General features: G+C 34.5%; 2 protein-coding genes across 4 annotated transcripts in view; one reads left to right on the forward strand and one right to left on the reverse strand.

Annotated features, from left to right (window-relative positions):
• The window catches only part of LOC142337714 (uncharacterized), a 159921-nt gene extending 156589 nt beyond the window's left edge, over positions 1–3332 (forward strand). The window contains exons 21-22 of one of the 2 annotated variants that reach the window (XM_075387172.1): positions 2003–2024; positions 2462–3332. In XM_075387172.1, coding sequence (XP_075243287.1) covers positions 2003–2024; positions 2462–2489 — 50 coding nt within the window. In that variant the 3' untranslated portion in view covers positions 2490–3332. The remainder of the gene's footprint in view (positions 1–2002; positions 2025–2461) is intronic. The other variant, XM_075387171.1, reaches the window with a different exon arrangement.
• Positions 3333–6926: 3594 nt separating this feature from the next.
• Positions 6927–50417, reverse strand: LOC142338467 (uncharacterized). 2 transcript variants are annotated; one of them, XM_075388235.1, is made up of 9 exons: positions 50336–50417; positions 47327–47613; positions 26833–27006; positions 19372–19516; positions 17276–17423; positions 16508–16722; positions 15746–15935; positions 8272–8429; positions 6927–7489 (listed from the first exon to the last, which is right to left on the reverse strand). In XM_075388235.1, exons 2-9 carry the CDS (start codon positions 47482–47484, stop codon positions 7061–7063), a joined length of 1617 nt encoding a protein of 538 aa, XP_075244350.1. In that variant the 5' UTR covers positions 47485–47613; positions 50336–50417; the 3' UTR covers positions 6927–7060. The 2 variants fall into 2 exon arrangements, with proteins under 2 accessions (XP_075244350.1, XP_075244351.1); XM_075388236.1 differs by lacking the exons at positions 47327–47613; positions 50336–50417 and adding an exon at positions 37443–37754.
• Between the last annotated feature and the right edge of the window lie 6309 nt (positions 50418–56726).

Below are 56726 nucleotides of genomic sequence, written 5' to 3' on the forward strand. Positions count from 1 at the left end.
AGGTGACTTTGAGAGGGTGAGATTAGGTGTGAAAAAAGTTTGTGCTAAGTGGATGACAATTTATGATCACGTGCCGCATTTTAAAGCGGTTTTTTAGTTTTAACTCTGACTTTTTCAGCCAATGTAGTTTTTGTAATTTATAAGATAGTAAATAGTGTATAAGCTATTAATTGTACGTTTGGGATAATTTTTGAAATTTTTGAGTGAATAGTGGACTTGTCGATACAATTTTGAGCTGTTTTGTCGTTTTGTTATGTTGGACCCCTTTTAACAGTTTATGTAATATCCCCTAGGTTTTTGTACTTCAAGTTTTCAGTTATAATGACTTTTTTCTGTTGATCTTTATTCTTATGTTTTCATTTGATTGCTATTAGTTTTGAGATGTCTTTGTAAAACAAAATGGAGTAAATTTTAAAAAGTTGCAAATTATAGCCCATTTTCAAGTACTCTTTATTCTGATACCCAAATATATTCTGATTTTAATCTTCTATCGCCGTCTCTGCTGTTTACTATTTAATTTGTAGATATTAATCTGTCCAGAAGTGACACTTTCATGATATACGGGGCATTTGTCAATGAAATAAAAGATCTGTTTTGCATTTTTTTAAGATTTTCTTTGCGTTTTCTTTTTTAGTTTTCATTTCGCATATCTCATCGGTGAAACAAAAAATTGGTGTGCGCCAGACTGATCCGAAGAATTTTGATATATTTTTTCATAACAATTGTTTTCAAAGTCTTGAAAGCCATCAGCTATCTCCTCAAATCAGAATATCGGCTCATCTATTATTCCAAAAACAGCCAATGGAACCTGTCATTATACAGGAAATTTCATAAGACCAAGAAGACAATGTAAAAACGACAGTTAAAGACAAAATTAGAATATTTAATTCTAGTAGTATCAAAGTCGTAAAGCCATAACTTAAGGCGTAAAACCGCAATGAAAGTTGAATTTCAATTCAGTATAAAGAAGAAGAGGAAGTATTCTTTCCCTGCTGACACTAATCTACAATTGGACCAAAATAACAATAGAGGCAACAAAATAGAGGCTAAGTTCAATAAGCCAAAACTTATTTAAAAACTAAATAATTTTAAAAATCAAAACGACTTTTAGCCTTCAAGTGAAAAATTAGATATCATACTTTGGAACTGTTTAGGTAGCCAATAGGATCTACGACCATTGACCTTTGACTTGAAATGTTTTGTTTTTTAATAAAAGACCCACTGATTACAATCCGATTGTTTTGGACTGTAGCAGTCCAAGTTTGGTCCAAAACTAGCCCTGCTAATGTTGTTCGTCAATAAGAAACGTTTAACTTTTTATATGTAATAGATAAGATAAATGGCTATTTTAAAAAAATAAAAAGTAATGCTGCGTTTTTGATAATAAACGAGTATAGTTAACCAAAAGCGGCAAAATTTTATTTACAGAGCACTCTGAATGGAAGTTGAAGTAGGAATAGCCGCTTTTGAGTCTACAAAGATTGTATTAGTGGTTTTGGGGTGTGTATATCCGGCAAATGTTATCAAAGTGGACCAACGAAGCTTATTTTGTGCCGTTTTTGATGAAAAGGCTAAATTTTGAATTATTTATTAAGAATTTTTACCAAAAAAGGTTAAACCGGTATTGTCAACAATACTTTTTTGTTCTTAAAAACAAAATCAACGACACTATTCTTAAAAATTTAAAAATTACAAAAAATTAGGCAAAATTCCGGGAAATATGAATAAAATTAACGCAAATTGGTCTATTATTCACAAAATTTAAACCATTGATAACTCGCTCTAGAAAACCAAATTCAACAAAATCTTTTAAATTTCTCATTCTACACTGGGCGGGCTTTTAATGATACCACTCACAACTCTCTACGATGAATATATCGATTGATCAAAATTGACTGAACAAAAAACCCATTTGAGTTTATAGTCCCCCCCCCTCCCAAGAGGGGTCGGAACAACTATAGTCTAGGTTGTGTAGTTCATGTATTTCTTGTGTTGACAATAGGGGTGAAAGCATTTCATCTACCGTGAGTTTAACGCAAATATTTCTACACATTGAATAAAAAAACAAGACCAGCAGGCTTTTTAAGTGCTCATGTACATAAACGACACTATTGGAAACTGCTCTCTATCGCAAAAAATGTTCTTGTCAATGAATGAAACCTAATTTTTTCTCTTTATCATTTGAACGCTTTCACTTAACATGATGAACAAATGTCAGCAGTAGAACATAATTGGTCTTGCCTCATTCTTTCACCACTGCTGCGAACAAAAAGGCATCACGCAAGCAGATATTCTGAAAAAAAACTGAAAAATAAGAAATTCTTTTAATTTGTGTTTAAAGGAATTGTTTAAAATTGCGGCGTGATGTTATTTTACACTGTTGATTCTTAAATTGATTCTTAACTGCGACAAAACCTCTTTTTGGTAAATTATGAACTGGAAAGTGTTATTTTGATTTCAGAAAACTCCGAACTGGTGTTGGGATCTAACGAAACATTGGTGATGTCAGGAGCCGAAGCATAACACCCCTAGAACTAACATACGCAATTGCACTGTCTCTTTCTAACTCTGAGAACATCCAGTGAAGTGAAACTTGAAATATCTTGATAAGATTCCCATTGCCAGCAAATTCAGAAACCATAAATTTGTCAATTTCAAAAAAAATCGATAAAATGTTTTCCAGCTTTTATATTAATACGTGGGCTGCTAATTACCATTGGCCACCTAACTCCAAACAGATATCCGCTGCAAAATTTATAGTACGCGTTCTAGCTGGCAATATAACTCTTGATATGTAAGAAAACTTCGAAAAAATTGCACTAACTTGCGAGATCATCTTTGCACATGTTTGGAGAAATTAAGTGCTATACCATAAACTTATCGATATCTTATTGTGAAAAATTAACCTGACAAGACCTTGCTAATGTACCCCGAGTTTTGTGGAGAAATTACAGATCTTGCCTGTCTTTGCACGATGTATCAAGTTTCTCTTAATCGGGTATGCCCAGTCACAGGAAAAATTTAACTCCGAATTTGACTAGGACAATTGATTCATAATATGATATGATGACTATCTTCTCTTGCCCTTAGTTGTTGTCACTTTAGATGTGCGTTTACTTTGCTCAATTCTGTCAAATTTGAACAAAATTGTGAGACCTTAAATTTGATTCAGTTTTTAACTGAACAAACCTTATTAGTACACGGAAGACAGACATGTAGCCCTACAGACTCAAATGCATGTGATAACTAACTATTTGTTTTAAACTTGTAAAACAATTTACTTTAATCGATTACTCTGATTTATAATTTACAAGATATAAGCAAGAAGCTAACTTGAATTTTTATTTTCTGAGAAGATTGATGTAGAAAGGAATGTACAGATAAAATAAAAAAAGTTAAAAAATGCTGTACCCATCTCTTGCTGGTTCAAACTTCCAGTTGCTTTAACTGAACAAGTTAGGTAAATTGTCATCATAACCGCAGCGGTCAAACCTCTACGGTCTTTATAACCGCAGAGATTCTTGAAAGCGAAGCGTATCTTGACAATCTGTCATTTACGGAAGCTTATGTTGCAAGGATCTAACAAGATGTTACAACAAGACTGCCATTGGTAACAAATTAGGAAATTTTGGTAACAGCAGATAGAAAACCCTGAATCAACATCTAAAATTTACTCTATATAAAACTAACGTCTTTGTACTTAGACTCATTATAAAGCATCAAAAGTATCAATTTGAAATACCAAAAGGAGAAAAAAATGGTCCTACGAAAATTATCTTCTACGAACTGCAGTTGTATTTTGACAAGAAAAATGGATCCTTCGCTCAAGTAGTCATCGAGAAATGGGAATCAATTCTTTTTTTTCTATAAATCTCAACCAGCAATTTTAGCTATCCAATGCTTGTAGCTGTAATTAGAGCCCAGTCATCAATCATTTCAAACCGTACATACGGTTGCAACAACCTTAGCAAGTTGAAATTACAATAGCTCTTAGAATAGATGTCTAACAACTTCGCTTAAGTGCAATTGTTAGCAAATTTTATCATTTTATATTTTATCTGAGTGCAAATTCTATTGTTAGAAGTTTTTTTCATTAATTGCTCTTATATTGCCGTTCTTCACATCATCATAATTTCATGTCGTGAAGAACGGTTGTGAGATTTTGACACCCAATTTCGTTGTTTTTCCGCGTAATGGAAACATTTGCGAAGATTAGTGATAATGTGAATATCACCGAACAAAATTTCGTTACTTCGGCGCTAACTCCGTCAGCAAGTTCTAGCGACAATAGCAATGCGAAAATTGGCAACTAATCACCCCAAATTGCACGGATATTTACAATTCCATTGCATTACGCTTGCGTGATCAAACATATTCGTGAACAGAAACCGATATATATATATATATATATATATATATATATATATATATATATATATATATATAAATTTCATAAAAATTACTTGGCGATTTTTAAATACTTGAAAATCCGATGACAGGTAAAATTAAAATTAGATTCCCGATTTTAGACACGGCGAAATAGTATTAAGTGGAAAAGAAAAAGTAGTTTTAAAATCCGGTAGTTTTTTAAGCCAAATTAAAAATTAGAGGTGAGAAATAGTTCTTTGAACAATTTCTCGGTTTTTCAGAGGGAAATTGTTCTCAGCTGCGTCAATTGGACTTTTGTTTTCAGTGATTCTTCTTTAGAGTGCCATTAATACAAAAAAGATTGATTGTTCTAAGTGCGCCTATCAGCAATTGCTTGGATTTGTCCAAGTACATCCAATGGTTTTCAAATGTAACTACTTTTTGTCATTGATTAATTGCGAATATTGGACATTAAACTCCCTTTTTCTTTTTTAAATTGGTCTTATTTTTAATATCAATATCAACACATCTCATTGGTTGTCAGTAAAGCGCAAATGACCCTACTTAAAACTTCAAGGTCTATGCTAGGTGTTTTAAAAAAAAATTGAACGCTATATTTCTTCAAAAATTAATTTTGAATTTTTGAGTTTTAAGGTTTTTTATTGTCTCTTCTCAATTAATCTCATTATGTACAGGCCTCATTGGTTGCTAATGCGGTTTCAAAGTTATTTGATTCAATTGTTTCATTTCAAGGCTAATGATTTCACTTTTATATGATTTGATATGATATGGTTGACATGATTTGCCGTTTTTGCTATCACGTTGACACTAAATGTTTTAAAGAAATTATATGAAATATTCAAGTTTTGCGAATTTTAGTTTCCAATTTAATTTTTTAACGCTTCATCTCATCAATGAAAGGACCTATGGTTTGCTAAAGAAGCTTAATTTATCTAAATAAATCAAATCAAATGTTTCAGTTCGTATACCGTGCTCACTGTGAGAGCTTTCCAAAAAATAATAGTGAATTGTCGAATTTTGATATAGTTTTTTGTACTGATTGCCGTTTTTATCAATTAATTTTATCAATGTCTGGTCTCATTGGTTTATAATGAAAATTTAGTAAATCCAAAAAAGTGTTTCAGCCCATAGCTATTTCTTTTTGTGATCTTTAACCTATATGTTTTCAAAAAGTGTTAAAGAGTTTTTGTGCTTCAGCGATGATGTTGGTATTATTGTTGTTTTATTCTCACGTTTATTCTCACATTTGAAGGATTTAATCGGCTAACGATAAGTAACATAGGCAATTAATCAGTTGCTTGAGTTCATAGCCGTCGTTTTAAAGAATATGACACTTTCTTTGAAAAAGTAGATAATCATTTTTTATTTAGCAATTTTCTTTGTTTTTCCAGTTGTGCGTTATCTTTCTCAAAAACAACAGTTTTCTAGTGCGACATAAATTTGATCACTCTATTGCTGCAGTTTATAGCTAACGTTTTCCTTGAGTAAGATACCGTTTGTTTTTGAAATTTCTAATCAAATTTGTCAATCTTTCCATTGTTTTCCCTCTATTGTCCATTTGTCAGCTATTAGAACTGCTCAATTGTATTTTACTTCTAAGAATTTACGGTATGTTTAGGCTAGGGAAATTTATGTTATTTTTCTCCTTTGACTTCTTCAGTCTACGCTTCTTTTTTGCTTTCACTCTCATTGCTTCCCAAATGGTGGATGAACTTTGTACTCATTCTAACGATTCGTATAGCCAAATTTTCTGGTTCTCAATGTTGTTATTGTTAGTTATTCTAAGAACATTAGATCTCAGAACATTTTAAAAAAATTTATATAATTTGTAAAATTTTTTCGATTTTGTCCATTTAGGGTCATGGGTTTTGTTGACTTTGGCGCAGTTTGAGAGTACTGTAGAAGTATTGGCTATCAGTTCTTTAATTATTTCATTTGCTCGGATTGTAATTCAGGAGTTGTCCTGATAAGCTTTTTTTAACTCTGTCAAACAATTTTTTTTTGCTGCACAGTACTTCACAGCTTGTTCAACATTTTGCCCAAATTTTTTTTAAAATTCTCTAGGCAATTTTTTTCTGCTCTCATAATGCTCAAAGCCAAGCATTCAAAAATAAACGTATTCATAAAAATGAAATCGAGATTAGCTCAATTTTAGATGCTCGCTAAATGAAATTTGTTCTTTTAAATCTTAGTTACCATCTTTTAGCATTAGTACTAGACCTTGTATCCCTTCATTAAGAAACAGGAGTTTGTTCAACTACAGAGTGAAATCAAAATAATTCACACTTTACAATATCTTTGTACACAAGTCATTTTTTCCATTTCCTGTTCTTTCAATCCCAATCGGGGTTATGGGAATCAATGACGACTGTTTTCCGGCAATCCACCGTGTATGTTTATTTTTTTATTATCATTACTATTGGTACTGTTGTATATAATGAATTAGTTGAAAACAGGTGAACTATCTGTAGTGGCTAAACTAATCCTCTCTTTTCGCATACAACATTTCGGCATTGCCCTGAGTTAAAAATAAACAATTATTTTCAATTGTTTGTTGTAGCATGATTTTAATAAAAAACAATTTGAAGCTTTTTCATCAAATTTGATAGAGAATTTATTTTCACACTATATTATTTCAACTGTATTTTAACAGAAATTTAATTGTCATTTATTAATACATGATACAGTTAGATCTTTCTGCCATTTGATCACCCTGTGAACAACCTGGTCCACCTGCAATCATCAGACACCTTGTAGACTCAAACATTGTCATCACATTCAAAGCCGAAGATCCCACTAAGCCGAATATACAGAACGCCACAAACATTTTTGCTCGCAATGAACTCATAGAAAGTTCCGATGATTTCTCACTGCTATTTTTCCATTGTTGGGCCTGAACTTTTTGACTGGGTACCAAGAACACCGCACCCAAGGAGGCTAAGTGGATGATAACTGTTATAATATAGCTGTACCAGGCCGCATATTGGTCTCTGGTGAAGTCTCGGATGTATCGGTTGTCATCTGTTAGGCAAAAAGGACTCATTACCAAGTTTGATATTGCAGCACCGATTGACTCTCCGACTGTGCAAATTGACCAGACCTATTAAAAATTCTGTCTTTAATATTTAGAAAAATTCAGGTCTACAAGAAAGTGTCTATATGTTGCAGTTAAAAATGCACTTTTAACTGCAACATATAGACAATTTATTGTAGATAATGTCTATTTTCCAGAACACGTTTTTTTGTCCAGCTAAATTCCAGGACGTATGGTTTATTTCCAGCCAAAATCTAGGACGGTTGTTTTAGTTCCAGCCAAAGTACAGGACATCATATTAGGTCCAGACAAATTCTTTTCATACCCAATATCTGTCGAGGACAGTCTTTTCATACCTTAAATCTGTCGAGGACATTCTTTTAGTAATTCCAGGTCTCAACTAGGGTGGAAAATATTCAACACTCAAGTGCACTAAAAATCTTTTAAAAATTCCAGATGTCAGTCGGACTAGATTCTACAGTGCCAGATATTCCTTTGCAGTGCAAGATTTTAAATCTTGCGAGGTGCGTGTTTTGAGCAATCTTGCGACTCTTGTTAAAGTTACTTTGGAATTCTGACCTAAATCTCGGTCCTCCACTCGGTTATCGACCAATTCTAGATTATCCTAGGGTTGTCATCAGTTTCACCTAGCCAATTCGAAAAAAAATATGCAGAGTCAGTGCAATAACATTGCGCAAATCCACAGGTAATTTGGATATACCTGTGGAATTGCGCAATGACGGTAGGAAATCTCCCCCCACCCCCCGTCAACAATGACGGTAGGAAATTTTTAATAATCCAATGCAAAAATCACCCCTCTCAAATCCCACCCCCCCCCCCCCACTGACCAGTGCATAAGTGATTCCTTCAATTCCATTTGGGGCATACTCGACAATGATGAGTTCCATGACGTATGTGAACCAGAAGCGAGTGACAGAGTAGAAGAGATCGTCCACAAACCAGAAGTACTGATCACGGATGAAACCGAAGATTGTTACAGTCACCACTGCAAACATAACCAATTCCAAATTCGAGGATTTAAAGTACCGTTTTTAAAGAAGTCTGAAAAGGTGCAAAAACTCTCTCGTTAGACCAGCACTCGATAAATATCTCCTAACTTGCATACCTATTGTGCTGCAATAGTTTGACACGGACTGCTCGACAGGAAGATATTCGAAATATACACGCGAAAGGGTTAGATGCTAGGTGGAGCAAGTGAATGGGTACTACACTAACTGGCCATGAAACCCCCAAGCTGGGTAGCTTCAATAACCCCTAGTCTTGTTCCTCAAGTTTTTCCTTTTAGCAGCGTTTCTTCGTGCAAGTAGAGACTCCTGAGGATCAGAGTTAAAATCAAGCCTATATCTTCTCAAGGGTCAAATCAAAATCTTTCCAAGAATACAAAATAGTCGAGTCTCTTTTTCATAAAGAACCCCAGACGAGGCCATATGGTTATGTTGCAAAATTCTGCCAGAATTTTTCAAAGAAAAGTGGTAACCTTGCATGATTCCGGCAGAAGATTAGTAATCTCGTAAAACTTGCCAGAAAAAAAACTATGCCCAATCGTTAAAAATGTTCTAAATCTTATTGAAAATGGAAACAAAATCTCAAGACATTACTTCTGTATGCATACATCATTCTTTTTTATGATTTAACAAAAAAGAAACTAGATGAACAGCAGAATGTTTTAATATATTAAAAATCTTTACTTTGCAACTTTTATCACAAAATTAAAAACTGACCTTAAGGAACCAATGTATTCTCTGTTCCAGCAAAATGCAATTACAAATTATATTGGACTGCTAGGTACAGCTAATTGTTTCGAAACAGTACAATTTTTTTAACTGCCGCGCATGTTTTCTGAAGATGCAGAGTTGCGATTGTTTAAAAGTTTGACAGTTTTCTTGTTGTTTATGTTGTTCTTTCACTGAGTCTCGTCAATGAAAGATCTCATTGTCTAATGAAGCCTACTTCAGATTATTTATTTACATTCAATCTAACGGTTTTAATAAGTTAAGCACTAACGACTTTACACTTCAGAAAATGATTTTTTTTAAACAAGTAAGTTGAAAATATAACCCAGGGGTTAAATATTACAAGTTTAAAATTATATAAACAAAATTAGTACAATGTTAAAAATCAAAATTAGTGGTTCCGTTTTCTAAAGGTAAAAATAACATTTGAAGCCACCAACGTTCCTTTCCAACGTTCCGTTCCTATGATTTTTGACAATTTTAGATTGGTCGATTTTTTAGTTATTTTGGTTGCTCTGTCATATAATATCGTTAGTGATAGCTCTCATTCGCTCTATAATGAAGCAGGTTTGAGCTGTCATCGATTTTATTTTTAATTGAATGGTTTTAAGGACTTCGTCAACACTTGTTTACAAATGAACTTTTTTGCTCACTGTTATTGTAGTTTTTGTTGCTCCATCGCGTGGATGTATTTTTGAGCGACCCATTTGGTAAACTATTGAGCTAAAGGCACATCTGTTTCATTAATATCTATCGGTATCACCGACTTTGACTTTATTTGTTGTCATCACGGAGTAGAAGTCACGTTTTGGATTTCTCCCCGTTGTTGTTGTTGTTGTTTGTGCTGTTTCTTCGGTTGGTCTAATTAATCGCCGAACTCATTTGCTCTGAAATTAGAAGCTCATTTCGTTCTTGTTCATACTTTTATTTTTGTTGGAAACTGTTTTCTGGGCTGAGACACCCTTTGTTTTCAAAAATTGTTGGGAGAAATTGACCGTAGCCTGCATTATTTGTTTGATGTTGCCGTTGTTTTGTTGTGTTTTAAATGTCATCAAAAAGCGAACATAGGTTTTCTAATGATTAATTTTTTAATAGGTGTTACCTATTTGAGATTGTAGTTGTGTGTTTCAACGACTTTAACAGCGTTTTTTCTCGAGCCATTGTTAAAAATCGGTTTTTGACACGTGTCTTTACCGCGTTACATCTTCTTGTTTGTTTTATGCAAAAGTTGTGTTCACTATTTTAAATCCCTTAATATGAGTATGACTTTTTAGAATGGTTTTGACAGGATGAACTTTTTTGGAGCTTATAACCTTTAGAGCCTTGTTAAAAATGTAAAGAAAATATTGTTTAATTCATTGTTTGTTTTCACTTTTGTTGTTTGTGATGTAGCGATGTTTTTTGTTCCAACCCCACTTGTGGGGGAAGGAACTATATACTCAAATGGTTTTTTTTGTCCAGTCAATTTTGGCCGATCGATATATTCATCGTAGAGAAATGTGAGGGGTATCATTAAAAAGCTCGTCCATTGTAAAATTCGAAACTAAAAAGATTTTTTTTTCATTCAAAGTTACATTTCGCCCCACAAAAAGAATAAATTTCGTATTCCCAATACAGGAAAGGTGATAAAAAGAGTAGTTCTGGTCTCATAGGGAAGTTTAATATAAAAAAAATCGAATTCTATTTGAGAGCTGTTTTTTTTTAGAAAACTTCATATTTTTTAGGTCACATAGAGAGTTGTCACTTTTTATATCAATGTTTGGTTAATGATAAACCTGATTTACAGTAAAATGACACCTAATGAACAACAAACACGTTTTCAAGGAATTGCACATTTTTTTATGGCTTCGACTCTGAGCTTTTGTAGTTTTTAATGAAATTTTGATTTTCTTTTTGAGGTCACTGAACTTTTGGAGCCCTGTGTTTTAGAATCGTTGACTAAAACTGCAATGAATTTTGTAATGAGCATTATTGAAGCTATTTGGTGCTTTGATTGGACAGCTAATGGCTAATTAAGACTTTATATATAACTTTTCGAAAATTTTTTAAACATTAATCGAACATAAACCTATTTCTGTAATTTGTAAGTCAGCCTCAGTACTGACAGGATCCCCATCCTTTCCACTGCAATCAAAATAATCTGGTTAGTGGTTTTATCTTCTAACTATTGGTTTTATGGCTTCGATGTCACAAGATTTCAAAAACAATTTTAAAATTTTTGGATATTTTCGTATATTTGAATCCTTTTGAAATTTTATCAGATTATCCTAATTTGGATAGCTCCCGTTGGTTTTGGTAAGACGTTCAATGGATCATAGATACAATTTTCAGAGAAAAACTTATGGTTTAAATGGCTTCGACACTTTCTTTTTGCACTTTCTACTGATTTTTAGGTTTTTGCCTGTATTTGTTGTTACTTTCATTGTCATAGTACTTATTGTGATATCTGATTGATTAGCCATGGTTGGCAAACATCTTTTTCCTTCTATCGAGTCATGACTGAGCGTTTTTGTTAACATCTGTTGAAAGCTATTGAAATAAATTGCTGTTAAGACTTCAAAAATTGTTTTTCAAAAAAAAATTTTGAACATTAACCAATTTCAAACATTTTTTCATGTTTTGTAAGAAATTCTCAGTAATGACCATGAACCGTTCCTTTTTTCGAAAGCAATCTAAACTATTTTGGTTACTGTTTTTTTTCTAACTCCTGGTTTTATGGCTTCGATGCCACAAGAATACAAAAAAAATCAAATTTTTGGATATTTTTGTATTTTTGGGTCCTGTTGAAATCTTATCACATTATCGTAATATTGAGAGCTCCCATTGGTTTTGAGAAGGCATTAAATGGAGCATTGACAGAATTGTCAGACAAAAGGATATGATTTAAGTGGATGTGACACTTTCTTCTCGAACTTTCCTAAAGATTTATTGGTTTCTGTATTTGTTTTTGTTCTCATAGTAATAAGACTTATTGTGATATCTTATTAATTCCCCATGGTTGACAAACATCTTTTTCCTTCTATCGAGTCATGACTGAGCGTTTTTGTTAACATCTGTTGAAAGCTATTGAAATAAATTGCTGTTAAGACTTCAAAAATTGTTTTTCAAAAAAAAAATTTTGAACATTAACCAATTTCAAACATTTTTTCATGTTTTGTAAGAAATTCTCAGTAATGACCATGAACCGTTCCTTTTTTCGAAAGCAATCTAAACTATTTTGGTTACTGTTTTTTTTCTAACTCCTGGTTTTATGGCTTCGATGCCACAAGAATACAAAAAAAATCAAATTTTTGGATATTTTTGTATTTTTGGGTCCTGTTGAAATCTTATCACATTATCGTAATATTGAGAGCTCCCATTGGTTTTGAGAAGGCGTTAAATGGAGCATAGACAGAATTGTCAGACAAAAGGATATGATTTAAGTGGATGTGACACTTTCTTCTCGAACTTTCCTAAAGATTTATTGGTTTCTGTATTTGTTTTTGTTCTCATAGTAATAAGACTTATTGTGATATCTTATTAATTCCCCATGGTTGACAAACATCTTTTTTCTTCTATCGAGTCATGACTGAGCGTTTTTGTTAACATCTGTTGAAAGCTATTGAAATAAATTGCTGTTAAGACTTCAAAAATTGTTTTTCAAAAAAAAATTTTGAACATTAACCAATTTCAAACATTTTTTCATGTTTTGTAAGAAATTCTCAGTAATGACCATGAACCGTTCCTTTTTTCGAAAGCAATCTAAACTATTTTGGTTACTGTTTTTTTTTCTAACTCCTGGTTTTATGGCTTCGATGCCACAAGAATACAAAAAAAATCAAATTTTTGGATATTTTTGTATTTTTGGGTCCTGTTGAAATCTTATCACATTATCGTAATATTGAGAGCTCCCATTGGTTTTGAGAAGGCGTTAAATGGAGCATAGACAGAATTGTCAGACAAAAGGATATGATTTAAGTGGATGTGACACTTTCTTCTCGAACTTTCCTAAAGATTTATTGGTTTCTGTATTTGTTTTTGTTCTCATAGTAATAAGACTTATTGTGATATCTTATTAATTCCCCATGGTTGACAAACATCTTTTTCCTTCTATCGAGTCATGACTGAGCGTATTTGTTGACTTCTGTTGAAAGCTATTGAATTAAATTGCTGTTAAGGCTTCAAAAAATATTTTTTGAAAAAATTTTTGAACATAAACCAGCCGTAAACTTAAAATGAACTGTACGAACGTCTCATTAATTACCGGAACTTTTATTTCCTACTTCAACACAAATAAGCTAATTTGCAGCTTTCTCTTCTAACTAATGGTTTGATAAAATCGATGCACGATTTTTTTTGGACATTTAGAAAGTTTTTGGATTTGTTTTTGGTTCTTCTGAAATTTCATCACATTAGCCTATTAGTGTTAGGTTTAATTGGTTTAGAAAAGACGTTCAATGGATCATAGATAAAAATTTCAAAAAAGCTTATTGTTTAAAGGGTTTCTTCTCGCACTTTTCTGCTGAAATTTTGGTATTTGCCTTTATTTGTTCTTTTTTTCTTAGTCAGTGACTTATTGTAATGTCTTATCATAGCTCTTATGCTCCCATCGAGCGCTTTTAATGACTTTCGTTGAAAGCAATTGAGTTTAATGGCGTTGATATTAACGGTTTTCTAAGACAATTTGTGGTTTTGATGTATTTGTTCTTGTTTATTGATATTTTGAAATCATTTTGAAAAAAAAATCTTATGCTTTACCGAAAAGTTATCTTTTAAAGGCTTCGACAGTTTTCTCACTCATTTTTTTTGAATTAGTAGTTTTTGCCTATTTTTTAAAATCCTTAGGAGGCGTAAAATGCTGACCGGTCTCAAAAACTTGTAATTGTGTATTCAAGGATTGATGTTACCGGAGGCAGTCATTTTATAGCAAAGAGTCTCAAATTTTATGATATTATACATTTTCAATGATCGTTTAACCTTTTCAGTTTTTGTTGTTTTTTTCGTCAACTTGTAGCTTATTCTCATCATTGACAGGTCTCATTCAATTTCTTGTAATCAGAAAATTTAAATTTCCAGTGAATTTCCAGTCGTAACTGATGTTTTGTTTGTGGACAATATGCGTTTAAATAAAAGTTTTAGTGGTGTACTTGTGTTTATTTTTCTCTTCTTTTTTCTTCTTCGCGTAATAACAGATCCCAATGATTTTCAAATGTGACCCAAATGCACGCATTTAATTTTTCAGTATAATTTTAGTTGCATTAGTATGAATAAAAAAGGAAGGAAGAAATTATAGCATTCAGATAATAGCTAATGATTTTAATGGCTTCAATAATGTGTGGTTTCGCAAATTATTTAGTTTTTTGAATTTTTCTGCTTCTGTAGTCCGTTCCTATGGTTTAATCTAACCAACGACAGGTTCTATTGTTCTCATGATGAATTTTTAGTAAATTTATTAAGAATTATTTCTTTAAAAGCTAATGATTTTTAAGACTTTAGAAATTAATTGAAATAAAAAAAGTTGATTAATTTTTCAATTTCGCCTTATTATTTCCTTTTGTCGATTTTGTTACCTAGTCTCATTAAGGAAAATTTCCATCTGCTGTAGAATATGGACAAAAAAAATTTGTGCAGTTAAGGTTTTATACGATTGCATTTTGGCGTTGTCAATAGGTGCGTTCAAATCTAGATACTTAGTTTTTGCCATGAAAATTTTGTTTTCGCTTCTTTTGTTGTTTGTTTTTTTTTTCTCGTAGTATTTTCAATGAAAGATCTCGTCATCGCTGTAATGAGGCATGGCAGTATGTAATTCAATAAGTAGTCAGGTTTTGAAACGTCTTTTCAAACTCAAACATCTGTTTTTATTATCTCTTCATTTGGTTTACAATTAAGTCAAAAGTGTAGATGAGCTGGGTCGGAACGTCATATGCGAACGGACATTAACGAGCATCCTTGTATTAGTTCATGATTTAGTTACTGTCAAAAATTGTTCTTATAGGAATGCTGATAGTAAGGTCTTTAAATTTTTTGAACTCTAGTTCATGACTTATTTTTCTACCTCGTCAAACAAAATATTATTTCTTTTTACCAATTATGCTTATTTTTGATATGGTTCGCGAAGTTTATATAAAATTTTCTGGGCTAAGGCCATTGTTTTTGCCCTGCAAGTCAATCTAAATTGAACAGGCTTATTTTCAAAGAATAAATCACTGATTAACACATGAATCTTTCATTCCAGCACCAGAAAAAATAATCTTTCAAATGTTGAAGACTTGGAGTCTTGGTTTTAGAGACTTGGTTTAGAGACTTGGTTTTGTTCTTGGAAGTTGTGTTCAATGGGTGATTAATTCTTGTCCGAAAACAAGCTTTTGAAAAGTCTAATTGGCGTTTCTTCGGACAATTTTTTGTCTTTAAATTTTTAGTAATTTAAAGCCTTGTTTTAGACATCCTCTATTTTTTGTAGCTTTGGAGCTGATTGTGCCATCTCTACTACTCCAACGTTAATGCTGGAACTTTCATTAGTCAATTGAAAATCAAAGGAAAGAGAAGGCATATAACAACATCGGCTTAATTGACATGTTACGGTATGTACCTGGTAGTTCCGCGAACACCTCTAGCATGCTGACAATAGCCAGAATGACTCTCCAGTTGGAACTGAGGAAGTACTTCAAGTACAGCAGCATTCCTCCACTGGAAATGGCCCCACTCGCTATGTGGATGAAACTGGATGTGATGGGTTCCACCTGTGCCCAATGAATTTGGATCTTGAGCAGGGCCGGAGACTGAAAAATAACAATTATCTGATGAATAAAATCGATCTCAAATCTCAAAAATCTTGGCTTTCTTTTATCGGTTTGGTTCTTGTATTTGGTCCTGTCAAAGAATGAAGCTATGTATCGCGATTAGTGCTGTGCCGTAGCAAGATGTTGAGCTTTATTTATTTATTGAGCCTGTAGAGTTGGAAGGGAACATAGATTATTCGGCAGGAGAGTAAGGCAACCTGATTTCTCATTGAAGAGAAACTGATGTCCTTTTGACACAACCCAGGCTGAGATTCAAGACGAAATTAACTATGCCCAGAACATATATAAACACAAGAGGGGGAGTCGCGTGTTGAAAAATTGGATAATCTGGACACATCGAAAAACAGACGAACGTCCGGAAAATGGACGTAAGGAGGTGGCGACACAGACACTTTCCTCTTACAGACCAATTGAAAGAATAAGAATTAGAAATAAGTAAGTCGAATCCACTTATACAATGTATTAAGATACAAAAGTGGAATTTGTGCCGAAGTCAACGCGCGCTTGTAATGAGAGAGAAGTAACAAATTCTAGCCTTGATTGGTTCTAACCTTAATAGACCACATTGAGCAGGAGAACACAGCAAATATGAGCAACTTGAGGTAGTGCCAGCTGTGGAACAGTTGCCACACTTCTCCCAGTTTTCTCCTGACCTCAACCCTCTCCTTCTCCTTGTCAACGTCCTTCTCATTTGTGAAGAGACACGCATACATTATCCCAACCAGAGTGAACGAAAGGGGAATCCACATGAACTTGTTAAATGGCACTAGAGTTGACAATTTATTTTACAGTTTAGAGTCCTCTTCTCTAATTTTTTTTTGGATCTCACCACTACTCAATCCAATTTTTCCATGCATTTCAGGGAAAGAGTATACTTGCTGGCTACCTTGTGAGCATCAGAGCAATAACATTCTTTGGTGCAAATAGACAGACAGACTCATTCAAAGACTTCTTTGAATCGAGATATGGGTCTCGCTAAAACCGAGCATAAAAATTGGGTCACTTAAAATCGAGCATTCAATTTGGGTTTTACTAAAATCCAGCCGCAAAACTTAGTTTAAGTCTTACCGGACTATCTAAAATTCAATGTGTTCAAAATTGTGATTGAAAAAAGATGAGCATAATGGCTGATAAATTGCATGATTAAAAATTGTCCTGTTCTGATATATAGTTTTTTGGCCATGAAATAGATTGTGGGTGGGGCTGGGACTCTTCGTGAGTTTAGGTCTGAACAAGGGCAATCTCTTGAGTTTATCCCGATTGAAATTCAATTTCATGTAAAACGTTTTCCATGAAAAAGAGAAAAGACTCGACTGTTCCTTCGAATGAGCAGAATGTGCCTCCGTACTTGACTGTGTTTAACAGCACCCCAACTGTCAAGTAAGCCAGCATTGAACCCAACTGTCGAGAGATCCTCGCATACGATATGAGAGTGCCTCGATTGTCATCCGATTCTAGCTTCGATCTCTAAAACGGGAACCTGTTTAAAAACTCAGATGAAAAGTTAGCGCTTTTGACCGACAGCTCTAGCAAACCATCAATCTTTTTTTATCTCCAGATCTCAATCCTAATTATTAAAACAACTGCGGCTAGTAAGAAAAAACAACAATTTAGCTGAGCTTGATCAGTATTTTCAAATCTTTCCTCTGAAGGTTTCATATAGGCGTTTTGTTCGTTTTTTTACACTTTTTTCACTTTTTTGAAAAATAAATGGGTAAAGGCTGAACACAATACAGACCAAACTCCTCTGAAAAAATCTTGTCAAGACCAGCCTTTGAATTTCGATATCGTCTCTGAGCTCCTGTTGTCTTAGGTTTTCCATAACTACATAATAACGCATATAAGTGTTAATGACAGACCTTGAACACTTTCACTATAGTTTTCACCGGAAAAGACAATATTTCGGTCTTATTCTTAAAATAGGGCCCAAAAAAGTTTCCAACTTAGATTTCAAATACTTAATCATGTAACGCTTCCTAATTCGTATAACCTAATCAAAATGGGTTCAACTTTTTATAAGCATTTTTGACGAAATCATTTATTTTTTATGCATTCAAACTCGAAGCTTGTCACCAGTCACATAAGAAAATATAAACTTTCAGTATCTTATGAGAAGTACGTTTTTATTTATCGTCTCAATTGTACACAGCTACTGAACAAATGAAAGCAATAAAAAAGATTATATGTCTATAGTTAACATCTTAACAAGTCACGGACCATGTATTTTCTAAAATAGTTTCTAATAAGTTTAAAACGATTGGCTGAAAGCCTATTCTTTTAGGGTCATGTGAGATTTACATGAAATCAATTCAGAATTTGATATGACTGTAAATTTGAGATAAATGAATTTTAAGATGCAGCAACTTTTTTGCACATGGTTTGCTGAAAACTTCAATTACAACGTATCTGGCAATACTTCTGTATTGATAAATTTTTCTAGCATTTGGACAAACAGATCACTGACACCTACAGTCATCAAGAACCGCTTCATTTTGAGCTCAAGGGACAAAGGTCTTATGCGTTGACATGAAAAAAGCGAGGATGAGCAACCGCTCAAGCAAAACAAGTACAGTAGCATTTTTGAATGACTAATCTAGTTTCATAAAATTCGTAAAGTTTTTCATCAAAGTTCTCACAATATGAACCAAAAACTCAGTCAAATCTTGTTAATGATGTCTTATTAAATTGGCATAGTGTCTTGACTAGTTTTCTGTTACATTGTCTTGTATTGGAAGAAAAATCTTGAGCAGTAAATTGTATGTTTGTGTCCTGTCTCTGGAATTTGCGGGAGCTGCTATTCAACTGCTGTTGCCCCCATCTTCTGGTATTTCGACTTGTGAGCCGAAAGTGCTAAACGCAACTTAAATTTAATTTAAATTATTATTGCAAAAACAGGTCTTAGATATACATCTTTGTCTTCAATTTGTTTCCCTATCGGAATGAACTGGTATACATAAAGACACCTCGTATGATCTAATCTGTAGTAAACCAGTCCAATTTGAAGTTGAAATATTTAGGATTAACAAATAGTCAACAACTGGATAAACCAAACTTCTAATGCAAGCGTAATCTGGAATACGGCGGATTATTCAGTTCACAATTTTAACTGCAAACAAAATATTCGGACAGGTTTGAAACCGCTGAAACGAACTGGGCAGTGCAAAGTCTTCCCTGTCATAAGTGGGAGAGAAGTCGTTACAAGCGTAGTAAATCCTTGCGAGACCAATTAAGCAGTCATTTCGCAGTATGATCTTTATCCACAAACTGCATGTTTTTGTCATGCAACTTTAGTCATGTTTTTTATCCTAGAGGATTAAAACGACCGACGACGTTTCCAATAAGAAAAAAATAATGACGCAGAGTAAAAAGGTGAGGGATTTATATGCAGCATTTGGTTTAAAAAAGAGAATTGAACCTGAGTAATGAGAGCATCAATGGTGGAGTCGGAGCAGGCGAGGGCCCAGTACCAGAGGAAAAACAACACCACATAGGACAGGGCCTCATTGGGCGCATTTGGGTTGTTAGGGACATCCTCGAATGATTGGGTGCAGTTGGATACGGCATAGAATAACAGGACGCTTTTCAACATATTATAAACAGTATTTTAACACTGACAAAGACCTATTATAGCCCCAACCCCATCCCCCAGCAGATATCGTGTAGTCTCCCCCCAATCATGGTATACATACCATAATGGGGGGGGGGGGAGGGGATGGGGGCCATAATTTGGCAGGGGATATACCCGGAAAAAATTTATTCTTCGAATAATGAAATTCTAGTGTCGAGTGATGAAACGGAATGGTTATACATAGCGCGTTACCTTGTAAAATCTAGTACGATATTTGATTATCGTAACAAAAATTGACCCTGCAAGATCTTGTACGAATTTGGAGTAAAATCTTGCAAGACGATGCATCCGTCTTGCAAGATAAATTTTTTCGACTAAAGATATGGTTAGAGAGCAATCTAGGAATGACGGTGAGCTTCAAAGAAATTATCCGTTCATTGTTATTCCTCGGCTCCTCCTTACTTGAGAATTAACTGAATTTATTCTTTTCGGCTGCGACACTGCGATGAGTGGCTGAACAAAAATCAAAAACTAGTTCAGGAAATGATAATTAAACTCCACTGGCCTCCACTTAAGAATAGTATCATTGGTTTTACGGTTAAACATAAAGGGAGTTGTGAATTGTTTGAACCAACGGTTTTGGCTATATTTCTCGATTAATTTTTGAAAATTCAGCATTTGTTTTTTCATTTTTTTCATTACAAATTGCTTCAAATATGCCTATTTGGTCAACTTTGTCAAGGTTAACCGGTACTTATTGTACCTCCGGTTCTGCAAAAAAAAATTTACCGGAAACAACAATTTGCGGCCTTCCGCTAATTCAAACCGACATTTATAAAAAAATGCACAGTTTATTTGACTTATTTTTAGTTTCGTTACCCAAAAAACTATCACGCATTACTTTTTCAACAGCTGGGCAGCAACAGCAAAGACATTATTGGTCCCATCATTCTTTTTGCAACGAAAAATGATTCGGATTGTTTTTTGGGTCTGTCTTTTCAAAATATTTTTATTTCAATGTTTTCATTTCAAAACTCAGTTAAGACGAGGTCGGCTTTATGTTCAGTTAAGGTGCAATAAGCACTCATTGTTTTAAGGGCTTCAGCATAGTGTTTTAATGAGTTCTTGAGTTTTGCTTCGGCATAGGTATTAAAGAGTTCTTGAATTTTTCCAGCATTTATTGTTCTTTTTGTAGTGTTCTGACTGATTTTAATGTGTCAAATGGATAATTGGGAATTGAGGGAGCTGTCAAAGAAACTATGGGAAGCTCTCAAGTGATGCGTAAAGCTTTCTTTTTGGTAATATAACTCGATTAGTATCCACAATTTATCTTTTGTTTGATATATTGGCTTTTTATTGTCTAACTAGCTATTTCGGTAACATCTGGAACCCTATTGCTTTTATTGGAAAATAGCAAGAGCTGAACCAGTCTTTCATTTCTTTGGGGAATTTAATAGTTCAAAAAATACTTCGATTGTAAGGGCGCACTGTGTATTTTTTGAAATACTTCTCCGCCTTTGTTTTTTTTTCATGTTGTTTACGTACTCCAATGATTTCGACTCAAAATTGAATTTTCACTGACGAAATTTATTATTTTTGACAGGCGATTGAAGACCAGTAAGCAAATTTGATAATTACACCGAAAAGCACTAACTTTTTGGCTTCAACGCCGTTTGCGTAAAATTGTTTGTTAATTTTTGATTTCCAGCTGTATTCATTCTCAATATGTAGTCATTTGACTTAGTCTCATCAATATGTCGATCAAAAAATTAATCTAATTACGTTTTTCTATATAAAATCTCACGGTTGTTTTGTCTAGCAGTTTTGAAAGGTTTGTTTTTAAAAAAACTGGTTGTTTGAGATCCCCCACTTTCAATCTTATTTCTGCACCTTTGGCGATTTCTCAGCAGTAATAAGGGTCACTCATTTCAAGTAGGTTCTAATGATGTATTCAGTGATTGCGATTGTTTGATTAATTGTATATTTGTCCAATTTTTTTGACAAGTTCCTATCTTTGAGGTTCACTTTTGCTGTCTGGATCTTCACTTGACGCATTATTGACAAGCTGCATATTACAATAATTTCGTTGAAAAAAGCCGCAATTGATAACATTCAGTACTTTAGTGAATTTATTGTGATTTTTCCTCTCATTGGCAAGTTTTTCCTCTCAAAATTGAAAGGATTTTTCAATTTTTGCCTGTATTTGTTGTTATTGTAGTCATATGACGGTCTGGATACTGACAAGTCTCAATGTTTTTGCTTGAAGGTTTAAATTTAGCCATTGAACTATTTCAATTGATAGCTACTGGTTTTCATGACGTTAAAATCGTTCTAAGAAATGTACTCGTATTTCTTAAATTTTCCCTTTTTTTCTGTGTACTGGTTTACCTTTCTCAATAAAAACAGGTCGGGTATTGTTCTGGTTAAATGCAGTTCATCTGGTTTGTTTTAGATTTTGTCCGATACAACTCCGAGTTTTTCATGGAAATTAAAGAAAATTAGAAAGTGCTTGTTGATTTATTTGATTTTGTTATTTGTCTTGTCTCTTACTGTCGTTAATGGCAGTTACCATTGGCCCTCTTATGTGTTTTTGTTTAATTTGTATAGTGGACTCCAATAAGAGATTTCTTAAAAGTTTTCTATTGTTTCCTCATTTGGAGTACGATTAAGTCAAAAAAAGTGGTTGGGCGGTGTCGGACCATTAAGTGCAAACGCAGATTTCTGAGCCCCCTTGTTTTTAATCTTTTACGATTCAGCATTCTTATCAAATAACAGTGCAAATCTGGTACATTTTAGCTGTTTAATTCCACAAAACGTATCTTAATACATTTAAAAAGGCTTTTGGTGAGATATGGCAACAAAGGAACAATTATTTTATCTCATGAAAACTATTAGACAATAGATATTAATATTTTGTTCATTGGATGAAAACAGTGTAATTGGTATGATACTTTACAAAAATTTTGGTCTCAAAATTCCACAAATTGCGATGTAATGACAAGGGTGCTGGTTTGTAATGTCCTTTCTCGATAAGCACTTATCTGGAATCACCTTACAACGCGGGCAATACTTGAAAAGATCATCATACAAATGCCACGCGCTATAGAAAACTGTTTTCATTGCTCGATTGAAGTTTCTCCAGTATTTTTAATTCGAAAAACCTGACTACTCGTCTTTAATTGATAAAGATAGTTTTGGTTTACACAAAATTTTCTTTCATAAAAATTTCGTGCGAAGTGACAACGAAAAAGAGAGCTGATTGAGTGTTTTGGCAAAAGAAAGAGTTCTTAAACGATTCAATATTAAACAAATTCTTTATCAGGCAGGGTTTGACAATTCTTGAAACCTGAAAAAATAGTTATCTTCCCATGAAAAATTAATACAGAAAAAAATACAAAAAGCAATTACTTTTTTCAGCCGCAATGTCTTTGTCTTCAAAAACAATTTGAAAAAGTGTAACATTGCATGGAAATATATCTGACAAGAAATACAAATTGGAGTTATCTTTTAGGAAACTAGATAATTTGGAGAATTACAAGAAAACGGTTTTTCTTAATAAACCAATTGTTTCAAACTTTGGTTGTCCCTAAAAAATTTGATTAAGGTCCCAGAATAACGAATAGGGTGTCATTAAATAGTGTCAATTACTTGGTTCTAATTTTTCCAAAAAAACTGAGATTGTTTTTGGCGTTGGCTTATAAACTAGGAAAATGCAAGCGTTGCACAAAGAGCAGGCAACAAACAAAGCATGTTGTGATTTTCTATGTTGATTTATGATGCTTTCTCTTGTTATCATCTTCTTGAACTACTGTTGAGATAAATCTGAAGCTTGACAAGGAGGCTCAGTAAGGAATGTGCCATTGCACATAATGTCCCAATAGCGCTCATTCGCATATTTGACTTAATGGTGTGCCAAATGAAGAAAAGACATAAAAGATACAAAAATCAAATATTTTTCTAGAAACCACTAACTGAATGAAATGCTGTGCATTAGAGGGTGAACGAAACCTGTCATTAATGAGACGCGATACAATACAAACGTAAAACTGAAAATTATACATTAGCTAACTCATTACTCGATGTCTTATTGTTATTGTTTTAAGAAAACACAACAATAATATCAAAATGACATCAGATAACATCTAAACTACACAAAAAAACCTGTACAGTGCTTAAAAAAATATATATATGAAACCTATCCTTAGTGAGACTCCGTATTGATTCGATAACAGAGGACATAAACTACAGAGTCCGAAAATAGGTTTCTTTCTTTGAAAACCATTTTTTCAGTTGTTATCTCATTAGCTTCATTGAATGAAATCAATGAGATAACAACTGGAATGATATAAAAGACTCATTGGATCTTTTCCGTTTGGGCCCCCCAGCTTAGTGGGCGTAAATTATTTGCGACCCCCCCCCCGACGCACGTGCCATATTTCTACATAATGATATACCATGTGATGACACGTGCTCCGTAGCTGGGGGTGCATAATGTACTGGAGGGCACAAACGGAAAAGATCCGATTCATTTATACCACTCGATGTATAATTGAGGAAGCAAATGAAAACTGTTCATTTATTTGCCTAATTAAAGCAATTCAGACATGTAATTATTCAGTTTAGGTCATAGGACTACAATATGAACAACAAAAAAGAAGCAAAATCCTGAAAAAAAATCAATCAATTTAGCCCAAAAACTGTGAGACTTGCTAAATGATTAGCAATCCAGTGAGGTAACATTCACAAATTATCTTTTTACAATAAACAGGTTCAAAAAAGGCAACCTTCCCAAATGAGAACTCGTCTAGAGAGTGATATTGTGGCAAAGATACAAAGATCGACCTCAAAAATCCCTAAAAACTCAATACGCACAGTATCAAAGCCAAGAAACCCTTAGTTAAAAAGGGATAATTTAAAACAGTGGAAACGGATTTGATGTTAACTGGCTATAAAGAGGATACAATCTGATTTCACAGTGATGGCTAAGCTGCCTATTGACAAAGAAAGGATAAAAAGTGGCAAGTCTCAAGAATCCATTGAATTTTTTGTAAAATTTTTTTTTCAAACGTCATAAAACCATGAGCTGTCGACCATAAACAATAGTAGAATACCTTGCAACAATTTGGAAAACCAATTGCGTTCATTATGAGTGAGATTTTGTTATAAGACTAACAGAAACAACAAACAGAGACAAAAATCACAATTTAACAAACAATTTTTCGAAACAATGGTATTGAAGCCAAAACTATGAGATTTTAAAAACTATTAAGACCATGGTAAACTGAGTTTTTTTGTAATTTCTCACTTGGGTCACATTTGAATTTCAATCAACCCACTTTGAGGGTCTTTGTAAAGAAGCCAAAGACGACATGGATAATTGACTATTATTGAAAACTCATATAAACTGATGAAAACAATGTCTAAGTGCTCAAGACACCAATCAAAAAATACAACCAACCAAAAAAAATACTGTTAAGTTTGGAAATAAATTGATGACACCTACCAACACGGAAAATAAGTTAGATTACGACGAAATCAAGAACAAGAAAGGAGAAGATTCAAAACCCTTTCGTTTCTTTTTAAATTTTTTTCAACTGAAAGTAATTAAAGACATTAGCTATAATTTGAAGTTATTGATTTGCGTCATTTAAGTATGCAAAAGAAACATATCTTTCGTAATCCAGAAGAGTTTGAATGAACAACAAGCACAGGTAAAAACTAAAAACTCCAATGCATTTTGCGAGAGAAGGTTGGCGCAGAGTCAAAACCAAATAACATTCACCCAAAAAATTAAATATGATCTCTAAGGCATTTTTAGCCGTAAATGTTTTTCGGGTGATATTTTTCAAGTAAATAAATTGAACCTCAAAAAAGCGCAAACCTGTAGCAATAGCAACGTTTTTTTATTAGTCGTAGTACTAAAGCCAAACATTAGTTAAAAATAAACAAAAAAAATTTAGAATCAATTTTATTTCAAATGGAATAAAGATTGAGCTCTTTTGAATGAGACTAAGCTTAAGGTCGACAGCTTAATAAGGTAAATGTTAATAAGGTATTTTTCACTGATTTTTTCTTAATGCAAATTGACACAAAGCCATATGAAACTTTAGATATCAATTGAATACACTGTTTAGTTTTAAGTGTAGCAATTAACGAAGCCCATTGGAATTTTTGTGTAGTGCGACTAAGTAATGAGACAAAAAAGTAAAATTTGCAGGCAAACACAAGACTTCCTTTTAAGTTTTTAAAAACACCTAACTTATCCAAATATTTGCGAAATAGCTATTTTGGCAAACTAAATAATTCAAAATGTCAAAAATTAAAGATGCATTTTGGAGACATATCGACTAAAGTTAGCGTCAAACAGTCAATATTTTAATTCAAGAAGGCTCTGCTTGGAAGCCGAAACAAAATAAGCCCTATTTTGGAGTTTAAAAAGATTGATTTAGCCGTTTTCAGGTCTCTACTTCTGGTAAATTTAAACAAAGTGGGCTAAAAGAGAATAATTGGCAGTATTTTAGGCTAGAAGGTCTGAATTTAAAAAAAAAAACAAAAATTTACTAAAAAAATTTACGGGAAATGTGAACAAAAACAACGGAAATCGGTCTATTAATATTTCAGAAATGAGATATCATGATTCAGTGCTGACTTACTAAGTGACAATGATCCGTGCACCCAAGACGGAAAAAAATTCAGTCACATTCCCCCCCCCCTCCTACTCCCGTTTGCTGACTTGCAAAGCCCGGGTCGAGGTGTCCCCACTAAAAATGGCTAAAATGTGTAAGAGTTGCGGTTAAATTGACTGAAAATTGTAAGATTTACGCTCAATGCGATGAATGTGATATGAAAAAGAAATTTTAAGCGGTGAATTTTTTACCAGAGGAATGCGGTGAAAAAAATTATTCACCGCTACCAGTAGAATGCGTTGGCGCAGTGGAGTAAAGAGTTGGTGACATGAGCGAGGTAAGTGGTTCGAACCCGTGTACGGAAGTTTCTTTTTTGTAAAAATTCCGGTGAATGCGGTGAAAAAAAATTTTCACCGCTAAATTCAACGCAAATCTTACAAAAATTCACCGCTTCCACCGCATTCAACGCTAAAAGATGCGGGCGCTTTGAGGTGGAAAAAATTTTTTTCACCGCTATTCACCGCTAATCTTACATTATTTTTTGATAAAACCTCGACCCGGGAGGATAAGGCGAAAAATGCTAGTTACAATCGGTCATACTGCACAACGTTTGAGAGGATAAAACAAATATATATTTTTTTGAAATAGAGACCAAAAAACTTAGATTGATTTTGAAAAGCGTGCATAGTAAGGCTCTGGCATTGGTTTGAGTGCCATGATTGTGAGTATGAGAGATATGACACCCAGGGCCATGGCCAAGTAGGGTAATCTCCTGTAGCCCAGAATGGGGAGGGAGTCACTGAAGAAACTGAAGAAGATCTTGCATCCCCACGCCAGAGAGTAGAGAGATCGCAGGCTGCAAATCAGAGAAAACATTTATTGTTGTGAAAAACCCGGGTCCAGGTGTCAACCATAAAAATTGCTACATTTTATGTAAATTCAGGGACAACTTTATCGTGGACAACATGGAACTTTTTGCTTTGTTTTATTAACAAATCTCGATAGATCTCATAAAGTTCAGAAATACGTTTTGAGGTTTCCCCCTATTTTCACTTAGTATGATACGCCACGCATTCACACCATTGATCATAGTATTGGTACTGATCATCTCTAGACTAGGACCTCTTGGACCTATTGATGACCTGTCGAGTAGATTTAATATTATGGTACATGATTTATACCATATGTATTTCAAACAATTGTACATTCTACTCGAGAACAATTTATTGTTATTCCAAAATGTAAGAATTGCGGTGAAGATACGTTTTTAAGCATTGTAAAAAGCGTTGTAAAAAGTACGTTTTTTAGTGTTTATTGCATTTGCGGTCTGACAATTAAATCTCATTATCTCAAAAACTACACGTCCGATTTAGTTCATTATTTTTTCATATGCTATATTGTAGACTAATGCTAGTCACTGCAAAGTTTTCTGAAAATTGAATCATTTGTGTGGGAGCTATTTACATTTGAAAATTTACCCATAAATTAAGATTGCTTATAGAATTAAAAAGGTAGCCCTACCTCACCCTTTTGAGATAGAACTTTCTTTTTCACCATTGTCTATCTTTTTTCACCGACGTATCTCACCAATGTCTATCGGCTGACAAATTTTGGTGTTGATAGCCATGTTGCTTCATATCGGAAAAAATTTGGACACATCAGCGGGCAATTGAAAGCCCCTTGGAAGCGGTGGATGAGCGAATATCTACCCTCACCCCAACGCAGAACAAAATCGAGAACTGAATCAGGCGAGGACATCAAAGTGGCAGACTTAGTCTGGATGGTTGATGAGAAAGAGACCTACTTCAACTATCCTTTAGCCAGAATTCAGAAGCTTCATGAAGGAGACGAGAAAATAGCTAGAATGGCAACAATCAAAACTGTTGAAGGAACCTATTTACGGCCATTAGTTACACATATTTCGTAAGATTTTGACCGCATCTGAAAGCATTTTGATAGAATCAAAATAGGGCCGGCTATTTTTCGGACTGACATTTAAATCTCATTATCTCAAAAACTACCTGTCCGATTTAGTTCATTGATTTTCATATGCTATATTGTAGACTAATGCTAGTCAATGCCAAGTTTGCTGAAAATTGAATCATTAGTGTGGGAGCTATTCACATTTGAAAAATTTCCCCGAAACTAAGATTGCTTATAGAATTAAAAAGATAGCCCTACTTCACCCTTTTGGTTTTGATATTTTTCTTAATTTCCGAGATATTGTTAAAAAACCGCATATTTCAGCCACAACCTGTACATAGCTGAAAATGTGAAAATCTGTTTTTTAGTTCATAATACCTTAATTGTATTGTTTATTGATTGTGCACTCAAAACTCAGCTAGTATAGTGCTATTTGATCTGTTTCAATCTTATATGTTCGTTTTACGTACACTTTCTTCATTTAATTGCCAGTATTAAAATTATTCAAGTATTTATGTTTCCTGTAAGAAAGGTTGTCTTTGATTAATAAAACGGACGGAAAAACAGTTAACTTAAAAGAAGATTCTGTTGATTCTTACTATAAAAGCTCTGAAGTTTATGTACCATTTGTAAATATGATTTGATTTTGCTTTCATTGGTATTTAGTGAGCTTATATCCATTTAAATATTACGCACGCTTTGTTTAACTTTTCATTTTATGTCTTAATAATTTGTATTGGTGGACAATTAGACAACAAATTAACCATCTCATAATACAGTCCTTTCTATTTTTTCTTATTTGGGAGAGAAATTTATAACGCGATCACGGCCGCCTCAAAACTTAGTTGAATATTCTATTGATATTCTAAGATAGGCCCAAACATTTTGTGCGCCGACCCAGACAACCTCAAAAATGTTTAGAAGAAAGCAACAAAGTCCCTCTAGAGCCCGCAGTGGTGGTACACCTCATCCATCAACTGATTTTGAAACGGTGGAAGATGTGGAATATCACTATCAAATTGGCGAAGGAATACAGAAAAAACATAATGATCTTCAAATGAAAAGAGCAGAACTCAGAAGACAATTTGGCTCTAAACTAAGTAGAGCAGCGAGCATCAAAACCAATCTCGATCAATATCTTGCCCTCAACGAGAAAATAGTTGAGGAGATGAAACAGTACAGCACACGGGTCTCATCAAAGCACAAAGCAGATCTGCAAGTGAAACAAAGAAACTTGTCTTCGAAAAGAAAAGAACTCCTGGTATTGTGGGACCAGAAGATGATGTCAATGGAGACGACAAAGTCAGTGAGCTTTGTCGAAGAGATAACTCCTTCACTCCGTTTCATCGGTTAATGGGGCTCAGAAGGAAACAGGACAAAATATTGAGCCAACTCAGAACACCAGCGCAAGTGAGACACAAACCGATCATCTAAAATAGATGCATTACCTGATTTTTCAACTGAAGAAGATTTGAAACGCAAAGAAGAAGCACAAGCTGAAAGAAAAACCCCAAGTGAAAATGAGGGTTGCATGTCAGAAGCAGAAATTGAAAATTGAACAGGAAAGACGAGCTCGAGAGACAGAGGAGCAGTTGAGACAACTCGAGGAGCATAAGACACTCGAAATGTTGAAACTCAAAATTAACACCGACGAGGAAGACGAACTTCAACCTGAAAATTTGGAAAAGCCAGTTCTAAAAGACAGTGGAGGCTTCTTGGACAACATCAGCTGCAGTGACGATGAAGACTATTTGGGCGAAAACAGAAAACTTATTCAAGCACAGGGTGACAATCATCAAAATGCAAACGATGTTGCAGCCTCATCTCAGAGGAAATACAGTAGGAGCTGGTTGGGGTCACTAATGCCACAAGGCAACTCTTAAAAAGATGGTGTGTTTGGCATTGCTCCAGTCAGACAACCTACGGGAACGGTGAGCTCAAACCAAGGGCTGCATAGTAAGTTGGAGATTTCTGATACTTCACAATCAAGTCCGAAACACGGCTTTAACCAGTAGGATATGCACCCAGTAAATTCTTCAGTTAATTGAACGTTACCAAATCTTAAGTTAAGAAAAATAATTGCGATCCCCTTGATTGGCCTGAATGGAGTGGCATGTTTCTGTCGACAGTCGATTGTAGTACTATATCAGACAAAAAAAATGACACATTTGAAAACGCTGTTAACTGGGCCGGCAAACAGAGCACTGGCTGGTATGGGTTATTCGGGCGTTATGTACAACACGGCTTGCAAAACACTTGAGCGCAGATTGGGTCAGCCGCACTTGATAATAGGATCGCAATTGACTAAATTTCAAAATCATCCACAAATAAGGCCGTATGATATGGCGAGTTTTGTTATTTTTGTTAACACAGTCGGAAATTTTGTAAACGTTCTGCAACAAATCGTTTACAGCAACAATTTTTCTTTATCAAGTAATCTAGACATGGTAGTCAATGAACAACCGGCAGACAAAAAACGCAGATGGTTTGCACACATTGAAATCGCGTCGCATAGGTCGAAGCTGCCAAATTTGATTGAATTGAACGAATGGCTACAAGAAGAATCTTTGGTTCCTGAGCGAAGAAAAACTGCAGCAACAAAGAATATTCCATAAAGTTTGTATAGAGGAAAACAAAATAGCGTCAGATCAAGTAGACATCAACAAAAAAACTCCACTTTTACGAAAGATAGAAAGATAAGATTTCAGAAATGCCCTCTTGACGACGGAAAACATCCGCTTTGGAAGTGTGATAAATTCAAAAGGCTCTCTATCACAGAGCCATCAGAAACGGTGAAACATGCTAACCTCTGTGTCAAATGCTTGACGGGAAAGCATCGCGCCAAAGATTGCAAACCGAAGCTCAAATGCGAAATAGACGGCTGTGAAAGAAATCACAATCGCATGTTACACAACGGACAAACTGTAACGCACGAGCTAATCCAGTCACCAGATCAAACAACTAAAACCAACCCGGCAAAAGAGACAGCTTGGTCAGTCAAAGGAGTCCTCCAAGTTGCACTGGTACTCATCTACGCTGACAACGGAAGTTTTGTCAAATTTAAAGCTGTTTGCGTCACCGCCTCCTCTCAAAATTGGATAGATGAAGAATTGATACAACCTCTAGGCCTTGAAGGAAGAAATACTTGGAGGTCAATGGCCGGGATCCAGGGAACGAACTCAATCGACTGTTTGAAGGTACCAGTCAAGATTGGACTGGCCGATGAAATCAGCGACACGGTAAAAATAATAGCCAGTAGTTACAAAGATCTTGTAGTTGCAACCTCGGTTTACAATTTAATCGAGCTAAGTAAACGTTATCCTCATTTATCGTGCATAAGACAAAAGAAAATCGACTTGAAAGACGTAAAAGTGATTCTTGGTCAAGGTGCTTATTACCGAATAAGAACTTTAGATTAAAAATATTGTTGAAATAATTCTTCATATGCAGTAAAAGTTCCATTAGGCTGGAGGCTAAGTTGTCCGCTGCCAAATAGTGAAGAGACAGAGGGCAGTTTCCTCCCTCTCAGGAAGAGACTGAGCAGCGATAGCCAAAAGAATCAAGAGCTACCAAAATAGTGAGAAAGTGGTGGGAAACTGAATCCTACGATACAACAGTTCAAGTAAACAGCAAAACACTTGAAGATAAAAAGTCTCTTGAAAAACTAAAGAAAACAACGATAAAGCTACCAGAACGTTTTGAAGTTCAAATGCTTTTTACTGGATAAGAACAAAAATTTGATTGTAACATTTCTTCAACTATGATCGCTCGAACGAAGATTAGTCAAAAACGAGTCTTTAAAATTGAAAATATATTGATTCAAAAAAAACGAATTAGCAAAAGTGATATCTCCTTGCTTCAAAAGGGTGATTTTGAACTTCAGGATGTTTGGTATCTGCCTCATCATCCAGTTGTAAACCTCAGAAAACCAGAGAAAGTAAGAAGAGTTTGCAATGCTGCAAAAAGTTTTCGAGGATACTGCCTGAACGACGTTTTGATGAAAGGTCCCCTTCTTTTGCAAAATCTAACTGGAATCCTGTTCAGACTTTGAGAAAACTGTTTTGCACTAACTGCAGATATTGAAGAAATGTTTTTGCAAACTGAAGTGCCTGAACAACAAGGACGCTTCCTCAGTTTTCTGTGGACAGATGAAGACGGTAAACCGATGCCGTACCAGCACAACCGGCACATTTTTGGAGCAAAGTCATCTTCAACTTGTGCGAATTATGCCCTGCAGCAGTGTGCAAAACTCTTTGGAATGGAACATCCTATTGCATCGCAAGTAGTAATGGATAACTTCTATGTGGACGATATGCTTCTCTCGGCTCACACAAATGAACAAGCATCTAAAGTTATCCATGAACAGAAGTCATTGCTAGCAAAAAGAGGCTTCAACCTCACAAAATCGTTTTTTAATTTCGAAGAAATATTTGAAATATTTGAAAACAGTGAAATTACACCAATAGAAAGCGAAGACAACCCAATGGTCTTGGGACTTGAATGCATAGCAGCCGATGATCTGTTAACTGTTCGGAAGGACAACGAGTTCCTGCAGAAAACGAATTGGACTCAAATACATGTTTTGCAAACAGTGTTGCAAGTATTTGATCCTCTGGGGTTCATGGCACCATTTTTCATTCGTGGAAGGATGTCAACGAAACGAATCTGGCAGACACAAGGACAAAGGTGGGTTTCGCCGATAGCCGAAGACATAAACACCGAGTTTAACAAGTGGGTGCAAGAATGGAGTAACTCAAAACATTTATCCGTTTCAAGATGGTACAATCAGGAATCCTGTGACAGAGTTGAGCTACACGTCTTTGGAGACGCGTCTCAAGATACTTTTGCGCAGTAAGTTACGTTGTAAGCACTAAACTAAACGGTGATAGACTAAGGATGATCATCGTTGGAATATCAAGGGTGGCTCCAATGGAGCACCATACTATATCAAAATTAGAGTTAATGGCAGCAGTTAAAGCGAACAGAATTAAAGATCTAGTTTTGAAAGAACATAGAATTTCGTTTGCGTCAATCTTTTTGTGGAGCGATTCAACTACTGTTTTACAATGGTTGCGTAGTAGTGACAAAAACCAAGGAGCAGAAATCCTAGACAGTTCAACAGTTGATCTGTGGAGACATATAGCTGAAGCTGACAACCCAGCTAATATGAGAACGAGAGGTCTCTCCATAAACGAACTGATGCAAAGTGACTGGATAAACGAGCCGGATTGGCTGAAGAGCGAAATTAATGAAACAGGAAATTGGGAGCAAGAAGAAGTTGTTCCTGATCGAAAGGAAGTGTTTGCCATTAATTGGATCGAAAAATCAGCTACAATTGACTGGAAACGGTTCAGTAACTTCAGAAGATTGAGAAATGTTGTTGCGAGAATATTGAATCTGAAAAGTGCGGAAAAAGAAATAACCCCTGAGTTGCTTGAACAAGCAGAGAATCCAATATGGGAGTCAGTGCAGAGAGAAAGTTGCACAAAGGAAACGGCGTCGTTGAAGAAAGGAGACTCTGTCAAAAGCAACAGTAAAATTGAATCCCTGAATCCGTTTCTGAGCGAAAATCTAATAAGAGCAAAAGTCGACTTAGACATGCAGACCAGGTTTTGGAGAAAAACATACTGTTATTTTACCACATTCTCATCCAGCATTTAAATTATATCTCGAGTTTCAGCATAAGCGCAACCATCATCAAGGTGTTATACTACATATTAGAGCTGAAATTCAGAGAAAACTTTTGGTAACTGGACTAAAAAACGCACTGAGATCGGTTAAACATCAATGTCTACGCAGTAAGTTGAAGCGAAGCAAAACAGCGATACCAATGGTGTCAGATTTTACCAGTAGTCAGAATCGAAGATAATATATCGCCGTTTATAAACACCGGAGTAGACTACTTTTGACCGTTTTCAATTAATTTTTTCCGAAGAACAATGAAAAGATGGATTTGTCTATTCACGTGTCTTAGCGTCAGAGCAGTGCATACGGAGATTGTTCAATCACCAGAGACACAGGTTTGCTTAGACGCAGTTCATCGGTTCATAGCGAGAGGAGGGAAACCGGAAACGGTGATTTCTGACAACGGAACTAACTTTGTAGGCGCAGCCAACGAATTAAAGGAAGCCTTCAAAGATATGAACTATTCTGAAATGCAGCGCAATTTAGCACAAAACGGAATACCATGTAATTTCAATCCCCCTGCAGCTCCGAATTTCGGTGGCGCATGGGAGTCATTAGTGAAATCGAGCAAAAGAGCGATTTTCAACATTTTGGGCAAAGAATCTTTGAAAGAGGAAAATCTCTCAACCGTAATACGCATAGCAGAACAACTTCTCAATAATCGACCTCTAACAGCAGTTCAAATACAATAAAACCGAATCATTTCCATGTTGCTTCATATCGGAAAAAATTCCGACACATCAGCGGGCAATTGAAAGCCCCTTGGAAGCGGTGGATGAGCGAATATCTACCCTCACCCCAACGCAGAACAAAATCGAGGACTGAATCAGGCGAGGACATCAAAGTGGGAGACTTAGTCTGGATGGTTGATGAGAAAGAGAGCTACTTCAACTATCCTTTAGCCAGAATTCAGAAGCTTCATGAAGGAGACGAGAAAATAGTTAGAATGGCAACAATCAAAACTGTTGAAGGAACCTATTTACGGCCATTAGTTAAACATATTTCATAAGATATTGACCGCATCTGAAAGCATTTTGCTAGAATCAAAATAGGGCCGGCTATGTTTCGGTCTGACATTTAAATCTCAATATCTCAAAAACTACATGTCCGATTTAGTTCATTGATTTTCATATGCTATATTGTAGACTAATGCTAGTCAATGCCAAGTTTGCTGAAAATTGAATCATTAGTGTGGGAGCTATTCACATTTGAAAAATTTTCCCGAAACTAAGATTGCTTATGGAATTAAAAAGATAGCCCTACTTCACCCTTTTGGTTTTGATGTTTTTCTTAATTTCCGAGTTAATGTCAAAAAACCGTTTATTTTAGCCACAATTTGGACAAAACTGAAAGCGTGAAAATCTGTTATTTAGTTCAGATTAACTTAATTGAACTATTATTTGATCTGTTTCAATCTTATTTGGTCGTTTTACGTACACTTTCTTCATTTATTTGCCAGTATTAAATTTAATCAAGTATTTATGTTTCCTGTACGAAAGGTTGTACTTGATTAATGAAACGGACGGAAAAGCAGTTAAATAAAAAGAAGATTCTGTTGATTCTAACTATAAAAGCTCTGAAGTTTATGTACCATTTGTAAATATGATTTGGTTTTGCTTTCAGTTGTATTTAGTGAGCGTATATCCATTTCAATATTACGCACGCTTTGTCTAACTTTATATTTTATGCCTTCATAACTTGTATTGAACAATTAGAAAAGAAATTATCCGTCTCGTAATACAGTCCTTTCTATTTTTTTGTAATTTGAGAGAGAAATTTATAACGCGAACAGGGCGGCCTCAACACTTAGTTGAATATTGGCAAAAAAAATGCGGAAAATCCCATGAAAATAAAGCTTTTGCCACCAAAGACCGCACATCATACGTCATTTAATCGATTTTTAAGCACACTTAGTCTTTTGCGGATTTTGGCGGTGAAATTTTTATATTCATCGTTTTCTTTTGACAGCAAAGAAATATTATTTCATCGCTTCAGCGGTAAAAGAAAAAAAAAATTATTCACAGCTAAAAGAATCTAATATTACAAAAATTCACAAATAAAAACTGCTAATCTTGAAAAAATTCAACGCATATCTTTTTGTTATAGTGGAGTTTAAGTGATCTGGGGCGAAGTGGAAGAGTAAGCGGACATGCAGGAGGTCGGAAGTTGAAAACCGGGCTTGCACGCTCTTCGTTGACTACTGAAAATTTGACTACTGAAAGCCTTAAACCTTACCAAAACGTCACCGCTACAAACTTCATATCTTAAAAAGTTCACTGCAGCGTCAAATATACGGGAACTTTATGGTGAAAAAAAAAACGTTTTTTTCACCACTATTCAGCGCAATTCTTCTATTATTTTTTCCACAATACCTCAACCCGGGAAGCAGGAAAAAATACTATAAATTTTTATTAATGAAGGCAGATACAATTATGAGACCACTAAACCGCTGAAAGATAAATTAACCACTGAAAAAAATGACAGACAGTTCAGTAATCTTGTCCATCCAGACAACAGTTAGTCATTATCAGATCTATTCAGTTAAAAATCACCTAAAATCACACCCATCGAGACCAAAATTACTTATGATCAGAGCTATCCAGAACAAAAATCACTTATGGTCAATAGTAAAAATCTGCTCCAAGGGTTTTAGTGAGAATATTTTTTTCTTCTGGAAAAAATGCAATGGTTTTATTTAACTTGAAACTGAACACACAATATCTCGGATAATTTTAGCCATTCAATGGTTAAATCAATATACTCTTTGTGTACTCCCCTCCTTTTGAATGATTGCAATCTAGCTGGAAAATAACGTATCATTGTTTTAGCTCCCCATCAATTTGTAGAGTCCCTATTATAGACGGCGCATCTCCTGCGCTATCATTGGGTGATTATTTTTAAGGCTTGACCTTGTCTGAGAGTCCCAAATCCTGGTTTGAAAGCGTCATTAAGGAGTACTCACGCGTACCCAGTGAAAAAAGCATTACCAAGATGCAATATCTTAGACATCTCTTGCACAACTTGAAGCCGCCAGTTCAGAAAACCGAACAAAAACGACGCAACGAATGTTTGGTTTTAAGCATAAGTAGTTGTCAGTAATTTACGTTTGTTCGGTATGATTGGCTTTAAATTTTGTCGATATGTTTGGCGTGGGGCGTGAGAAAGCTTTGGTATGTTCCGATCGAAAGATTCGGAAGATTCGGTGTAGTCGCCTTTTATACCTACGAAATGGTTTGTATGTTTTGTTTCAAACGTGAAAATCGTTGCTACGTTCAGTTTTCAAACTAAAGAAATCGTAGGAAAGCCGGGTGAGTTTAAAATTCAGAAATTCAGCTATGTTTTTCCATCCAAAACTTTGAATTTTTTCACATCGCAAACAACTGTTATGATACCGTTCTAATCGCAGTTCTTATCGAGTTTCAACATGCTTTTTGGAGACAATTTGAAAAAGTGTCATGGTTGATTAACTTTTGTATTGCTTGTTGACAAAGCTTTCGAACAAATATGATTTAAAAAAATTACAAAATGACACCTGTTTAGCATCATTGATAAGGATACTTATGCTTTATCATATTGTTTATGAAGATATTTCAAGTTTAATTTCCCAGGGTAGACAGTTTTGAATTAGCATATCTATCAGAGTGTTCGTTCATTACACCTACAATATTTCCTTAGCATCCATACCTGTTGTATTGATGTGAGGGCATATTGAGATATCGTCCGAATAGTGGATAAGCTAAGTTTTCAAATGTCGAATACAAAAAACCAGCCTGTATGAAGTGTAATGCGTACACAGAAGATCCACGAAGTTTCGAAGAAAATCGGAAAAACATTCTCAAAAAGTAAAAAGTATTTATCTATTGAGACGTTTTTATTAATTGTGAATCCTTTTTCGTTTGAGAAATGAACAGTAGTTTCTGTAACTATCAAGCAATCTGCTCTTGATGCCTCAAATTCAGAATGGAATGGCTTGAAGAATATTCCAATATAAACCAAATCAATACATACAGGATTCAATTTAAATTTACATGTAGCTAAATAAGATTATATACAACCAAGATACATAAGATACAGAAGAACATGGTCCAAAATTAGATACAAGCTCGTTTAATTTGAGTTCAATAAATAAAGAAGATTTGAACACATTTAGCTGCAGCTGTTGCTAAGCAGAAATGGTATGTAGAAATACACATATATAGTTGTTATCAGCAAGGAAATTTCACGTGGCTCGGAGAAAGCAAGGTCACCTTAAACTGATCCAAGCTCGACGTCTAAAAAAACATAACCTGAAAAGGAATTTTCTGATTGCAGGTGGCCTGCTCAAATCTGAAAGTAGGCAAAAGATTGAAAACGAGTCGAGCCACAGCGGGCAAATAAACTATATACCTGAAAATAAAGCTTGTTCTTTTATCTTGAACCATAGCGTATATTACATTCATCTCAACAAATAAAAGACTTTTTATTGTTCTTTCAGAGTTGTCTAAATACCAGTTATTCACAAAAAAAATTGCAGGTAGATAAATTACTACATTTTTCCAATTTTTTGGTACAATAGTGTAAGCAACAATAACACAGATTAAAAGAAGTGTAATTAGCTTCAGTGTTATATAGTTTATAAAGCTCAAGTAAAAATCGCTCACTCCGAGACTGTCATCTCTGTCATTGAAAACTGCGTATCTCACTCACAACAAAAGCCATCTTGCATCCGAAAAATGAACAAAAATTTTTGCCATCAAGAGGCAAAAATTTTTGTTTTTCGTGCTTTCAGTCGTGGAAGCAAGAAACACGAAAAAGCAACAAAAATAAAAAGAAGGAAAGGTATAGCAGAGGTTTCAGTGCCTTGACACCACAGGCCTGGTTAAAAGCAGCGTCAAAGAGGCACACCAGGAAACAGGATAACTACATTTTTGATTGTTTACAATCCCGCGCTAAAGTTCTTTGTTTCAACGGCCAATTTAGTCAAGCAGCTAAATTTTTTTCAGATGGTATTGCTCTTGACAATACATAATGCAAAGGAAAACTTGAGTAGTCACATCCCCTCGAAAAAGGTGCAGCTACAGCCTCAAGCTTAAAACAACCTAGCCCATAAGTTCAACAAAAATACAGTTTTCAATCAATTGCAATCGTCCTGACGTTTTGCTTGCGAGGTCCTCAAAAAAGCACCCTGCGAATCTCTGCGTTCTGTTTATTGGTCAATGTCATACAGATTTCGTTACTGTATTCGGAGTGAAATAGCAGTACCAAAGTACAGGATTTATTGTTCTTAATTATTTGCTAATTCGCGGAACGAATTCGTTAATAATTTTGAAATGTGAAAATCCGTTTCTCTGAGTGCTAAATATGTGTGCAATTGGCGGCACGATTTTAGCTCTAGTTTATAGACTCGTATTTCGCTTAGCGAAATAAGGCTTAAAATTTTTTGAGTACAATTGAGTGTTTAGCGGAGCGGATTTAAGAATGAAGAAAGGCAACTAAACTTGAATTACGAATTGAGCAGAAGGAGGAAATTAAAATTAACTGAATTTGATCAACAATTTGATCACATCAAAATATCTCCAAACGCGGCAACTCAAATCACAAGACTACATGAACAGACAGGGTTTTCAGACAAAAATTGTAAACAAATTAAATAAACGTGAAATATGAAGATTTGATCTTCAAACAGGAAATTGACAATGAAATTAGAACTAAATGATAAATCAATGAACTAAATTAAAATAACTTAAAAATAAATAGATTTGGTGTACCCAAATCAATAGCCCCTTTTTAATACAATGTCATACTATACCACAATCAAACTAGATGCCCAATGATAAACTCATTAATATCCTTGAAACGTTAATAGGCAGAGGTTCAATCTATCTCAGTGGGGGAAGCCAAGTCATGTGCAACTTATAGACATGCGAAGTGAGTTTTACAGGAATCCGTTTCAGAAAAAGATCTGTTCTTTTTCTCAAACAAATTGGTAGGTCACATTGATATCATCTTACATGCTATCAAAATTATCCCAGACTTCCTTTCTCAATGGATGACATAATTTTTTTTCCAACGGACTAAAAGAAAGTTTTCAAATGCATCAGGAGAAGTAAGATATTGATTGCTGCAATTAATTTTATGCTCCGTCTGGCTCATCTGCAAGTTCTTATCATCTTCAACCCTGTCGCCCAAAATTCAATGACTGTTCCCCGAGTAGCCGAACTGAAGTGCAGCACGGCAATTCATCGGCCCGTTTTTTCCCTAACTCCGATGGTATTCCTGCCACAAGGGAGTCAATTTTATTCTAAAATCTTGAATTTTGGACTCAATGGAGTGAGATCTGTTTAGAATTAAGGGAAGATAAGTGTGAACTCTAATGAAAGGAGAACGGGAAAACAACAGTTGAATAAACAAGGCGGCTCGGTAATGTCCAATCGCACATAAAGTTCCAACCCTGCTCATCCACAATTTTGGCATAATTGTCTACCAAATGAGGAACAGATGGAAAAACACAAAAAATTCAAGTATTTTTCAATAAATAAAACTGGTGTATGAACGAAAAGATAGCCTCCAAAGCAAATAACTCAGTGGAGTAAAAAATGATGCATTAGATTGATGAGATATGCCGATATTAATAAAGCGAGCGAAGACGAACGTCAAAATCAAACAACAACAACAAACATCAATTACATCAAAAAATTTATGTCCGTTTTAAAAATCAAAACTTAATAACAAAGCCAAAATAGTGTCAGATAAAACTAAAAATAAATTAAATAACTTGTACAAATAAACTTGTAAGATAAAAAAATTAGTTATTCACCAGTTCATAATAAAGCTTGGTAACAATTAGACGAAAATGAACTGAAACTTTAAAGTTAGAAAATTCGCTGAATTTAAAAAAAAACAATTAATTTCAAAGTAATGAAAACCATTAGGAATCAACTAAATTATCCCATAGGTTAACAATTACCAATGTTTCTATTGAAGGGAATTAAGAACTCTTGTTGTTCAATTTTTTGCAGTTACAAAAAGAACAGCAAATAGACAACAAACTAAAAATCAATTAAAATTGGCCAGAAAATGCTGTAAAAGAGGAAGCCGTAAAGCCATACTTTGGCCCCCAAAATATGTTCAATTGCAAATTCGTTGAACACAGATAATGTATTATGTGGCCGCTCATTATTGAAAGCAACAATTAGACAAACAAGAAAAAAGGCAAAATTATGTAATACATGTGTTTTTTTCAAAAAAAAATTATTTCCAAAGACAAAAAGCCATTAATTACAAAATGAAAAAGTTGAATAGGTAGGTCCATTCCTCCAAAGGAAGCCCTTGAGACCTGCAATTATCCAGATTATGTCTTAAGTCTACGAAAAGAACGTCAAATACGACAAAAATCAAAAATTCATTTACTTTTTTTGTGAAAAAGCCGTGTGGAAGCCAGTAAAGTCATAAGGAATTCTCTTAAAACATTAGATTTTGTGACACCAGTCCCTTTTGACACCTTTCCTTGACAAAAATAATGCAATCTTTAACCTTTAACTAACGAGAACAGGTAACAAACAGACAATAAAAGGAACAAAATTGCGAAGTTGAAATGTTTTTTTTTTTCATTTTGGAAAACAGTTGTTTTCAAAGTCATGAAATCCATTATCTATCTTCTAATATCAGAAAATCGATTCCTCTACTAATCACAAAAAATCCAATCAAACCGGGTCATTGTACAGGAAATAAAATGTGACTGAAAAGACAAAGTAAAAACGACAGTTAAAGACAAAATTAAAATATTCAATTAAATTCTTCGAGAAAGTACTTTCAAAGCGGTAAAGAACCACAATCTGTATCTTTAAAGATTTAATTATTATCAATTGTGTTGTGCGTTATTTTGAACGCAAAAAATGTGATATCTGAACTGACAATAACGTGATAATTTGACAAAAGTAGAAAACATGAAAAATGGGCAAATACCTAAAAATTAAAAAAAAAAAAATGTGAAATCTAGTAGTATCAAAGCCAGAACACCATAACTTAAGGCGTAAAACCGCAATACACACTAAATTTGATTTCAGCAGAAAGAAGCAGCACTCTTTGATTGCTGATACTAAGCTACAAGTTGTCAAAGTTAAGAGAAAAATGGAGGCAAAGTTCAATAAGCCATTTTTTATTTAAAATTCAAATATTTTAAAAGTTAAAACGACCATAAGCTTTCAAGCATTCAAATAGATAAATTAATGTCGAGCTAATTAGGAGGCCAATAGGACTTATCACTAGTGAGCTTTGATTTGAAATGTTCTGTTATTTAATTAATATAAAAAGATCGAATTTTTTTTTATAAAATACCGACTGACGACAATCCGATTTATTTTTGGATTGTAACGGTGCAAGATTGGTACAGAACTAGTCCTGCTGATTCTGATTGTCCCTTAGGAACAATTAGTTTTTGGAATGTCATTGATATAGGTTTTTTGTTAGTTAAAAAAATCAAAAATATATGCTGCGTTTTGATAATCAACGAATAAAGTTAGCGAAAAACGGCAAATTTTTATTTACAGAGCAATCTCAACGGAAGTTGAAGTTTAATTAGCCCCCTTTTCAGTCTACCAAGATTGTGTTAGTGGTGTTTGGGTGTGCACTTCCTTCAAATTGAATCAGAGTGGACTAAAGAAACTTATTTCGTGCTGTTTTTGATGAAAAAGTCTGAATTTTGTGAAATATTTAGCCGGAATTTGTGACAAAAAACTCAATGAAAATAGCCGACAATGTATTTTGTCTTTAAACGTAAAATCGACAACATTTTTATGAAAAACATTATTAAATTTTATCAAAATTGGCGAAATTTTAGTCAAAAATTCTGATAAAAGGTGAATGAAAGCAACGGAATTCACTCTATTTTCTCGAAAATTTAAACCTCGATATCTCCCTGTCAAAAACGAAAATAAAAAAATCTTTTTAATTCCATATTCTACGCTGGACAAGCTTTCCAATGATACCAGTCTCAACTCTCTAAAAACTGTCGAATATTCACAAAAGTTTAAACCTCGCTAACTCCCTATAAAAACGAAACTGGACAAAATCTGTGTATTTCCCAATTCTAGGATGTACGTGCTTTTAAATGATACCACTCACACTCTCTACGTTGAATATACCGATCGGCCAAAATTGACTGAACAAAAAAAAACCCATTTGAGTATATAGTTCCTCCCCCCCCCCCCCCCCCCCCCCCTCAAGCGGGGTCGGAACAATTAAATGAAGGAGCAACCGGGCATGGTTTTCTAGATGCTGCCAGAATGTATTTTCTAGACCGAGTAAAACAAAATAATATAATCCTGATTTACAGTCCACCTGTTGGGTTTATCAGAAAAAAAATACATTATTTTTAGACAACAATTTTAGGCCAATAAGTTGTTTTTGCCTAGAATCAAAGCATTCCTACTACAGCTCTGATTGTTCCTACTACCTCTTTGCTGCCAGGAAATTTATTTTTAATGCGGCGAGCAAATCCGATTTTTCAGTCGCTGGAGCTGAGGACGAAAAAAAACTGACAACTTCTGCGAAAAGATAATTAATAGTGCGTCCACGGCGTATTTCTTCCATGGCCTATCCGAGCACTTGGGTTGTTCATTGGAGCTGGTTCGGAAATCCTTTGAACGACTATTTGCACTTTAAGAGCAGAGAGCAGAAGCTTAAAACCTTCGCGGCAGTAGATGGCTTGTAATCGTCTGGCTGAGGTGGTTCATTAATGTGTAATTAAGTGCTCGGCTACGATGTTAATGGCTCATAACTCAAATATTTAATTCCGGGCCGAAAGTTTGTTATACATATGTTCATATCTCCTCATTTTTTGCTCACACTCAACAGCTACGGAGCAATATTAAAACGTTTTACCTAATGAAAGGGGAAAATTTGGCAAAGAAGATTTTTTGTTCGTGTTCACTTACCCATGGAGCGTAGAAAAAGTGACGTATTGAAAAAAAACAACATTAGCTCATTTGCTTGAAAATATAAATTTTGTCCGGAAATTTGAAACGGCTAAAAGTATTAAATGAGCATAAGTAAATGGGGGCATGCGTTAACTGTCTAAAGTATATTTTGAGCTTTTATTTTGTAAAAGACCGAAAGTTATTAAATGGGGTCAAAGCTTTTGCAAATTTGTCTGGATATCAAAAAATTTTTGAGTTTGTTCTCGCAATTTGAAATTATTCTTCGTCACCCAGATATTCCATATTTCTTTATCAAAATGTGAAAATATCCAAAGTTTGGTTCACTTTGGTGCATTTCTTTTGAACTTCTCAGGCATTAGTGGGAAAATTTATTAAAACATAATTTTGTTATTTGATTTTATCGCTGAAATAATATAAAATATGCTCGCATGATTTCTATAGAATAACTTTTGTTTGAAGTGTTTCCAAAAATTTGTTAAATTTTATTCGTGTAAAAACAAAATTAACTCTTTTAAAATGTTCTTTATTGAAAACTCAAGCAAAATAAGTTTGTCCAAGGTGCAAAATGCCAATACCTTCCAAGCTAATGGCTGTCCTCTGATTATTCTAAATCTATGATCAATCTTGAACGAAATCAAAACGTTTTTGGGCTGAAATTCACTTTGAAAAAGAAGCTCGATATCTCAATAAAAATGACCAATTTTCTAATTTAGTATTCTTGACATAGCAAGCGTCTACCAGTACCGAGTTTTGGAATAATTCCATTGACTTTTGAAGGTTGTATCCTATCATGTACCTTATTGATTAAGATTCTCCTCTTTTTTGCTAAATCTTCGTATTTCGTCTGAAAAGTTACGACCACATTGTTAGAAAGTAGATACCAGTGGACGCCTGTAACAGAGTATGCACTAGGAACTCATAGTTCTTTCATAATTGTTCCGACCCCTACTTTAGAGGGGATGGAAGAACTATATACTCAAATGGGTTTTTTTGTTCAGACAATTTTGGCCGATCTATATATTCATCGTAGAGAGTGTGAGTGGTATCATTTAAAAGCACGTACATCCTAGAATTGGGAAATACACAGATTTTGTCCAGTTTCGTTTTTATAGGGAGTTAGCGAGGTTTAAACTTTTGTGAATATTCGACAGTTTTTTTCACATTTTAAGTAATTTTGCTAAAACTTGGCACAATTTTGCTAACATAATTTAAAATCAGCTGTAATTTTCAACGGTAGAGTGTTATTGTTACAGTTAGAGATAGCGAACTAAAAAGCGAACTATAAAACTCAAGAGCGAACTATTTGAAACTCGGTGCCCCATAAAAGTCTTCTGGAAATAAAGTTTTGCCATTTTTCCAAATCCAACTCGATAATCATCAAAAAATTCATCATTGTTTTTTTTAAATATTTGAAGTAATTCACCCAACAATTGGTCTATTTCGCAATCATTTGATAAATTTGGGCGATTTTTTGGGCGTGCAGCTAAATTAGGGATAGGTTTGATATAATCATGAATTCTTACAATCAGAATTACTTTATTTTTTGTTTTGGTGCTTCCTCTTTTTCAAATTTGTTATTTTAATGTTAATTACTAACAATTTTTTTTATATTCCCGGCTCTATTAATGACAGCTCCATTTTACGCAAAATTGAAGCCGAAGGTAGACTTAGTTTGTTCTCAGAGAACCTAATGATAATGATACTTATGGCTTTGAGGAAGAGTTTAAGTGAACTTTAATGGGTTGTTTTAAAAGAATGTTTTCTTGGTCTTAATACTACGAGTTTTCAAAATTTTTTTTAATTTCTTTGCATAACTTCCCATTTCTGTTCTCCATTTTTGTTTCTTTGGCAAACTATCACCTTATTAACAATGTAACTGAACAAAATTTTACAAAACTTTAACTGTTTTACTGTTTGCTTAACATATGGATTTAAGGGTTGCGACACCGTTCTATTGCAGAATTTGTTGAAGTTTTATGTTTTGACTTCTATTTTTTATTAATTATTGTTGTTGTATGCCACATTTTGTGTAATTAAAGGTGTCGGTGGCCAACTATAGATAATTAAATGAAATCAATAACTGATATCAGTATATAACTAATGATTTTATTGACTTTCATATTTAAGCTTTCAAAATAAAATTAAAATTGTTTTTCGACTTATCCCTTCTTAATCTGGTTTGCGCTATTTTTTTGCATTTAAAAATATTGTATCATTTTTGTAGCTTAGCCTATCTATTGAACGACCTCTCTAATACTTTGTTGAACCGACCGATAATTTTTCTGTAGGTTAAACGTTTTGACTGACGTCCTCAGGGCTTAGACAATTTCTTTCTGAGGAGTTTTGTGAAATTCAGGTACGTTTCAATTTTCTTGGTTGTTTTTGCTCTATTTTGAGATAGCCATATTACAAAGAGACTTAATGATGTGCAGACGAGACGGAAGTGACGCTTTAATTTCCTTTCGGTTAATGTTTTATAAATTGAATGGCTTCAACACTGTGGTTTTGTAAAAAAAAAAAGATTATCGAAACCAGCTTATATTTAATATTGTTTTGTAGTTTCATGACTTAGTGTCGCTTATGACAGGCACAATTAAGGTTCAAAAATGTTGCAAGATAAACTGTCTACTCATCATGTCGAAAACACATGTTGGCCATGATTTCTGAAAACATTTTTTTTAAAAAAAGACAGTGAATTTCTGAGATTTGCTAATCTCATTCCTGTTAACTGGTAGTTTAGCATCTCTATAGACAAGTCACATCTGTTATCCAATGAACTACAACATGCTCTTGATAACGGCGTTGGTACAACCAGTTTTCATAAAACATTCATGATTTTAGCATATTCGCCCATTTTTGTAGATTTTTGTTTTTTTTTGCACTGTATCACAAGTGGGCGGTCCTCTGGTCATTTGACAAAAAAACGCTCTCAAAAATTCGAAGTTTTTAATGTTTTTAGTGAACAGCGTTTTGTTTAATTGACTGGGACAGCGTTTCCCTGCAAATTTTTGTGTGCAAATATTTTCCTCTAATTTTTTTTCTTTTGCCTTAAATTGTCGTTCTCTTTGTTGTACTACAACATATCCTGGAAATCGAAAAATCTCAATTGTTCTCTATGAAGGTATAAAAGAATCTCTCAATGAGTTCATTTGATGTATAACGTTTCTAATCAGTTTAACATTAATTCTTTTCCAAAAAAGCAATGTTCTATTAAATTTTGCCACTTTTGCTCATTTTTTTCGACTTGTTACCAAGTCGTTTTGAGGAAAAGTCCCATTTTTTCTAATGAAGGAGAGGTTAATCTTATTTGTTATGAGTGTTATCTGATGCCATTTTTATTTGGTTATTAATTGGTTTCATAAAATGGACAACGAGTTTTGGTCGTAACTAATATTTGTAGTCATTTGATTTTTATTGCCGACTTTTCTGGTAGTCGTATTATGGTAGTCATAGGTCTCATCGGCCCTCTAAAGTAGATTGTTTCATTCATTTAGTAGTTTGTTGAACGATATGTTGATATGTTAATTTTTCAAATTTCTTCCACATTTGGTAGACAATTATGTGAAAAATGTAGATGAGCGGGGTCGGAACTTTATGAGCGAACGCACATTACGGAGCCTCATTGTTTTTGGTTTAGGCTGCTAGCCTTACCTTGTGAACTGATGCGATGGCAAATTGAGGAAGCGTCCGAAGAAGGGGTAGAGCAGAGAGACCGCTACAGTACTGAGCAGTCCCTCTTGTAAGAAGTATAATGTATACACTGAAGTCCCGCGTAATTTACCTCGTGCAACTCGCCATGCAGAATCCATAGTAATAATATTCTATGTGTCAGAAATGTAATAGAATTTAGAAATGTAATAGAATTTAGCAAGTTATCATTAATACACTGAAGCAAATTTTTGAAATTATGGGCCAGTGTGAACAAGCGAGCACCTGTTCTGACATTAATGATGGTTCATGCAATTGTCTAATAGTGGGCACAGTGCACAATTGCGTTTCCGATAATCCAAAGAATTAGAAATTAGTTTTTCTTTCGATAATTCCACTTGAAAAAAAAACAAAATAAATAAGACGGCAGGCATCTTTGCAGTAAGCATAGTCACCGTTGCAAAATTCCTGTCAGTTAAATACAAAATATGTAAGATTCCTACAGGAACAATTGAAATCCAAAAATTGGGATGAATCTTTAAATTATTTGACGAAGTTGCAAGATCTTGTAATATTTTGTAAGATATTTTGCAAGAAATCCTTGCTATACAACTTTTTTCGATTCTCTGATTTATGGGGTATTGAATGAAATCAAGTTTTTCCCGTAAATGGAATTGATGCAACAACTCATGATAACTTCAAATAACCTTCTCCAAAATACCTCATACTCTGTCTCCATTGAGGATTAAATCAGGCAAAAATCTATAGACTGCGATGAATATCACAGTAAGTTTTTTGTAAGAAGCGCGGTCAGAAGAGGATAACTATTTTTTTCTACCGTAGTTACGGCTAATGGTCGCATTTCCTACTTGTTCAAGCAGTTAATCTAAAAGGCTGACTCTTGTTACAAAAAATGCGTCAATTTTTTGTCAGAAATGCGATGAAAGTCGTGGAGTTGTTTTTAAAGCATAAGTGGTACCCTAGTCGAGACCTGGATTTTATGAAAAGACCTATTAACTCCAGGTGGGGGGGGGGGTAAATATTGAATTAAATTACACGGTCGAGGACCCTAGTTAAATTCGAGGCTAATTCTTTCCATAAGTTCGGCCAAATTCATTTCATATGCAAAAATGAGGCAAACTAAAAAGGCCAACATCTGGTTTCGATCTCGTGACCTTCTCCAATCTTAGCCAATGCTTAACCAATAGCGCTACATATCCTTGATCTGGACGGAAATTAAAAACAAGCCATTTTAACGGTCGCGAGCGTAAATCCAGGACGTGTGTTATTGTCCAGCCAAATTCCAGAGCACTTTTATTGTCCAGCCAAATTCCAGAACACCTTTTTTGTCCAGCCAAATGCCAGGACGTATGTCTTAGTTCCAGCCAAATTCTAGGACGGTTGTTTTAGTTCCAGTCAAAGTGCAGGATATCACATGAGGTCCAGACAAATTCTTTTTGCATTCCCAATATCTGTCGAGGACAGTTTTTTCACACCTTAAATCTGTCGAGGACGGTCTTTTAATAATTATAGGTTTCGACTAGGTAGAAAAATATATTTAGCCGCAATCACTGAAACTGTAACCATGTTCACCTAGACATTCACAGCGATCAGCAAGTGAAAATAGCAACGTTGAATACTGGTTCTGTTGCCGTGTACAAAAATATTCTCAGAGTTGATCTTTTGAGTACTTGAGTTAGGAGCACTTGTTTTACCCTAGTCGAGACCTGAAATTAATGAAAAGACTTATTAACTCTAGGGGGGGGGGGGGTAAATATTGAATTAAATTACACGGTCGAGGACCCTAGTTAAATTCGAGGCTAATTCTTTCCATAAGTTCAGCATACAAAAATATTCTCAGAGTTGATCTTTTGAGTACTTGAGTTAGGAGCACCTGTTGAAAATTCACCTTATTGTCGTACATTGACTAGAGTCTTTAAAAGTTATTGATATTAATTGATGAAATCGGGCTCGGTAATGTTCCGACCCCACTCATCCACTTTTTTGACCTAATTGTTCACCAATTGAGAATGAGGAATAGGTGGAAAACTTAATACTGTTAGAAAAAAATTAGTTAATTAGTAAAAAAAAATTTCGTTTGAACCCAAGTCAATACGGGAAATAACTATTGCCGAATTGGATAAACTGTCAGTAGAAGTGATTACCTATGGGAACAATGTAACAATATCAACATAAAAATTTTGGAAAAACGAAGAAAAGGTTGTGTTTTTTCAACAACGCACCGATCTTTTCAACTCGTGTTACTTTTAAACAAGTTTCACCAATTGATCTATATCGATGGAAACGTGTTTTTATGCACATAAATAAACCAGTGGTTTTTTGATATACTAAAACTTCAACTTTTCAATTAGAGAAATATACAAAATTTCATAATTCATCTTATATTTGTAACCTAAACATTGAAAAAAGGAAAGATCATTGTTTGGTTTGCCTTAAATTTTACAAAAAACAAGATTCTTCGAATATCGGTCACATGAGATAGGAAAAGTAGTAAATATCTTTTTGCCATGAAGACAAAATTTGACCTAGTAAATGTTTCTAATTTTTCAGTTCATTTTCTTAGCTAACTTCAAAATTTCAACTGGTACTTTTTTTAAACTTGAAATTTCTGTAAAAATCTGTTTTATATTGTAAAATAATTAAAAACAAAATTGTATTTCATCTGTTAACATTGCAGCAATATAAGGGTTTCCGAATTGTTCTTTTACTGAAAATAAAAAAGTACTCAAGATTACTACCGAAAAAATGCTTCAAATTGAGTTTAGAAGCAAAGATATTCAAAAGATTTTTTCGTCTTAGATCAAGGAGAACCTTTTGACAAGTTTTAGACATGTTTTGTAACATTCTGTGCAACGTACAGTCTCGCGCGAGCCGTCTTGTTATTTTGTAATTGGCAGTGAACTTTCCAGTTTGTAGTCATTTATCGCCCCATCAAATTTTCGATAAAAATCATTATTATTGTTTTTAAAGATTTTTAAGATATTCTGGAACCATCATATAGTGCAGAATTAAAAAAGTTGCGAGTACGGCTAATAAAGTTCTTCTTGTTGAGGTTAGTAACAAAATGACGATGTTAAGAACAAGAGATGCTCTATTCAAGTTCGATATTGTCCAAAATCTTATCTCAGCTTTAATCGGACAAGTCATTGAAGTGATCTTGCATGTCTAATCACCTCGATTATAAATTGAATTTTGAGCAAAGCTTGAAGACTCTGATGATCAACTTCAGCTCAAAGTTTGCAAATTTTGTATAATGGTTGATCTATAGTACAAATTAAAGTCGACATCGGGCAGCATATCTTAAACAGTGATTAGCAGTAGCCTAGAAACTAGATATGAGATCTACTATTCTCGTATGGTATAATTATTGGCAATGTTTGCCGTGTTGTTTTTGGAACTCAACCCAAGTCGGGGACACAGTTTGAGGTACCAGGCGGAAACGGGTATGTACACGCCGTCTCAGACGGAAAGTGTTTATGTCTAGACTTTCCTAGCCAAAAAGATCTTTAATCCAGACTTTGGTTACTTCATGTCCAGAATTTCGTGCGCCTACCAGATTTTCGTGCGTTCATGTTCAGACTTTTATGCGTTTTTCGATGTTTCCAGTCGATGTAATTTTGAACGCACGACACCCCCTCGTCTGTCCATCTTCGCTCTGAACATACTTGATATTGTCGTGGACTTCATACTTGGCAGGCATTAAAAAATTTTTCAACCCGGATCAAGGTTTGGCGGTGAATTTTCTAAGAACTGCGACTAAATGCGGTGAAAAAAAAATAATTTTCACCGCGTATTACTTACATCTTTTTGCGATGAATGCAGTGAATGCGGTGAATCAAGGTGCATTATTTATTTTCACCGCGTTCTCAGTATTCTTACAAAAACGAATCGTCCTGACACGGGTTCGCTCCTCTGACCTACTGCGTGCCTTCAATTGCTGAGTCCACTGCGCCAACTGTCACTAACATGCGGTGAAATGTGGTGAATTATTTTTTTCGCCGCATTCACCGCTTTCACCGCATTTCTTACATTAATTTGCCACAAAAGTCAATGTTGTGAATTTTTGTAGGAAATGCGGTGAATTTTGCGGTGAATTTTTGTAAGAAATGCGGCGAAATGCGGTGAAATATTTATTTTCACAGCATTCACCGCAATCACCTCATTTCCTACAAAAACTCACCGCATTTCTTACAAAGATTTACCCAAAAACCTCGAACTGGGAAAAAATAGATGAAACAATTTGGTTCCAAAAACAAAAACCTTGAATTTACTTGATTCCGACAGTCCGACAGAGGGCAGAATCAAATAAGTTATCCATCTTAAAACAATTTTCTTGAAAGAGTCTTAAAACAATCTTTATTAAAACTGACTAGCAAAATCCTTTGAAAGGATGTGGTTGAGTGAAATCTTTACATTGCAAAAAGCATATTTGCTCGATTATTTTCTCTAGGCAAATCGCTGTTTTACGCATGTATTGCACGCATATATATTAAGATCAGGAAAGTAAGCGAACGCGGAAAAATGCGATCCGCTCAATTTTTGGTGTATAGGCCGCTAGTTTTTGCGTTTGAGAGTGTTCGAATGATACCGACAACTCTAATTGATTCTAATTCTCTGATCCTTTTATACGTTCGATGTCGGCGGCTATCACTCTTTATGAAATTTTTTTTAATTGAGGATTTTTTATGAAGTTATTGAGTCGGATTGATTAATAACCAAAATGTAACAATTTAAAAATTTAATAGATAGTAACCAAAACGTAATCGTTGAGATGACAAAAGGAATGGTACAATTTTTTTGCGAAAATTAGCGAACTGGTTTGAAACTAAGTTGCTGATTTTCGCGGGACTTTTGTCGCTAGAATTTTCTACTGGAATAAAGGACTAAGGAACGGCAATTTGGTAGGCAATTTTTGCATCGTTGCAGATTTCGTCAAGTTTGCTAATATACGAAAAATCATCGAATTTTTCCAGTTTCAGAAATCAACTTGGAGAATCAACTTTGTTGAGGATAGTTTCAGTTTTAATTGATAATTTTTAACTAGTATTCACAGTTAATAAGTGAAGAGAGAATAGAAACTATTGTTAATTTAAAGTGCTACTTTTTTGGCACTGAGTCTTCAATTAAGGAAACTACAAGAGGAGCACGTGAACCAATGGAAAAGATTTAACTTTGGATTTGTTTGGCCTGTCAGGCATTCAACAAAAACTCAAAATTGACCAATTCAATTTACGAACAAAATTTTATTTTTGCTCCGAAACCTTGTCCTCGTTATTTTATTAAAGTGCTTGTCAACTCTGATATTCTTCAGCACTAAGATTTTGTATTGAGAATTCTTCCCAAAAATGTTACGAGTACACGTTCTTTTTGCGACTTTAGTCGCGCACTGGGGTGCCAGATGGACTCATGTCGCGGACTGGGCGTGTGAGACCGACTTCAATCGCGCACTGGGGTTGCCAGAACTACGTCGGTTTGCAACGGGGGTACCCTGACTGACACTTTTAAGTAGAAATAATCATTGATATAATATTTATTCTCAGAAAAATAGTTGAAACGTGGTCTTTGAAAAATAGTTAGAAAAACAGTTTAACGTGGTCTTTGATGTTCAACAAGTAAGATCAGCCTCCTCAAAAACAGTCCCCCTTGTGGTTAACTATGTCTTTATTTTCGGGGAGCTAGCCGTTTTGTCGGTGGGACTTCTTGACTCTGAGCAGATTTTCTAGCCACTGGAAAACTTCAAAATCAGACTGCACAGACTCTGGAAAAAATTCTGTGCCCACTATCCCAACCATACCACAGAACTTCCAGACACTAGAGCACGCTATGACTAAATTATCCGGACTCTGGGTGGGGCTCTAATCAGACCGTGCCGATTCTAGACGGGGTCCTGATGGGACTGTCCAGACCGTAAATAGTGATGCCAAATTCTAAGGAGCGGTCGCATTTTAACCCCCCGTGCACAAACCAAGTTGATTTGATCAGGGCAGGCTTGGGTCGCACAACTCGTTCTGGGTGGCTCTCCATTTTTTTGGAATTTGGTCATTGTCTGTGTTATGTTTTGTTTGATGTCTACTTCTTGAGTCAAGTATCTGGTCCCGAAGGAAACATACTTTTTCGCCAATTCTCCTTATTCCTTGAATTGGGAACCCTCCAAAGAATACCTTTCCCCTGTTTGTAATTTCTTCTGTATTTTCCTTCTGTCTCTCTTTCGTTTCTTTCTCTCATCCTCCACTTTCCTTAGATGGGTTACCATCGTCGATACCAGACTAATATCTTGCAAGATTCTGCAAGAATCTTCCAAAAACTGTCTATCTTAAGAGATCTGGCAGCAACATTGTTATCTTGTAAGGTCTGGCAGAAAAATGGTTAGCTTCGTGCAAGATTGGGTCGTTCGTGCAGGTTCGTGCTCCTCTGATTGGCCCTCAGCCATGCAGCAATTTGATTTTAAGCAGAAATTTCCTATGATTCAAATGTGCAGTTTCCTAAGAAACATAATAGAAAAACGATTTTGTGTCTGGAAATATAATTTATCTGAAAAAAATGCAAATTATTTTATTGAGCAATATTATCACAAAATAACAAAATAACTTACTGTGTAAAATTGTGTTGCTTCGAATTTATCTAGATACGTTTAGAGGAACCTTTCTGAAATAAATGTGATATTTTTATTTACATCATGAGCATTTCCAAACAATTCAGTTCAGCTCATTGCGATTACTTGTCAATGTTCAAAAATATAATCAATCAATGCTTGCCACTTTTATTTTTTTACCAATTTCTAAGGACTTTAGAAGAGCTTTCGAGCAAATCTCTTGCTGTCAGAATTAATCATATTATTGATTTCATCTTGTAGAATCTTGTGCAAAGATATGGCTATATCAAAAGCTTCTGTCAGAAAAAAGTATCTTTTAAGATTGGTACGAAAAATGTATTCATGCAATATTCTGGCAGAATTTGTCCAAATGTTGCACGATAATCATCCGATTTTGACCGAAGAAAAATTGCACCCATTTTGATGTTTAATTTCTCGCATAGTTTCACAGGAACCCGTTACTGCAGATCAATCTTCTTGATTGATAATTTTGTGTCTCGTTTTGGCTGATTTTCATTTTTTGCTTTTCTGGAATCAGTTTACATATCACTTTACTTTTGATTCGAAATGCTATGCCAAAATTTTAGAGAGTCAGTTTTCACACAAGAGTGATTTTTCAGTTTCAGTAATACCTTTAAATAAATAATTAAATTTTTGACCCTGGCATCTTGCAGTTTTTTGCTAATTTTTTAATAAACCTTTTTTTGACCTCCTTCAATCTTGTTGATGACGGTTTCAGGCAGGAGTCAATTTGAGAAACAAATTTCGTGAAATCAATAATAGTTTGAAAATTTGAGACCACACAAGTTTTAAATTGTGCCAAAATTTTTAATTGTGCATTTATCAATCTCCCTGATTATTCACTGGTCGTCTTTTGAAAATGAAATTGAAATCAGTTTTAGAACTTTTTTCATGTTTTTGGATTTTTATTGGGTAAAATTCGTCAAGTGGCGCAATGATGGTAGAGCAAGGATTAAAACATAGTTAATTTTCGTTTTTCTGACATTTTTTCAAAAAAACGAACTTCGTTTTGTTCTCAAATACAACACACTTTTTACCAATCATTAGACATGTTCATATCTTGACGATGGAATGGAACTAACAAAATAAATTGTTTTTAGAACCTCATTAAAAATTTCCCCAAACAAAAAATTCTAAAGAGTTTTTGTTGCAACGTTTCAGCTCTAGATATCTGGCTGGCTAATTTTTTCTTGACCGAAAACTTGGCCAAAAATGTATCAATGAATTTCGCTATTTTTATTTTGTTGAACTACAATTAGTCAATTGTGACCATTCAAATTTTTTTCAATAATTCAGGAAAGTAAAAAACCATAACAAGAACATAAAGCATTACTTTAATTTAGTGTTGTTTTTCAGCGGATCCAACAGTTTTTGTGAACTGTTTCTCGAAAAGTATCTGTTTAGCTCATTTAAATTATGTTGTCGTGCAATTGGTGTTTTTCCCAGTTTGTCTTTTTGGTTTTGATCAGATTATCGAGAAAAATATGTTAATGTGTACTTTTTCAGAAAATAGTCGTTATTCTTTTTTTCTGTTCATCGGCAAAAACTGTTATTTCCAAACTAACAATTAAAACTGTTTAATTGTTAGGACAAAATCCTTTTCCTGATGAACTTAGCAGGCATATAGAAAATATTTATGGAAAAGATCATATTAACATAAGTATCACTTCAGCTTCAATGTTTTTTAAATTTAGTTGGGTGACCCAAGTAAACTTGACAATTTTGTGCTCGATCCAGTTCAATCTAATTATAATGACGCGGCAATTAATAGATTTTTCCGCATTTTTCGCTTTCAGTCAATTTGAAAGCAACTAATGTGTTTTAATCGCGGCACTTCAATTTAAAAGAAATTGCTCAAAAAAGATATAACTTTAAGCTACCATTAAACCTGTTACAAAAGTTTCTGAAAAATTTTCTCTGCACAGAATTCTTTTCTAGCAGGTTCCAAACGCAAATTTCACTCTAAGTAACATGCAGGTATATCTACTAAAAATGAAGGTAAATTATTTTGAACTGGGCATTGATTTGGGCATTCCTACACAAAACCTAGCTTGGGAAAAATTATGTAGAACCTTTTTGATTAAGGAATTTTCCTTTCCGTTCGCGAAAGATGAATAACAAACACAAAAACGCATTTTAGAGACTATTTTCTCAAGAAGAGAGGAGACCATGTATGCTATCTTTTCAAGCGCTACAACGTACTGTCAGGTTTTGATTTATACTTTGACGCTCTTGTAAAAGAGATCATTGATGAGATTAAAAAAGTTTCTCCTTTGAGTTTTCTTGATGTTGACAGTAACAGGCTGAACACGCGGGCATCCATTAAGTCATTCATCCCTTTGCCAAATTCAAAACAGAGACTCAGAAAAAATCCTTGAGACTTTCAATCATAAAATTGTTCAACTACCTTGCTAACGAAAGTCTGTTACCCAAACAAGTATCTAGAAACGAAAATTTTTCGATTCGATATAAACTTAGGGAATATTATTTTTGGATAATAAAGATGTTTTTGATATGTTTTATTAGGTATTGCACATTTTTTCTCTGTGCAACTCTTGTAGAGTCATTTGACTCGTATGGTGGCCACGGTGGTAAATTGATTAAACTTAAAAGTCTGTATAAAATTCTCTGTATCGTCTATCATCTGAATTTAAATCTTAGCTAAACAATTTCTCGACATGCAACTTTTCTGGACATTTTTGCTTCATGATTATCCATTAAAAACTGAAAATAAATTGCAGTAATTTACCTGAATGGTATGCAGATGAA

Source organism: Convolutriloba macropyga, chromosome 4, assembly GCF_964194025.1.
Source record: "Convolutriloba macropyga chromosome 4, txConMacr16.3, whole genome shotgun sequence".
Lineage (NCBI taxonomy): Eukaryota > Metazoa > Xenacoelomorpha > Acoela > Convolutidae > Convolutriloba > Convolutriloba macropyga.

What these genes read in the sequence shown, in the direction of transcription:
- LOC142338467 (XM_075388235.1), bottom strand. Translation starts at nt 47,484, where the DNA reads ATGGATTCTGCATGGCGAGTTGCACGAGGTAAATTACGCGGGACTTCA. An exon ending in ATGCCAGAGCCTTACTATGC is followed by an intron (nt 19,517 to 26,832) that starts ACGCTTTTCAAA and finishes GTTATTCTATGC; the next exon opens with CGTATCCAACTGCACCCAAT. An exon ending in CACATTCTGCTCATTCGAAG is followed by an intron (nt 16,723 to 17,275) that starts GAACAGTCGAGT and finishes TGTCAACTCTAG; the next exon opens with TGCCATTTAACAAGTTCATG.